This window comes from Vicia villosa, linkage group LG6, assembly GCF_029867415.1.
Source record: "Vicia villosa cultivar HV-30 ecotype Madison, WI linkage group LG6, Vvil1.0, whole genome shotgun sequence".
Taxonomy (NCBI): domain Eukaryota; kingdom Viridiplantae; phylum Streptophyta; class Magnoliopsida; order Fabales; family Fabaceae; genus Vicia; species Vicia villosa.
Window position 1 is genome coordinate 87,618,134 of NC_081185.1, and position 72,089 is coordinate 87,690,222.

The 72,089-nt window shown below is 35.3% G+C and overlaps 3 protein-coding genes across 3 annotated transcripts; all 3 read left to right on the plus strand.

Moving 5' to 3' along the window:
• The first annotated feature begins 773 nt into the window (after window positions 1–773).
• On the plus strand, window positions 774–2,456 carry LOC131614067 (uncharacterized). Its single transcript, XM_058885694.1, has 3 exons — window positions 774–1,403; window positions 1,502–2,212; window positions 2,295–2,456. The coding sequence occupies exons 1-3, from the start codon at window positions 774–776 to the stop codon at window positions 2,454–2,456; spliced, it is 1,503 nt and encodes a 500-aa protein (XP_058741677.1).
• Window positions 2,457–27,237: 24,781 nt separating this feature from the next.
• LOC131614068 (uncharacterized) lies at window positions 27,238–28,353 on the plus strand. The gene is made up of 3 exons (XM_058885695.1): window positions 27,238–27,342; window positions 27,423–28,148; window positions 28,267–28,353. Exons 1-3 carry the CDS (start codon window positions 27,238–27,240, stop codon window positions 28,351–28,353), a joined length of 918 nt encoding a protein of 305 aa, XP_058741678.1.
• Window positions 28,354–32,131: 3,778 nt separating this feature from the next.
• Window positions 32,132–33,274, plus strand: LOC131614069 (uncharacterized). Its single transcript, XM_058885696.1, has 2 exons — window positions 32,132–32,618; window positions 32,730–33,274. Exons 1-2 carry the CDS (start codon window positions 32,132–32,134, stop codon window positions 33,272–33,274), a joined length of 1,032 nt encoding a protein of 343 aa, XP_058741679.1.
• Window positions 33,275–72,089: the final 38,815 nt, after the last annotated feature.

Consider the following 72,089-nt stretch of genomic DNA (forward strand, 5'->3'; position numbering starts at 1 on the left):
AATTTGGTCCAATTAGGAAATCTTGGCCCAGCGCTGGAGGCTATAAATACCCTCTTTCACTAGAGGGTCAGGTATTCATTCTTTATTCCTAAAACTCTTGTTTGCTCTCTCTGATTGCTACTTACCTTGACATCGAAAAACCTTGCAGACCTTGCAGGTACTCCATTCTGATCAGGTTAAATCATATACTATATGATATTATACAATTAAATTTATCCGTGAATTAAAATAAATTATATATTAATTAAAATTAACAGACTCGTGCAGAAACCCGATATTTTACTAATAATAATTCTAATTAAAGACCGTAAAATTTATTTAATAGTAGTACTACTATTTGTATAAGTAATAGATTGAATACCACTTAAAAGAACTTTTAATCTCAAAATCCATTTACGAGGCAACCCGAAGATAAAAATATATTATATCGACCTTCTAACTCACAAATGCAAATGCATCGGTTAACTTTAATTTTTTTATTCATTGCTATGAAAAAAGTGTTACTAGTAAAGCACTAAAGCCTTCTTTACTACACGCCTCTAGTTTTCTGCAGAACCCAAAAACTAGTAAGTACATGAATCGACATTTATATAGCCATAAATTATTTATCTTATCCAACTTTATATCACCCGTGCTTTAAAAAGAGAAAATAAATTCTACCTCATTTTGCACCCTTATATATATGAACGCTCAAAAGCCACAATTCATCGTTCAAATTCGAAACATACTAACGTTCAGTATTTTTTCTCTTTTTCCCGCTAGCTAGCTGCAACATGGCTTCTACAATTTCCCAAACAGAGGAGGGAGTGTCTTTGAAACTTCTGGTGAATAAAGACACTAACAAAGTCTTGTTTGCTGAGGCAGGAAAAGACTTCGTTGATGTTCTGTTTAGCTTCTTAACATTACCCTTAGGAACTATTGCAAGGCTTGTAGAGAAGAAGTCTAGCATGGGGTCAGTTTCGGTTGGATGTTTGAACAAACTCTATGGAAGTTTGAGAGAGTTTGACAAAGAATATATGAGAATGGAGACTACAAAAGAAATGTTAATGCAACCAAAAAACTCATCAGAAAATTATTGCAGCAATCTTAAGTTGAACATTGATGACACCCAACCCACCAAGTACTTCCTATGTACCAAGCCTTACTCGTGTTCCTCTCGTTATTTGAACATTACCACAGATAAGAAATGTGGGTGTTCGTCTTACCACTATAATACCCGTTCAGTTTCTGTGAAATATTCCAGCAATGGTTTTGTTAAGGATGGTTCTAGTTTTGTTATTACTGACAATTTGGTTGTCATGCCTAACTCTGTTCAGTTTACGAGCCTTGGTCTGCTTCAAAATTTAGAAATTAATGGTGCCAGTTCAGTAAAGGAATGGACAGTGACTGTCACTAAAGACAAGGTTATGCATTTCCAGTTCCCTTTCCTAAATGATTTATTTTTTGATTTTAATTTACCTATATTTAAATACCTTCTTATTGATCGGATTATGATATGCAGGTCGTAGATATGCTGAAGTGTTCTTTGCTTTCCAGCACTACTTTGACAGATATTTTTTTAAGAAAGAAACCATCCTTGGAAAATTACAAATTTTTCTCTTACCATCAGGAAAATTGTTGTGATATTCAAATAATTGTGAAGCTAGTTGTAAGAAAATCTAATGGGAAGATATTGTATGCTCAAGGGGAACAAGATTTTGCCAACTTACTATTGTCTTTTCTTTCATATCCTTTGGGAGGAGTTGTTGGTGTATTGGGAGGTAACTGTTCTGTGAGCAATATTGATTCTTTGTACAAGAGCATAGTTGATTTGGATGAAACTAAATATTTAATGTCAAAAGAAGCAAAAAATAGACTTGTTGATTCTCGATTGTCTAAGGTGTTTCAATCAGGTAAGCAGATATTACCCATTGACAATCCACCTGCCCAGTATTATTTTTTTTATCAAGGTGCAAATTACCAACAAAGTTTACGTGAGAATAAATATTTCATAAGTGATGCAAATAGAAGTGATTGGGGTAAGTTTGAAGTACTTGAAGCTGAATTACCAAAAGGAAGTAATGAAGGATATGTGAAGGGACCAAGAGCGTACATGGCTACAGATGACTTGGTTTTGACACCGTGGTCTCCAATTTCAGCTTTATTGTTTAATCAGTTGCAAATTCCTCTCACTGATCTCAAAGAAATCCATGTCACTATTAGTGTCAAGGAGGTAAAAACGAAATATCAATTTTGATTCACCAACATCTATGAGCATAAGTAGTTTGTTTATACGTTGTTTTTTTGCTTTGCAGGGTTTAAGCATATTGAAAGCATCACTGATCTCAACATCTGCTCTAACGAATGGTCTTTCTCACCTGTTACCAAAAGTTAAAGAAGAGAATGTCAAAGACATGTTAAATCTGGAAGTTAAGGAAGAGTCTAACAAAAACCCAGTGTTAAGGAGGAGAGTATAGATAACTCATTACAGTTTGTTATGTGTTGTAGAATCACTTTAGAAGAAATTTGTTATCAACAGCATTTCTATATTTGGTTATTTTGTATTTATTTCAATTCTAGCATTATTATTTTTCTGATATTTGTTATGGCCAGTTTGTAATCAAGCACACCCTTTTTATTAATATTTGCTGCTTGTTGTTTTAGAAAATTAATGTGTAAAACAGTTCATTTCAAGTGTTTTTCCTTTCGCTTAATTATATTATTCTCAAATTTAGGTATGTTGTTTCTGTGGGAATTAATATTATGAACACCAGTTTGAAATCTACGTACAAAATAACAATTGGATATAATATCCATCTGTTACTGTGTGGTTCTGCTTTTGTCCCTGTGTGGCTTTGTTTTATTTTCGTGTTTTCTGTTTATATATATATATATATATATATATATATATATATATATATATATATATATATATATATATATATATATATATATATATATATGGGGACGACTCAAGTGAGAACACTTGGTTATTATGAGAAATGAGAACAATGAATCACCACCATTAAATTTTGATTGTGTTGATTTTAATGGACTAGATTGGTTTCTCTTTCTATGATCCTTAGTATTTATTTTAAATCAACATAGAAAGAGAACTCAATCCAGCCAATTAAAATCAACACAATCAAAATTTAATGGTCGTGATTCATTGTTCTCATTTCTCATAATAACCAAGTATTCTCACTTGAGTCGTCCCCTATATATATATATATATATATATATATATATATATATATATATATATATATATATATATATATATATATATATATATATATATATATATATATATATATATATATATATATATATATATGGAATGAATTAGTTTTTTTCCAATTGGAACATCTCAAAATTTATTTTTGTTTTTTCAACTTGTTCATCAAACCTTTGAAGGTTGAAGATAACTCATTCCAACATGATCAACACAAGTTAGAATTTGAAGATTAAGTGCATTTGCATTCAAATAATCAGTGTTTTAAAAACCGAACCGGACATCAAATAGGGTATTGGGTCACTGGTTTAATGGTCGAACCACTGGGTCACTGGTTGAACCGCATGACTAAACCGGATTAAACCGGATACCTCAGTTGAATAGACCGGTCGTTATAACAAAACGATATAGGTATAAAACATGTCGAACATGATAATTCAGTCTCTACAATATATAATTGGCATTTAAATTTTTTAAAAATATCATATCCTAAAAACTCCATAATTTAAATTCAAATTTTAAACATAGGTATCACACATAATAAAATAGTACTAAGTTATAAAGTATATATTTGTAAATAAAATTTAATTTCAAAATAATCTAATTGAATAAATTATAATAAAGTAACTTCATGGTCTACTAAATTTAATTTAAAAAAAAATATTTCAATGTTGGTATTGTAACACCCGTATAATTTTAATTTTAATTTAATTGGATATTAGATTAATAATTAGAATTATTATGGATTTTATGAAAATAATGAAAAAGATGGTGGTTTATGGCATTTGGACCATGTGGGAGATTAGTAAAAGAGGGGGTGTAGAGTAGTGAAGCCTTTACTAATTTTAATATTATTTTTCATAAAATAATTAGAATTGGGAAGAAAAGAAAGAACGTGAAAGAAAGGAGTTGGAACACGAAGAACGTGAAAAGGAGAACAAAGAAGAAGAGACCAAAGATCAAGAAATTTGGCTAAGGTAAGGGGGAACTCTTCCCATTACCATCTCTTATTGTAATTATGAATTGATAGTGCATGATTAGCTGTGTTGTTGAGTCAATTTGATTTGTATATCAGACTTAGGTATTTGGGTTCTAAGAATTGATTTAGAATTTGGGTTTTTGATATATGAATTGATATAGGATGCTAGTATAATAAGTATGGATGAATCCTATGAATGAAAGAGTGAAATTGGACTGTTTTAGACTCAAAATCGTGGACTGATATGAGTAGAAACGAGTGAAAATTGGACTGGTACGAAATTGTAGAATTCTGGAAAATTACTGGTGTTTCGCGTATGAAATAGTGTCATACGCGTATGGGATGAGGTCATACGCGTATGAGGGACAATCCCCAGGGGCAATACGCGTATGATATGCAGCTTCCCTGTCCCAAAGACCATGTGCTGGTGATTTGTGTATGATGAGCGTATGAGAGTTGTCATACGCGTATGAGAAATTTTCAAGAGGATTTTGGTTCTGATGATATGCGTATGGAGAGGCTGATACGCGTATGAGATGTTTTCTGGGAAATTTTAACTCTGGTGAAACGCGTATGATACGCGTATGGAAAAGGGTGATACGCGTATGGGCTTGGTGGTACGCGTATGGTCGCTGTGTATTAAAATTCTGTTTTTTGATTTTTCTTGAAAGTTCAATGATGCGTAACTTTTGATCTGTAGGCCTGTTTTGTGTGTCGTTTGAGGATGATAAATCTTGCAATATGATCTTGTGTTTTAATGATGATTTGAATTTTATTGAATGATGTCAATGTATATATAAACATGCTTTAGTAATGATGATGATGATGAAATGAGTATAGGATGATGTTACTCATAGAATGATGATGATGAGGTATGTTGTATATATGTTTGCATGCATTCATAACCATTTGATGAGGGCTGAATCCTAATGATGACAGGATTCAGTGAAGGGCAAGATTCTCATTGTGTGGAATCTGTGCATGCAGGGCCGTATTTGGATGATGTTAGATCGGTCGGTGGGTGACTCCCATTGACGATGTTTGGTACCACATGTATAGAGTCAGTTGCATTCATATGCATGAATTTGATAACGTGACTGAATGTATTTCATTGTTATGTTTTGGTGTAATGTGATTGTGTGAATGATAAATTATTTGAATATAGATGAAATGGGTGAATAATATAAACTATTGGTGTATTGTTATTTGTAACGCAATAATATTTGTTGATTGCGAATGAGACTCACCCTTACACAATATTTTTCAGATTGAGGATAGCGGCTCCGACTCGGTGAGGATTAGCTCATGAGTCGATATGTTGTTTAGCGTTGGGTCATGTTCTGATAGATGTAACATTGGGGAAAACACTATTTTAATGTTATGATAATAACTCTGTTTTATTTAATTTATTTTGAGGATTGAAAGCATTGACGATGTAATGCTAGTTTTGATGATTTATTCCGCAGTGTAAACATAAGATATTTACCTTATGAGTTATGTTAAGATGTTTCTTCTGTGAATGCATGACGTACGACTGATGATGTTTATTTTATTATGAATTGTGACGCCCTTGTGCATGTTACTCTAATTTTAAATTGTTTATTTGTCGCGGGGTTTAGAAGGGTGTTATAATAGTGGTATCGGAGCATAGTCGGTCGTTGTGACCATAGTCTTAGTGTCAGTCTTTCCTGTGTATGTGACTAATACAAGTTATACGTCGATACTTTTGTTCTGACTGAATTGTCTATGAATTAAGCAGAACAATGGCTGGAAGAGGAGGAAGAAATGATGATGATATCGCTGAGGCTTTGGGCATGATAGCTGGTGTGCTGGGAGGAAATGCCGGAGGAGCAGGGATTGGTGCTGATAGGCAACTGGGGAATTTTCAGAGGAACAATCCTCCATTGTTCAAGGGCACGCATGATCCCGAAGGTGCTCAGAAATGGCTTAAATAGATTGAGAGGATTTTCAGAGTCATCGATTGTGCTGAGAATCTCAAGGTGAGGTACGACACACATATGCTGTCTGAAGAAGTTGATGGCTGGTGGATGGCAACCAGAGTTGAAATGGATATTGATGGTATAGGAATTACTTGGGTTGTATTTAAAAGATAATTTTTGAGAAGGTACTTTCCTGAGGATGTTAGGGGCAGAAAAGAAATTGAATTTCTAGAGCTGGTTCAAGGTAATATGCTGCGAAGTTTGTTGAGTTGTTAAAGAACTATGTTCACTACAACAATGATGAAGCTAGTGAATTCTCAAAATGTGTTAAATTTGAGAATGACCTTCGTGATGAGATCGGGAAAGGAATTAGATATCAAAGGATTCGGAGATTTATCGATTTAGTGGATTGTAGCAGGATTTTTGAAGAGGATAACATTAAGCTGAAGTCATCTCACTCTCGCAAGTTGGTTGACAGAAAGGGTAAGAAACATATGGATAGAGGTAAGCCATATGGTAGAGGTAAGTCTGCTGATTGGAAGAAACCTAGTGGGGGAGATTCCAGTGGTCGTATCAGATGTTATAATTGTGGTGAGATGGGACATCGTAGGAACGAGTGTAAGCTTGATCAGAAGAAGTGTTACAAGTGTGATCAAGTGGGTCATATTGCTGCTGATTGCAAGAAGAAGATTGTGACTTGTTACAACTGTGGTGAAGAAGGTCACATTAGTCCGAATTGTGCTAAGCCAAAGAAGAACCAATCGGGAGGAAAGGTTTTTGCTTTGACTGGGTCAGAGACTACTCCAGAAGATAGATTGATTAAAGGTATGTGTTTCATTCATGGCATACCTTTAGTTGGGATTATTGATATTGGAGCAACTCATTCTTTTATTTCTTTGGATTATGCTAAGAGGTTGAATCTAGAGATATCTGACATAAATGGAAGTATGGTTATTGACGCTCCTGCGTCGGGTTTAGTAACTACTTCATCTGCCTGTTTGAATTGTCCGATTGACATTTTTGGTAGAGAATTTGGGATGGACTTAGTGTGCCTTCCGTTGAAACAACTTGATGTAATCCTAGGAATGAACTAGTTAGAATTCAATCGTGTTCATATTAACTGTTTTGCGAAGACGGTAATTTTTCCTGAAGCTGTCAGTGCCGATGATTTGAACATGACAGCTAGACAAGTGAATGATGCTATTGAAGACGGTGCAACTTTACTTTTGTTGTTTGCATTGATGGAGTTGAAGGGGAAAGTGGCGAGTAGCGAACTACCAGTGGTTGTGAGTTTCCAGAAGTTTTTCCTGAAGAGGTGAATGAATTACCACTAGAAAGAGAAGTAGAAATTTCTATTGATTTGGTTCCGGGAACTAGTCCAGTGTCGATGACACCGTATCGTATGTCGCCGTCTGAATTGGATGAACTGAATAAGCAGTTAGAAGAATTGCTTGAGAAGAAATTCATTCGTCCTAGTGTTTCTCCGTGGGGTGCGCCTGTGTTGCTAGTTAAGAAGAAAGAGGGTTCGATGAGGCTGTGTGTGGATTACAGACAATTGAACAAAGTTACTATTAAGAATCGGTATCCACTGTCGAGGATTGATGATTTGATGGACCAGCTGGTTGGAGCGTGTGTATTTAGTAAAATTGATATGAGGTCTGGGTATCACCAAATTCGTGTGAAGGATGATGATATTCAGAAGTCTGCCTTTAGAACGAGGTATGAACATTATGAGTATTTGGTAATGTCGTTTGGAGTGACTAATGCACCTGGTGTTTTTATGGAGTATATGAACATGATCTTTCATCCTTATCTCAATAAGTTTGTGGTGGTGTTTATAGATGATATCCTGATATATTCCAAGAATGAGGAAGAACATGCAGAACATCTCAGAACGGTGTTAGAGCTGTTAAAAGGGAAGAAGCTTTTTGCCAAATTGTCGAAGTGTGAATTTTGGTTGGAGGAAGTCAGTTTTATGGGACATGTAATTTCTAAAGATAGTATTGTTGTTGATCCTACAAAGATAGAAGCGGTATCTCAGTCGGAAGCTCCAAAGTCGTTGTCAGAAATTCGTAGTTTTCTTGGTCTTGCAGGGTACTACAAGAAGTTTATAGAGGGCTTTTCAAAGTTAGCATTGCCGTTAATTAAATTAACCAGGAAGGGTCAGGCTTTTATTTGGGATGCAAAATGTGAAGAAGGATTCCAAGAGCTGAAGAGGAGGATGACCAGTGCTCCTATCTTGATTTTGCCGAATCCGACAGAATCGTTTGTGGTTTATTGTGATGCATCGCTGATGGGTTTAGGTGGTGTATTGATACAGAATTCAAAAGTAGTCGCGTATGCGTCAAGACAACTCAAAGTGCATGGAAGGAATTATCCGACTCATGATTTAGAGTTAGCAGCTCTGGTTTTTGTTTGAACTATGTCCTTTACTGTTTTTATTTAATAGTACTACCATTAATGCTCATATGATTTGGTATTTTGATTTCTTTATTTTCTTTTTTTAAGTGACACTTACACAATTTATTTCTTATTCCCCTCAATTTCCTTACACTCAACTTTTGTGTGTTCTAATTTATAACATTTAATATATGTAACTTGTTGCAGCGTAAGTCAACTAGAGGAGGCGAAATACACAATTTCTTATTAAAATGGAAGGCTTCGAAGGTGGTAACGATCAAATTCTGCTTATAGGTAATTGTTGAGCCACTAGGCCCAATTGCTTATAGGTGGCAACATTGAAAAACACTTAATTGTAAGATTTTTCATAAGTAAATTGAATTAAAGATTTAAAATTTTGAGTTTTGATAAAAAATATTTGAAAAAACTTGGACAAAATTGTCTGATACGGTACTTAATGTGGGAAGATATGTGACTTTAAATTACACCGCAATTGCAGTTTGTTGTAGTGACTACTGACAATATTGCGGTTGCATTTGTGATTGCGGACCGCGATTTAAAACCATGGTTCTATATGTCACCTATTAGATATCTTATGGTGGTTGTGTTTTTGAGACCAAACAAATGTTCAATTTAATTGTAGCTAGTCTTTCTCACATGACCTAAGACTGTCTTACTTTTTGTTATAGAATTTGGGTTAAATTTATTATACAGGGGCTATATAAATCACCCTTAAGAGCTTGATGAAGCAACACGAAGGATTCTTGCTTTAGAGACTATATATTCATCTACCATCCTTCAGCTAATTATGATTCTCTATCTTTCTTCAAACCCTTTAAAACACAATCTAACTTTTTTTTTTTTATAAGCGATGATATATTGAAATAGCCAAGAACACAAAACGTACTCAAAACGTTAACGTACAACAATCAACAATTCAAAAACTGTATCGGACAATGGCACCATAAATAAAAATCAGATACAAAATTGGATTTTGAGCCTATTATATTCCACATCTAAGCAAGAGTAATAGCCTTGTGAACAACTTCATCTTCATGGTAGTCTTGATCATTAAAAATGATCTCATTTCTCATCCACCATATGGCCCAAACAGCTGCCAACCACACCACAAGCCGCTTCCATTTACACACCACCCCGACTAACCGCCCATCAAAACTCATCAAATGGTCATCAATATCAACACAATTTTCCAGCACCACCCTAACCAAACCCCAATTTTCTGCCAAACAATTCTGGAAACAAAACATTCCACGAATAAATGATTCACGGTTTCAATTTCATTAGAACAGAACACACATACCGTATCAGTCTCCTCTGTGATAATTCCGCGAGCAGCCAATTGTTCCCTTGACGACAGCCTGTCACGTAAGATCATCCACCCAAACACATGCAGTTTCGAAGGAACTAGTGTATCCCAGATTAAACGCATAGCTGCCATATTCAGATGTACTGATGAAACATTTTCCAACATCTTCATGAATTCTGCATAACCCGATGCAACAGTGTATACACCTTCCACTTCTCTAAACCATTTAAACTTAACCTTTGATTCTTTCCGCGGTGCTACGTCCTGCAAAATAGTATAAGTCTTCCAGCTGCTGCACACCCTCACTTAGAGGAACTCCACCAAGCCCGGTTCACCCAAAATCTTGTGTGAGCACCATCCCCCAAACAGCACGAAACCCCTTCCCTAAACCATCCCCCAATCTAACTAATATATATAGTTATTGTAAGGCAAGAGCTCAAATAGCACGTAATATTTTAGAGGAGGAAATTGACATTATATGTAACTTAACTGATGATATGAACAATTTTCCAATTGATGGCGGTATTTTCAAATGAACAATTTTAGTTTGATATATTCCAAATTCCAATATGACTATAAACTTCAACTTTTGTATTCGGGCGACTTGATCATAAGTTGTATATTTTTTAAGTTTCTTTAATAAATAATATTGTTTTTTTTTTCTAACTGTATTGTGTTTTTTAAGTTAAAAAAATGTTAATTCATATTTCAACTTGAAAATGTTGAGGTTAGCGGAATTTGTTTTGTTACTATATAGTGTACTATACACATTTTTTCATTGAACCAATACGAACCAATTAAATTATCTATTACTATTTGATTTGTCTCCATTAGAGTCAACCATACTACTTCTCAACATAAATCAAGCCATAATAACGAATATGAAAATCAAAATAACATTGGAAAAATTATGTTAAAAAAAAAGAAGACAATGCCCTTAAAAATTCAAAGCTGAATAAAACTTAAAATGACAATGCTACAAAATAGAAATAACATGACAAACAATAAATCAAGTGACTGTATGTCCAACGCTAAATTTCTTTTAAGAAACATAAAACACAATACTAAATTTGAACCACGGTCATTTATCCTCCTTATCTTCAGTTAACTTGTGAGTCAAGCCATTTGTTAGAGCAGATGTTGAAGTCAATGCAGCCATCAATATGCAAGAACACTACAACAAAGAATAAGGAAATATAAGGAAAAGCCAAACTCCAATTAAACAATATAAAAAGTGAAGAAACAATCTAAAAGATTTACCTCTTTGACGCCAATGCTGATAACTTTTTCCTTCAAATCATTAAGAGGGGTCTTCAAACGGTTAAGTAAACTTAGAGCTGAAACAGGTGTCAAAGGTGACACCACCAAGTCATCTGTAGCAACATACATACCTGGACCCTTTACATAACTTTGATAAGGGTTCACAATTTTTGGTATACAAATCTCCTTAAAACTGTCACTCCTATTTTTTCCGTCTTTGAAATATTTAATATAACTCTCACAATTACTATAATATGCAAAATTCTCTGGTCGGAGAACCGGTAATATCTGCCTGCTTAATTCAAACTGTTGGGCAATGCAAGGATCAACAAGCCTGTTCTTAGCTTCTTTTGATATGAAATATTTGTTTTCATTCAAATCAGATATACTCTTATACAATCCATTGATGTTTCCAACGGAACAATTCCCTTGAAATCTACGAGCAATTCCTCCCAATGGAAAAGCAAGAAAGCTTAGAAGTAAGTTTGCAAAATCTTGTTCTCCTTGTGCATACAATACCTTGCCATCTGATTTTCTTATTACCAACTTCAAAGTGAACAAATTTCTTGATCCTCTATTTTCAACATCACGCGAGAAAAACCTGGAATATGCAAGCGAAGGTTTCTTCCCTAAAAACCAATCTGTCAAAGTTGACTTTGAAAGCAAAGAATACTTTAGCAGATCAAGTACCTATAAAATCAAACAAAAATTTTAGAGTGAGATGAGATGTGCTTGAAGAGTAATTACCAATAGAAGCAATATTCAAATACAATACCTTTTCTTTAGTAACTTTTAGAACTATTTCTTTTACCGAACCAGGACTCTGTATGCCAAATTCCTGCAGCATACTAAAGCTTGTAAAGTCTATACCATTTGGACTGACAGTGAGATCATCAGTGATGACAAAGGTAACGAAATTGTCAACAAATCCTTGACATAAATTTTCAAAGAAAACTGGACGGGTAAAATAATGGCCACAGCCACAATTATGATTATCTTTAAATGGTGATACAGTAATATTACGATAACCGCAGTTGCTAAAGTAGTTACACGCAAAGTACTCAGTAGAGAGAGTGTCATCAATGTTGAGTTTAAGAGTGCTGCAATAATCTTCAGCCGAGTTACTTGGTTCGAGCAGAACTTGTTTGATTGTGTCAGTACTCAAACAACCTTCATCGAAATCAACCACACTCTGATAGAGTGAGTTTAGACAGCCAACAGTGACTGGCCCTATGCTGGATTCCTTCTCTACAAGTCTAACAATAGTTCCTAAAGGCATTGTTAAGAAGCTACAAAGAATGTCTACAAAGTCCTTACCAGCTTCAGCAAACAACACTTTGTCACCCTTTTCATTCAACACAAGTTTCAAGGACACCTGCTCTTCTGCTTGAGTACTAGTAGCGGCCATGGTAATTGATAGTACAAACAACTAGCAAATGAAAGGTTTGGTTTGGACTTATATTTTGAATGCAAATTAAGATTTGAGCATTCGTATTTAAAGGTAGATAATGGGATTTCAAGTTCACTTAACTCTTTGTTTTTACTAAAACCTAGCACGGGTAATTTAAAAAGTTAATTGTAAAAATTAATATTTGAGCGTTGGAAACTTAAAATGGTGGCATTAGTTTAATGAATGCATAAAAAGGTTATGCCAAGCGACCTTTGCATTTACGAGTAACAAGATCAAAATTTTAATAGCATGACTTTTCTTATAAAGGGGCTATTCAATATCTAGTAACCACAACATCAAAAGAAACGTTTTTTGACATTGAAATTCCTTATGCGCTAAGAAACCGATGGTTAAATTATAGTAGTTAGAATAGGCTAGTCCATTAAAATTATAGCACATATTTTTTAGGGGAAATTTTTGTACACTCATATAGAGGATATCTCAACTTATCATGTTAGGTTGAATTCCAGCTTCTTCTCCAATAACACTCAGTACCACTCTATCATTTTAAGAAATAACACATGTGTTTTTCGGACTTGTATCATTGTAATCAAAAGTATTAAGAAAGTTTTTAAATTTTAACATATTTGAAAAATAAAACCTTTATTTTTAATCACTTAATTATATATATAACAATTTATACATTATTCTATTTTGTCTACATAAAACAACATTATATCAACACACAAAAGTATAAATATATAAGCACAACAAAAGAGAAAAAGAGTGTCAAACTGCTATAAATCAAATTATCTTTTGATTGCCTATAACATGATTTGAAACTCTATTGTACTCCACATAGAAATTAGTAAAGAATTTTGAAATCAATACATCACATCAATATTTCTTAAGTTTATAGCTTGTATGATAAACAATTAACATTATAGCTTATAGGTATAAGTGTTATTCACAATAAGCACTTATGTGATAAAACTCTAAATACATTTTTAATCTAAACATGGCCTGAAATTATTTCCAATGCTAAGTATATTCGATTATGTCTAATGTCAATCCTAAGTATTAAATTGAGATTGATTGGCATTTAACTTGCAGAAAAATATTTAATTATGAAAAGAAAGAAGAAAAAGGAATACTCACTTCTATATACCTTCAAAATCCAAAACATTTTCCGCATGAAGCATCTTCATCTTCAGGGGTTTTCTCCAGAGTGCTTTTACAGTTAAAGTTGGAAAAGATCATAAAAATCAATAACTAAAAATACATAAAAAAACAAAGCAAAGTTAGACTAAACCATTGGATAAAAATGTCAAAAAAACTGAAGGGAAAGCAAAGTTGTAAGGCTTGAAAGTTGAAATAAATAAGTGTGACTAAAAACTGAACATAATTTTAGGAGTTTCGTTGTTACCAAAGAATCGGAGATGACGTGGAAATAGTAAATAGCTCTAGCACCCATCAAATAATTTATCCTTAGATGACTTATCAAATGGATCTGACCTTCTACTCAGCAATACTGTACTGCTACAATCTTTGAGTAACCTTAATGAAAAAAGGAAACATAAATCGCTATCAGTAATTAAACTAAGTGTGTGATTCATTCTCTGGATGCGAAAAAAGACTTGAATACAAATAACATACATATATTTATATAAACTATATATAAACTAATGGAAAAGAATCCAAACAGGGCCATAACATACAAAATAGAGATAAAATTAGGGTTTTCGAAATGATAAGATAAAAGGGAAATATATTGTATGAATCTGCAGATTCAGTGTTTCATGCTTTAGAACTCAATTTTGCAGTGTTTTGATGTTTGTTTGTGAGAATAAATCTGCAGATTCAGTGTTTCATGCTTTAGAACTTAATTTTGCAGATTTAGTGTTTTTCTTCAATAGGGCGAGCCATAGATCGTTTTTTAATTTGAAGATGATGAAAATAAAAAACGTTTAGAAAAAACTTGTGATCGACATTGAACCTGTTTTGATCTGCAAACATAGCGAAAATGTTAGAAAAAGCATGTTAGTAGTTGAAACTAAACATGATTAGAAGATCTATGTTTCAACAAATTTGGACTTCCCTAAAAAACAGAAGTAAACATTGAAATTGTAACAACATTCAAAACTCCCAATTAGACAAATATAATGAGAAACACATTGAGATACTGTAATATGGGAAAAAAGGATAATAGAGAGAAAATGAATAGGAATGGGAAACGAAGAAGAAGTTGATTTAATCAGATATGAAAAATAATAGGGTTTAGGGTGGTTGATGTTGGATGAGGGTTTGCATCATGCAGTTATTATAGGATTGAAGAGGCAAACGAAATTGAATGAGGGGAATGGAAAGGGTTTGCAAATTTGAAACTATGCAGACTTCACTTGGCTCTATGTCTGCATGACCCAATGAAAATGCATCGATAAATTGCTCAAAAACTCCAAAGCTTCCTTTCTCATCCCAAAACAACGCAATGAGAAAATAAATTTCTGCAAAATCAAAAACCAATCATCACGGTTACATTCTCCATTTTTTTTATGAAATTAAACCCAGAAATCTAAAGCTTGAATCAGTAATAAAAAAATGAAAAGGGGAAAAACATAAACCTTCATCGGCGACTTTAAACGGCGACAATGTTGGTGTTGCGGATCTGAGCGGCGGAAGGGATGTGCGACACGGTTGTAGACGGCGGCAGTTGATGTAGACTGAGCAACTTCTGAAAAATAAAATACCAAGAATTCATTATTATGAAAAATCAATAAAAAAAAGCAGATTATTGATAAAAAAAGCTAGAGATGAAAAAATAATGAGGTAAAGGAAGATGAAATATTTGATTAAGAGAATGAATTTAAAGATGGAGGAAAGGAATTGGAAGAGAAAGCATGCGTGGAAAATTGATATGAAGCATGCTTGGAATACTTTTACGGTAAAAGAGGTGATTGGTGTAAATGACGGTTGATAAAAAGAATATATAGTAAATTCAAAAGCGTGAAAGAGAAAGATTGTATGGAGAAAACCATGAGCCAATGAAAATTAAATAATTTTTAAATAATTAAATAAAATCTAATAAATGCAGTTATTTAGAATTAATAATGATTAGGGTTGGAAAAAATAAATGTTTCAATTCAATGAGTGACATAGAACGTAGTGCATATTTTTCATATTCCAATAAAAAAGATTTGAATTAAATGAGTTGTTGGAATTAATTATGATTAGGTGTGTAATTACTCTCAGGGGTATGTAAAACCATCTTAAATTGATTGTGATTAGGGTAGGTAATCAAGGAATTTTAGTGGTAATCGATTTTTATATATTAAAGTAGATTTATTTCAGTTGGTGTAGTTATGCTACTTAGCTAACTAACTCATATATCTAAGTATGTATATAAGCTTGTAGTTCTTTCTTCCCAAACTAATTATATCTAGTTCAAGTTTTTCACTCTCATTCATCTCTTTTTCTTAGTTTGTTCATGAAGATGAGAATATATGTTATGGTAGCATAGATTTGGGCTTTGTCTAGCTTTCTTCTATTTTCTTGCAATATTGAGAAGTCACAATAATAATATTACTAACAATATTGGCAAAAATTCTTCTTTAAAATCACATGTTGCATTGGCTTCATTTTATATTCATCCACTGAAGAATTCTACGATGGTGTGTATTACACCTAAATTGGAAGGAGACAATAGTTATGACTAATGGGTGAAGCGGATGCAATGTGCTCTTACCACCAAGAACAAATTTTGGTTCTTGTTTGTGGCTATTTTTCTACTTCTAAGTCTCATGAAACAACGTGAAATACTAAAAAATAATGGAAAAACTTGTAAAAAACTAGAAAAGAATAAAGAATTTGTAACTTAAGCACTTGTCCCACCGGGTGTGCCGATTTATTTACCTTGAAAATTGGTAAACAAGCGCCGGTCTTCCAAAAATAAAGATTGTTGGTTACTTACAAGATTGACTAGGTTGATCCTAGGACATGTGCTTTATATTTCAAATTCTATTTTTGATAGTTAAGAACACTTCAACACATAACATGTTCTTATTGAAAAGTTTGCTTGATCTATGTGACTTTTGGAGTAAAGTTATGAACTTGTAAATACTTTTTTCAATAGGTAATGGGATTAATCACAAAACGACAAAGTACAATATAGCGAACATTTACCTTTTTATACACATTAAAGGTAAAATGTTCCAAACATGGAAATTACAAGATGCAAATGAAATATTAACTACTCTAAACCACTTCCATGAGGATAGATGTTGATGTTTTTATCAGCTGATTGGCATCTATGTTTGGCTAAAATATAATAGCAGCAAAATGTATTAGAATGTATAAGCCTTGCAAATATAAAAGAACAAAACAGGTACAAAAGCAAGATGTTATATGGAATGTCATGACATCAACTCATGACATCACGCCTGCAGAACTGGAATGAAGATTTAGTTTGATACTCAACAGATACAGAATATTCTATGGAATATTATGTAATCCTATGTGGCGCAAATTTAAAGGTCAAAAGAATCAAGTTAGAATATTGAAGAATCAAATCAGAATATTGAAGATTCAGCAGTTTCAAATTTAGGAGATAAATTAGGAAACTTGTGATTGAAGACCTTTCTTTTAGCAGAAGATATCTGCTGATTTGTAACAGCTAGTAGTGTTGCGATTGTAAGCCCAAGTCCAATTGGGAATAGGTTATAAATAGAAACCTTTGTAACCTAGTTTTGTAAGCAAACCGAGTATTGAAAAGATGTAGTCATTAGGGTTTGTAAAGGTAGACCACTCAGGTTGTGGGATGGCTGCCATGTCCTTCTCGAAACATGTAGGTAAGAGAAGTTATTGTTCTCACTCGAAACCTGTAGGTAAGAGTGGAGTATTATGTTCTTGATTAAAGCTGTGAAGCAAGATCAAGTAATTTTTTATTGTTAATTGTTTAAATAGTTGTTGCAGGGTTGTAACAGTTAGGTATCACTAGGGAGTGAGCCAAGGTTCTCTTGTCTTGGATGGAGTTATAAGATAAAGATTGCATTGGGTAGTGACTAGGTAAGCCAGAGGTTGTTTATTTGTAAACCAGATGTTGTTTACATAAAATAGTACTACTGATAGTGAAATCTTCTTCTTGGCTTGGTAGCCCCTAGAGTAGGTAGTTAGATCAAACCAGGTTAACAATTCACTGTATTATTTATCTTCTAAAATGTATTATTTGTTCAGTCTTGGATGTTGTAACAACATGTATAACATCAGGATCAGGCTTAACAGCTTGTCCCATTACAGAACCAATGAAGTTTATAATCTGGTTATGTTGACTGAACTAATATGGTCCCAGTACTCATGGACTCCTTCCTATTAGGGAAAATAAAAAATTGGGGATTATTCTGTCCTGCCTTAGCCAAGCTGATAACTGATCATATGTCTTGACATCGTGAGTGACATCCTGAGTCTGTCATACCAGAATTTCAATTGGTATCATAGCAGACATCCTGTCTATCGCTGGATGAGATCCATGGGAGATACTTTCTGGTTGTGCTGAAGGTAGAAGATTGTTTGAACAAGGAGTGTTCATATTTTATGGTCCCTTGAAGTTGAGGATGGACCAATATGTGGAAGACCTAGACCAACCTGATCAGTATGTGCAAAGTGGATATAAATAGTAAATAAATATATAACGATTATTAATAAATATATATAAAAGATATGCAAATTAAAATGAAAAAACATTTGAAATTATAATTGTCATATAAATATTAATTTAATCAAGTTATAATTATATACTTTAGTAAAAAAATAATAATTAAGTAGTCATTTATCCGTGCGTTCGCATGCATTGTACAATATCGTTATAAATCTATCATGAGTAGTCATCTACCTGTGCGTTCGCACGGATAGTACAATGTTATAAATAATAAATAAATATAAGAAAATATGTATTCATCAATCATAATTGTCTCATGTTAAATGTAATTTTATAAGAAGTTTCGGCCCGTCGAAAATGTATGTTTTCCATAAGAAAATTATGTATTTATCAATCATAATTGTGTCATGTTTTTTTTATAAAAAAAATAAATATTAGTAACAATTTGTTTAGTATAAATGTTAACATTTTATTATAAAAAGTCACTAACAATTTTTTATAATTGAAAATTTTAATATCCTTTATTATACTTTAATAGTATCTTTAATTATAATTAATATATAAAAATTCATTATAAAAATGTTCAAATATTACAGTACTGAATCAATTAATTCCTTATGTTTTTCAAATATTCCTTAATGATTTACTATTCTTGTATTTTATTTTATAAAATTATTTGTTAACTAAATTTTTATTTTTAATTATAAAGATTTTAAATAAATCTTTGAAAAAATCAAAACTTTTAATATATGGATTAAAAAACATATCGTCTAATCATTAAAGATATTGTGTGACTTAAATTCTGTATCACAAATCTTGGAATGTAATTTATTAAAAGATAAAAAGTAATTATTAAAAGATAAGAAGTAATTAGGGGGATGTAATGACTTTTAGGGGCATGATAATCTCTCTTAAATTGGTTTTTTTAAGGGTAATTAATATCTATGTAATCTGCTTTATTATATTAAAAGTAGATTATCTCTGAAAATCCCAAAATATTCTTCGGATATGCAACTCCCTTTTCACAATTTTAAAATGTTTCGGATATGCATATTCGGAAAGACATTTTTTCCAAGTTTTATTATTTAAACGTGAGAATTAAAATATCAAAGGTTTTTTTTTCGCATATGCATATTTGAAAACCCCCTAAACCAATTTCGGATATGCACATGTGAAATATGCTCTGAGTCTTTCATTTTTTGAAAAAAATTACATAGTTACAATGTTAAAATCGGATTAACGTACTTACTAAATTTAATTAATTTTTTTCGATAAAATGATTAGGAAATAGTAAAAAGTACATAAACTAAAATAAAATATCAAAATATAGTACAATAGTTGTTTTAAAAGTGCAAAATATATGAATATTACAACACCAAATAAAAGTCATAAAAAATAGGCTACTACTACTACTACTACTACTACTGAGTATGCCTAATCCTAACCCCTACGATCTCCTCTGCCTCTTATAGCCCGTCATACTAGACATCTCACTGACAATCCTCTCCATGATGGTAACCGCCTCTACATCGCCCTCTTGAATGATCCCTTTGTTCAATGTCTCTTGCCTAATCAACTATATCTCCAGGCATATCAACAGAAGATCAATGGCATGGTCATCCGCGGCCTGCTGATTCTCCTACAGCTCCTCATGCGCTGGCTTAGGTGGATGCCCAGGAGTATCGGGTGTCATGATAGGATGCGACACTTGAAAAAACATGTCACATATCCATCTACATAGTGCCAACTCTGAGTGGCCTGCATACTCCGATACTCCTCTAGCACCAAATGATGCTCCCAATCCTAAAAGTTAGCAGTGAGATCTCGGCAGGTAATAGTGTCGGGAGCAGCTGGAAATTGAGACCTAGGTATCATCTGCATGCGGCCAAACTGTATGATGCACCGCTTCGACAGATATCTGGCCATGGTGTTTATCTCACATGTCAACCTTTTGGAATATAATGCGACGCGGTTGAAGGGGACAACATCATGGTAATCACGGAAGGGTGTCCATTTGATGTCATTGTGAGTAGTACGATCGAGGGTCACCCGATATGGTGCCACTTTATGATTCCCGTATGGAGGACGTATCGTGCAACCCTAGGCATGGCGTCAGTGTACAACAAATCAGGATCGTAGCCATGAATCTGGTGGAAGTAAGAGATGATCCAGCTCTAAAACACAAATTTAAATATATTTTAGTACAGCTTAACTGATAACAGATTAAATGTGATATAATTAAAAAGAAATGTATCGTAAAGAGTGTGCAAGAGCCAGTTAACTGTCTGGTCCTCTAGTTGCATGATTCATTCAGCTTCTGGTATAAGTATACCGGAAAGGCGCGCCCTAGTTCCCCTCATGAACTGTACTCAAATCCATAAAATACTAGAGGTATGTCACGTTCACGTAGGTTGCACTTTTGTCCACAAAGAGGGACGTGCCAACCAAGAACAAGAACCAACACCGCAAAGCACAACCATTGTGGTACTCAACAAAAACTGCACCCCCTCATCCCCGACCCTAGCTGCTGCCACCAAGTGGTGCTCATAAAGCTCTTTCAGGGTGGAGAATCTGACATGCGCCCCATTTGTTTGTCCTATATTCAAAATCAGCCATAAATGAGTTTATACCTAGATAATCCACCACCCATTCGATGGCCTCAACCCTCTGTATCCGAGAATGGTCCAGCAACATCCATCTGATAGGCAGGTGGAGTAGACAAGCCACATCATGGAGTGCGATCGTCAACTTCCAAACAGGAAAGTGGAAAGAAGACGTCTCCTTGTTCCACATTTTGGCAAATGCCCCCTGCATGTCGTTGCTAATGGTAACATATCCGGTACAACATAATCCGCCAAGTTCAGATCTAACAACAACATCATTAAACCACTTAACCTGTGGTTTATAGATATCAAATATTTTCCGCGAATGGTCACGAATTTTAAAGGCATCTGTTTCTGTCCGAACAAAAAAACAATATTAGTTGTTGTTGGATCATGAATCAACCATTTAAATTCATTTCAAATATCTGTTTAAATTAAAAAGTGCAGTTAGAAAAAAACCTCGCCATCCCAAATATGTTGAGCGGCGTAGTCATGATAGTATATCAAGACGAACGAGTCTGAAGCCCCTCCTGGATAGACGATGGCACCGCCCTCTTGTGCATCAAATAAGTCGTCTAGAGAAATATCATCATACTCAGGGTGAACCTCGTCCTTAGGTACCTCACCATGCTCAGATACCTCGTCCTCTCGAGTAACCTCACGAGAGGAAGACGCTCGAGACTTCCTCCAGAAGGAATCGACCCCATCCACGAGTTAAACCTTGCTGTACAGCTCTCTTGCACTGAGCAGAGGCTGTCTAGCTTGGCCTCCTCTGTCGTAGTCGATCGGTCAGTGCCTAGTTTTAGCCATTTTCCTGAAAAAATGTGACTGGTTAATAAGAGTTAAGTTAAGGGAATGATCTAACATCCATAGAATGAAACATATTTGAAAATTAAAATAAAAAGCAAATCTAGAAAGATTTTTACAAGTGCATATTCGAAACTGGTTTGGCGGGATTTCAGATATGTACTTGCAAAATAACCTGCAAACAGTCATTTTTTTTTCAAGCTTCCACTTCTTGCCCTAACTCATTGAAAATTTAATTTTTAACATTCAAACACTAACATTGAACTAAAATAACATCAACCTACACATTATCCTAAATTCTAATACTCCTAATACCAACTTTGAGCTTGAGATAATGAGTAATAAAAAGTTGCAAATTTTTTGAGCTTGAGTTGAAGTTGGAATGAGCTTGGGAATGCTTGAATGGTACTTTTGGAGTGAATCTTCAATGGAACATCTTCTAAAAATGGGTTTTTGTTGTTGTAGGGAGGACTTGATGTTTGAAGAGAATGCAAATAATGGGGGGGGGGGGGTGTCTGTTTGCATTTTCTGAAATAACTCAAATTATTTCGGATATGAACTTGCGAAGGCATTTTTTTTCTAAAAAAGGGTGACTTCGCATATGCATATCCGAAATCACCCTTTTTTTTAAAAGAAGTGTCTTCGCATATGCATATCCGAAATATAGGTGTATTTTTGGGTTTTCGCCAGAGGTCCCTAAGAAAGTGTATGAGTGCATAGAGAATTTCCCTTTTTCAGGGGCCTTTTAGCCCAGCCCTAAAAAATCTGTTACACCCTCCGGTCATTATTATAAGAAAAAAATGCTTCAATTCTTGGTCACTATTATAAGCAAAAGTCAATTATTACTAAATCATTTAACAATCGTGAAAACCAATTTTTTTACTTATAAATGTGACCGGAGGGTGTACCCATTAGGGCTAGCCGATATGAGTCTTGGGTAGCCCATTAGGCCCGCATAATTATAAAAATTAAAAAATATATTAATATTTATATTGTCTTTCTCCAAAATAATACATTGAATTTTCTCACCTCACTAAATTTTATCTTAATTCTATTCAATCTTTCTCTTTTAAATATTATACAATAATATAATCAATAATAGTGTTTCATCATATTATATTAGTTTTTTTTATATGTTAAGTATTCAAGTATTACTTTATATAATTTAGACATATATTATATTTAGAAACACATTATAGGATTTATAAGAGATGATATAATACTTAAAAATGTATTATATTTAAAATAATATAATTTTTAATTTTATTTATAATACATAATATGGAGTTTTTAATTTAAGTTTTTAAAATAAAAAATCCAGTTTAGGACCGGGTAGCCTGAAGCTTGTCTAGGGTTGAACTCAGGTAGTAATTCTCAAGTCCATATTACACAGGGTGTTTTTGGCCCAGCCTAAAAAAGCCCAAGACCCGCAAGGGCCGCCTCGTTTTGGGGTTGGGTAGTCAATTTTTAGAGCTCTATGTTATATGGCCAAGAGTTTAATTAGGATATGTTTGGTGGAGTGTAGGTGTGTGTATGGATTAATAACCACATTAACTTGAACTATACATACGATTTGATTTAGATCTTAAAACGATTTCTTTAAAATTGGTTATTTTTTTAAAACTGGTTTACATGTGGAATGTTTCAGTTCTAAATAGTTTTTAATAAAAACCAATATTTAAAAATAAACAATTTATCACAAAATCAACTTTTTATTTAAAAAAAATCAATTTAAAAAAAAACTAGTTTAAGACAAATATATCATTGATACTAATTATTGATACTAATTATTAGCTTGACATAAAAATATCATTGATACTAATTATTAGCTTGACATAAAAAAACTCAATATTAATTTATTATATTAAATTTGATATTAAGAAATAATCTAAATTAATATAAAACTATTTATAATATTTTAACAAAAACATATTTCTTATGTAAAAAGATAACACTCGTTAAAAAGCAAATATATAACTTAAAGATAAAGACTTGTAAGATTATTAAATTAAATTGTTAGACTGATGTGAAAATCAATCTCTATAAATAGAGTGGTGATTGTATCTAATTAATATATATATATATATATATATATATATATATATATATATATATATATATATATATATATATATATATATATATATATATATATATATATATATATATATATATATATATATATATATATATATATATATATATATATATATATATTAAAGTAGTTAGAAAAATCAATTGTACCCTTCTAATTTTATGCTTTAACTTTTCTCTCCATTCTATTAATAGTAACTTATATTATCTTTTCATATTTTTCATTTTATTTTTTTTTATTTTATTTACTTATATTTATTTGTATAAATTCATTTTAGGGAATCTGAAACATCTCCTATAGACAAAACTATTCTACCATTCATTTTTCTCCTTACCCATTCAAATCACATGCCATTCTTTTAATCAAAATCTTCACTCATGAGCAATTAATTTTAATTATTTGTATTTTAATCATTATTTTTCTCATGCCCATAACTCTCATTGGTACCCTTCAATTTTGGCACATATGCAAATGTTGGCATTCAATTTTGCCTTCATGTACTACGAAAATCTTTTTGAATTCCAGCCTGTAATTATATGCAACTACAACTCCACAAACCATGATACTGATCTCTTATTTTTTTAGCACGTTTTATGGTTGATGATGTTTGATTTCATATTTTAAATTCGCTTTGTTTAATTTTGATATCCACAAATTCGCTACGTTTTGTCATTCTGTGGTATTATTTTTGTTCTTATTTTGTCTCTCCAATGGATTTTGTTTTGATACGTAGTATTGGTTTGCAGATTTATGAATTTCGTTTCAATATTTTAATATTTGTTTTATGCTTGGAAGATTTCTAATACTTTCAAATGGCGAGACCCTTTGAATTAATGTATAAAAGGCATCTGCGACAAATAAAATTGTGGAAAGTAGCTGTAGAAGTTTACCATAAATGGAACGTTGTAACAAATAAGAAGATGCATTTTGAGATGATTCTTTATGACAAAGAGCTTGTTTTGATAAGCTTGAGTGTGAATATATTTGAGGAACACATTTTTCAGTTTGTGTAGAGCATATCTGTTTGGTTGAACATATTTGTGGAATATAACTTTCACATTGTTATAAACAATTTTTTTTTAATGTGTTTGTGCTATATGCTTTAATATATTTCTCTTTTTTTTCCAGATAGAGTATTAATATACATGTGGTTGTTCCTCCATTGTATAGTCAGAGTTTAGATTCACAGTTGGCCGACTATATGAAATTTCCAGGTCGAACACAACGAATTGGTCTCCAAACCTTTCACCATAAGTTTGTACTTAGACTGAGGAAGACAATATCATAAAAACAGATCTCTGCCTAATTTGACCTTTATTGTTTTCTTTAACACTTTAAACTTCTTTTATACTTTCTTGTTAAACTGAATCTTAAAAAACAGATAAAACAACGATAAAACACATGCAAGTCGAGTCAAATAATGAGCGTGTTTTGGTGTTATCAAACTCTCCACACTAGAGCGTTTGCTTGTCCTCAAGCAAAACAACGGTGTTCAAATAATTATTATAGGCTATAAACTTTGCATTGGTCATGATTGCATAGATAAGTACTAACTCAAATAGTTCACTAGTAGTACTTACAAATATAACTTATAATAGTAACTTTTAAATATATAATTAAGGGCCCATTTGTTTTTTTTTTTAAAATGATTTTTATAGTGGTACATAATTTTGTGTAAAAAAAATTTACAAAGAAATTTTGTGTTACATAATTTAAGTTGTAACCGATCATTTTAAGTTAAAAAAATTTGCATTAAAACAAAAATAACCCACAATAGCACATTAGCAAATTAGCAAATTAGCTGGACATACTTACGATAAAGATAACTTTTAATTGAAAATTGGAATTAAACATGTTAAGCAATTCAATTAAAATTAAGAACATGCAATGAAACAAGTGTAACGTAAAGTAGACAGAGCATGTAAAATGTAAATAATGCTGAATTATAATAAGAACCTGCTCCAAACGGAGACTTGAATCTAGTACAACACAAATAGACGGAAATAAACTTCGACGAAATATAAATGAAGGAAATAACTTCAATGGAATGTAAATGGCAGAAAGATTAAAAGCTTCAAAGTAAAGTGCTCTAAACCCGACAACATCAACAATGCAATAACTATATGATGTGAAGAATTAATGCTTTTGGAATTTAAATTTATGCCTAAGTTGTACTAAGTTTGGATCCATAGAAAAGTGAAATATTACTCCTATTTATAGTGTTTCAAAAATCTAAAATGTTAAGTGGTGGTTGCTGACTTCATGTGAGAGAATGTGGGAAATAGTGGAGGAAGGGGAAGACCAAGCCAAGCCCATTTGCAACTGCTGCGAAACACCAACTTCACAAAGTGGCATGACTTGGTCTTTTTTCCCGTTAGAACGTTGGACACATCATTCTCCTTATGGCCACCCCATGGCGAACGCCATGCTAAACGCCATGAGTGCAAATTACTTATTTTTCTTCAATTTTCATTCGATTTTCTTCGTTTCTTCGCGTAGGCCTCTCATATGGTTAAGTACTTGAAATGCATAAAAAACCCCAGCATAACACTAGAAATAAAGATAAAACAACGATAAAACATGTGCAAGTCGAGTCAAATATGTAGTGTGTTTCGGTGTTATCAAACTCTCCCACACTAGAACCTTTGCTTATCCTCAAACAAAATAAGAAGAAAAACACTTATGTTCAAATGACTATTCTAGGCTATAAACTTTGCACTGGTCATGATTGTATCAATAAGTACTGACTCAAAAACTAAGTACTAAATCATATTGTATGATAAGTACCAACTCAAATGTTTCAATATTAGTACTTACAAATATAACTTATAATAATAACTTTTAAATAGATAAATAAGGATCCGTTTGTTTTATTTTTTTTAAAATAATTTTTTAAGTGTTACATAATTTTGTGTAAAAAATATTTACAAATAAATTTTCGATAAAAGCTTCAACTGAAAATTTAGTTTGAATAGTTATACTTAAAATGTTATTTCATATTTTTATTGAAACTTTTTTTGGATATCAAAATTTCAAAAAATCACTTAATTTTGAAGCTATTTCAACTAGATTTTCATAAAAAACATTTTTGAAATACAACTTTTTGAAGAAATTGCGATTTTGACTAAATTTTGATCTTCAATAATGTATGTTTATGTTATAGAATGTCAAAATTAGTATTTCATTTAAAAATAAATAAATATAAAAAAAACTTGTAATATTTTGAAAAACATATTTTAAAAAATATAAAGAAAAAATTATTTTTTTAAAGTTCAAGCTTGTCTCACAATTTTTCTAAAATACATTCTTAAAAAGAATGTATTTGCCGCAACTCAAACTCGTCACAAGATTATTGCAACTCTCTCAAACTTAACATCGACGATACTCCGCCGGCTACATACTTCTTATGTACTATACCTCATGATAGCTGCTGCGGTAATGGTCTATACACTTCCTCTGATAATAATTGTGCAGGTGGAAATCCTTTGACTCATTCAGTTTTCTTGAAACATTTTCACAAAGGATTTGTTACAAGTAGCGCTTCATTTGTTATTACTGATGATTTGAATATCATGCCAAACTCCAAGCATGTTACTAGCTTTGGTTTGCTTCAAAACTGTGAAATAAAAACCACTAGTTCTTTAAAGGAAATGACTTTTGAATTCACCCAGGAAAAGGTTTATATATATTTATTTTTGTATTCTTGAAATCATTGTTTTTTTTTTCTGTTTTCTCTATTGATTTGTATTTTGTATAGGTGCTGGATATTTTGAAGTGCGCTTTAATTTCCAAGACTCCTTTGACAGATACGTTTTTGCGAAACGAACCCTCCATTGAAGAATCGTCAAGGATTTTGAACTGTGATGTTGAAGATAATGCTAATATCCAAATTAGTGTAAAGCTCGTTATAAGAAAATCGGATGGCAAGGTATTGTATGCTCAAGGGGAGGAAGATTTTGTTGATTTGCTATTAACTTTTCTCACATTTCCCTTGGGAGGAATTGTAAGTAAGCTAAGAGAAAATTGTTCTTTGGGAAGTATTGAAAAATTGTACAAGAGTATAGTTGATTTGGAAGAAAACAAGTATTTTAAGTCAACAAAAGCCAAGGAAAGGCTTGTTGATCCTCAAGTTGCATCGCAGTTCAAACTAAGCAATAAGATATTACCTCTTCAGCAACATATGGAGTATTATTGTTATTATCAAGGCAATGGTTTTAAAGAAAGTATTATTAATAATCAATTTTTCATAAGTGATGAAAAGAGGAAAGATGAGAAAAACTGTAAAAATATGTTTCTACTCGATAATTTCAAAGCATGGAGAGGAAGTCGAGAAGGTTATGTGAAGGAGTTGAAAATGTATGTGGTTACTGATGACTTTATTGTTACACAATCGTCTCCAATTTCATCTTTAAATTTAATTGACAGTTCAGAAACTTCTTTTGATGACTTGAAGGAAGAGGTTGTCACCATCGGCCTTAAGGAGGTTAGATTGATTAAAACTAATGAATTTTTCATCTTTACCTTTTTGTACTTCTTGTATTGGTTTACTTGGGGATTATTTAACATTTTCTGTTTTGTTTTATGTTGTTGTTTTGTTGCAGTGTCTTAGCATATTGATGGCTGCATTGACTTCAACATCTGCTCTAACAAATGGTTTAGCTCACTTGTTAACTAACGAGGAGAAATAAGAATCAATGTATAGTATGATGGAACTTGTAACAGACAACATTTTCTTTCAGGCATAGTATTTCGTGGCTGTTACATTTCTAGCATTGTTTAATAATCTTCTGGCAGTTGACTACTTAGTTAAAAACTTGGTTGATACTCCTATCTAAGTATACTCTCTTAAGCCCAAATTGTGCCAGCAGTACATGTCACAAAGAATGATGAACTATTTACTTCGCATATAATGGCATTAGTTAAGGTGGTGCAATCAATAAGTTGAAATTTTAGAGTCAAGTTTGGTTTGCTAAAATATCTTCTGATTTAATTTTCTTAAGACTATTTTCATTTTCAAGATTAAGTAAATTAATTTTTTCAATTGCTCATTTTCAAGAAATGAAATTAGTGAAAACATGTTTGGTTTTACTATTTTCAAGTTATCATTTCATAAAATACTTTGCAAATTAGTAGAAGGAACAAAATAAGTAACTTGCTTACCCTTTTCTAGTTAGCTGGAGTTTGTTAGATGGTGAGCAATTTTAGGCCTATCTTCCTGGTAGGTTCTCTCTAAGTTACTAGTCAAAGTTCTTGCCAAGAGATTAGGGTAGGTAAAGGACAAACTTATCTTTCCTAGTCAATCCACTTTACTAAAAGGCATAACATTTGTTGATGGAGAGTTGACAATGACTAAGTTGGTTGATTTGGTCAAACGCTCTTAAAAGGCTGGTCTTTTTTTTAAAGTCGATTTTGAAAAACATGCATCTGTCTTAGTTGGAACTTCTTAGATCGTGTGCTTAATTATCAGATTTAGTGTTAATAATTAATGGAGGTTCTAGACTAGAGCGTGTCTTCTTAGAGATTCTAGTTGTGTTGGCTAATGACTCCCTATTCCAAAAGATTGAGATTCATAGAGGCTTGAAACAAAGATACCCCTAGCTCTCTTTCTCTCTTCCGGGGAATGAAGGCCTTAATGGGTTGATTAGAAAGGCTAAGGAGTTAAGTCTTTTTTCTTATTTTAGAGTAGGATCCCCTAACTTGGAGGTTTCCCACCTTTAGTATGCTGCTTTAATTTTCTTAAGACTATTTTCTAAGAAGGTTTAAGTTAATATATGGTTTAGGGGTTAATTTTCTAAAGAGGATTTTAATTGGGATAAATATAGATCCTTCCTCTTTAGAGCTATCCGAGGCTTTCCTTGCATTTAGGATTAGGTCTCTCTCGTTTTGATACTTGAGGTTGCAAGTGGGAGCCAACCCTCGGGTGGAATATTTTTCGGATACTTTTATTACCTTATTGCAAAAGAGGCTTAACTCCTAGGCACCTAGGAATATTAGTCTAGGAGAGAGTGATTCTCCTTAATTATTTCCTCAATTATATTTCTATTTTCTTATCTTTTCTTAAGATGCATGGGAAAAGTGTGAAAGACGTTAATCAGGATTACGAGGAAGTTCCTTTGGTGTGGGGTGAGAGGGAATACTAAGATTCTTAGGGTGAAGTTTTCGAATGTGTGCAAACCTAAAAGGAAAAAGGGTTTAGAAATTTGAGATCTATATCTGGTTAATCAAGTCGTCTCAGCCAAATGGGGGGTGGAGAAATACTTTTGGTACATATGGCCTCTAGTGTGATATTCTAACGGCTCGGTATGGCTCCTCTATAGTTTTCTCATCATGGTGGTAGGATTTCGGGGTTGCGCTTTGGCTCCTCATGGTGGAAATATGTGTCACTCCTAGGGTCCAAGATAGATGATCCTTCCAATTGGTTTAAGGATGGCATGGTTATGAAGGTTAGGTAAGGTTTACAGACCTTCTTTTGAGCGTTTTCTTTCGATTTTGAATATACATCTTAAGATTAGGTTTCAGAGACTACTCATAATTTCTCAAGTTCAGGATGGGAAGTTGGATGAGATAGATAGGTTAATAAGGGGAGTTTTTCCTAGAATGTTAGATGGAGGAGACCATTTTTTCATGAGAAACCTATAATCAGTGACTTTTTTCTGTTCTCCACCAGGTTATGTTAGTAAGGAGAGTGACAATTTGGTTTGAGACATAATAGTGGTGGTATCTTTTTTGTGGCCTCTTCCTACCATCTCTAAATGAATCTAATATCTTCTTATGATAATAATGTTAGGAGAGAGCTCTAAACACTCCCCTTTCTCCGCAAGATAAGTTCCCTACAAAAGAGAATTTTTTTAAGAGGAAGGTCCTATTTGACTAAAAGAGTATCTCATGTGCTATTTGAGGGGATTTTCCTGAGTCAGATGGAATTTTCCATCTTTTTGTTACTTGTAGCTTAGCGTGTAGTGTTTGGCATAGGAATTTTAGGTGGCTAGGAGTTCAAGTAGCTCTTCTTAGGTATCCTAATATTCACTTTTAGATCTTTTTATTCTTATGAAGTATAGCTAAGGTTAGGGGATGTTTTGCAATGATTTGGCATTCGATGGTGTGAACAATTTATTTTGTGCATAACAATAAGATTTTCTCTGTCAATTCAACAAACATGGAAGATGTAAAGGATAAGAGTATTTTTTTTTTTGCTTGGAATTGGTCTCTTTACAGGCCAGCATCTAGGGATGGCAATTGGTAGGGTTTAGGTAGCGCATTATAGAACTTGTCCCCATACAAACAGACTAAGAAAACATTTACCCGAGCTCATACTCATGTGGGCATAAACGTTTGTGCTCATAGTCGTCCCCTAAGGATACCTAAGTACCCATACCCATACCCTTTTATTCACATTTCTAATAAAAAAATGATCAATTATAATTTACCATGTCATTTTTAAGTTGTTGACAACATTAGAAAAATCATGGATGTTATTCTTCAGTTTAGAAAAAGGGCCAAGGAGGTGGAAGCTTTTTGGGAAAATCTCAACAAGAAGGAAGATTTGCTTCGTCTAAAATCTAGGCAAACTTGGTTATCGGAAAGGGATAGCAACTTTCGTTTCTTCCATTGTTCGTTGAGAAGTAGAAAGGGGCGGAATTCCTTGTGTTCTCTTGAGTCCAATAGGGGGAGATTGGAGGATGTGGACGACATTAAAAGCTTCATCTTCGATTACTTTAGAGGCTTCTTTAAAGAGGAGGAGGGAAATAGACCGCTTCCTAATGACTTAGGTTTTGCAAAGTTGTCTATTTTGGATAGGGAGATGTTGGATGGTCCGTTCCTTGAGGTGGAAGTAAAGGAGGCAATATGGTCGTGTGATGGGAATAAGAGTCCGGGGCCGTATGGTTTCACGTTGGAGTTTTTCAAGTCGTTTTGGAGTTTGCTTAAGGAAGATATTATGAGATTTTTTTCGGATTTTCATTCCAAAGGAAAGCTAGTGAAGTCCATAAAATCTTCCTTCATAGCTCTTATCTCAAAATCTAGTAACCCTCAAGATTTGAGCGAGTATCGCCCCATTTGCTTGGTAGGGAGTCTTTACAAGATTCTAGCTAAAGTGATGGCCGCAAGAATCAAGAAGGTGATTGGAAAGTTGGTGTCTTCTAATCAAACCGCTTTTGTTCCGGGAAGAAATATGATGGATGGAGTTGTGTTGGTGAATGAAAATATTGATTGGACTAAAAGATTCAAGAAGAGTTGTTTTTTACTTAAGGTCGACTTTGAAAAGGCTTACGATTCCGTTTCATGGGACTACCTTAGATTTGTGCTAAAGAACATGGGGTTTGGGGAAAGTGGCAAAAGTGGATGGAAGAATGTGTGTTCGAAAGTCATATGTCCATCCTTGTGAATGGTAGCCCAACAAAAGACTTTTCGGTTCAAAAGGGGTTGAGACAAGGAGATCCAATATCTCCGTTTCTCTTTGTCTTAGCTATGGAAGGTTTAACGGCGCTTGTGAAGAAATCGGCGGCTACGGGGGATTTTCATCCATTTATATTTGGGGAAGAGGAGAATATGGATATCTTACAATTCGCGGATGACACCATTATTATTGGAGAGCCGTCTAGTGACAACCTTTGGAGTTTGAAAGTAGTGCTAAGAGGTTTCGAGTTGGTTTCGATGTTGAAAATCAATTTCTCAAAAAGCAATGTTTATGGGGTGAATGTTGGTGATTGGTTCTTGAACTCGGTTACTCACTTTCTTGGTTGCAAAAGGGGTGCGGTTCCTTTTTCTTTCCTTGGTATAAGTGTGGGTGAGAATCATAGTAGAAGGAGAGTTTGGTCGAGAGTTATAAATAAAATCAAGATTAGACTTTCGTCTTGGAAAGGGAAATTCATCTCCATTGGTGGTAGAGTGACGCTCATTAATGCGGTCCTCAACGCAATTCCCACTTTCTTACTATCCTTCTACAAAGCTCCGGGTGTGGTTATAAAGGAAATTAGAGGAATCATTAGTAACTTTCTTTGGGGAGGCAACAAGAATAGAAGGTGTATTCATTGGGTCTATTGGACCACGGTTTGAAAACCAAAAGATAAAGGTGGTTTGGGAATTAGATATGTTGGTGAAATTAACAAGGCACTTCTACTTAAATGGAAATGGAGAATTCTAACGGAAGATAATACCATATGGAGTAGATTTTTGGAGGTGAGATATGTTGAGCCGAAGTTGAAGGTGCAAGGTTATATTGAAGAAGGAAATAAATCCAAAGATTCAAAGTGGTGGAGGGATGTTTTAGCTAATGATATCAAGACGGAGTTTGGCGATGACGGTTTCACGAGTAACATTCGATGTACTGTGGGAAAAGGAAAGAAGATTCTGTTTTGGTCTAGCTTGTGGTGGGGGGACCAAACATTTCAAGCCTTATTTCTGGATCTGTTCAATGCTTCAAACAATATATTTGCCACTGTTTTTGATGCTGTTAGCAGGTCTGCGGGAGGTGCTGTTTGGAGTCCGAAAGTGATCTTGGGCTTGGAGGAAACAGTTATTTGTCGCCTCCAGTGTTCCGCTCAGAACTCAGTGGCAGCGGCTAGTTATGCTGCTGGCTGCGGTTCGAATCAGCAGCTGCGAGGAGGATAGTTTTGAATGGCTCCCGAATCTAACTGGGTCGTTTACGGTGGCTTCCATTTCGTATTTGTCTGCTGCAGAGAAAAGTTGTGCTTGGCAGCCCCAAGTGTTAAAAAGGTTGAAATTCTTGTGGAACTTGTCACTTCCGTTCAGGATCCAAATCTTTTCTTGGAGATTCTTTACTTCAAGAATTCCTACAATTGATGCTTTGATTTCTAGAGGAGTGGCTAATATTTCTAGCCCGTGGTGTGTTTTTTGTGGGAACGTTTCGGAGTCGTTGTCGCATATGTTCTTTTCTTGTCATGTTTCTTTGAAGGTCTGGGAGAGGATATTTGGGTGGTTAGGGGAAGATGTTCCCTTTTCTTTTGAAGAGTTCTTAGAGTTCGATGTTGTTCAAGAGAAGGTGAAGGAGGTCAACGTAAAGGTGAAGATCAATTCGATTTGGAGCATTTGGAATATGCATAATTCCATTATTTTCGACCGAGCCTCCTTTTGTTTTGACATGGTGGTGTACAATGTTATGTTCTTTTCTTGGAGTTGGCTAGCTAGATTACTTTTGAACTCTTCTTTCTCATCCTTTTATGAGTAGTACAAATTACCACTTATTTTCTTTTCGAATGTGTAATTCGTTGTATGGGTTGCACCCCTAGTGCGATTTCGTAATCAATTGCTTATTTAAAAAAAAAATTTAAGAAACACTTTTATTAAAATACATATGAGTTTAATAGTGATACATTTAATAAAATTGGAAAGCATGCATATATATATATATATATATATATATATATATATATATATATATATATATATATATATATATATATATATATATATATATATATATATATATATATATATATATATATATATATATATATATATAGGGCATATCATATGAGAATGCCTTTTTTATATGAGAATGTGAGAATAAATCTGAACCATTAGATTTTAAAATAAATGGTGAAGATTATGGGTGAATCTTTTTTTTCTCTCACCTCTATCATTTATTTCAAAATGTAGGAAAGAGAAAAAAAGATTCACCCATAATCTCTACCATTTATTTTAAAATCCAATGGTTCAGATTCATTCTCACATTCTCATATAAAAAAGGCATTCTCATATCATATGCCATATATATATATATATATATATATTTTGCTTGTTCTCTAGTTGTTGTTTTTTTTTCCATGTGGCACCTCTTGTGCCAATTATTGTTTTACTCTATTGTTTTTGGGGTTTTCCCATTTTCTCATTTTTAATATATATTATATATTTTGTCTTTTAAGAAAAAGTTATTTCAGTTGGTGTAGTTATGCTACTTAGCTAACTAACTCATATATCTAAGTATGTATATAAGCTTGTAGTTCTTTTCTTCCCAAACTAATTAGATCTAGTTCAAGTTTTTCACTCTCATTCATTTCTTTTTCTTAGTTTGTTCATGAAGATGAGAATATATGTTATGGTATCATAGATTTGGGTTTTGCCTAGCTTTCTTCTATTTTCTTGCAATATTGAGAAGTCACAATAATAATATTACTAACAACAGTGGCAAAAATTCTTCTTAAAAATCATATGTTGCATTGGCTTCATTTTATATTCGTCCAATGAAGAATTCTACGATGGTGTGTATTACACCTAAATTGGAAGGAGACAATAGTTATGACTAATGGGTGAAGCGGATGCAATGTGCTCTTACCACCAAGAACAAATTTTGATTCTTGTTTGTGGCTATTTTTCTACTTCTAAGTCTCATGAAACAACGTGAAATACTAAAAAATAATGGAGAAACTCGTAAAAAGCTATAAAAGCATAAATAATTTGTAACTTAAGCACTTGTTCCACCGGGTGTGCCGATTTATTTACCGTGAAAATTGGTAAACAAGCGCCGGTCTTCCAAAAATAAAGATTTTTGGTTACTTACAAGATTGACTAGGTTGATCCTAGGATATGTGCTTTATATTTCAAATTCTATTTTTGATAGTTAAGAACACTTCAACACATAACATGTTCTTATTGAAAAGTTTGTTTGATCTATGTGACTTTTGGAGTAAAGTTATGAACTTGTAAATATATTTTTTTCTATAGGTAATGGAATTAATCACAAAACGACAAAGTACAATATAGCGAACACTTACCTCTTTATACACATTAAAGGTAAAATGTTCCAAACATGGAAATTACAAGACGCAAATGAAATGTTAACTGCTCTAAACCACTTCCATGATGATAGCTTTTGATGTTTTTATCAGCTGATTGGCATCTATGTTTGGCTAAAATATAATAGCAGCAAAATGTAATAGAATGTATAAGCCTTGCAAATATAAAAGAACACAACAGGTACAAAAGCAAGATGTTATATGAAATGTCATGACATCAACTCATGACATCACGCCTGCAGAACTGGAATGAAGATTTAGTTTGATACTCAACAGATACAAAATATTTTATGGAATATTATGTAATCCTATGTGGCGCAAATTTAAAGGTGAAAAGAATCAAGTCAGAATATTGAAGATTCAGCAGTTTCAAATTTAGAAGATAAATTAGGAAACTTGTGATTGAAGACCTTTCTTTTAGCAGAAGATATCTGCTGATTTGTAACAGCTAGTAGTGTTGTGATTGTAAGCCCAAGTCCAATTGGGAATATGTTATAAATAGAAACCTTTGTAACCTAGTTTTGTAAGCAAATTGAGTATTGAAAAGATGTAGCCATTAGGGTTTGTAAAGGTAGACCACTCAGTTTGTGGGATGGCTGTCGTGTCCTTCTCGAAACATGTAGGTAAGAGAAGTTATTATTCTCACTCGAAACCTGTAGGTAAGAGTTGAGTATTATGTTCTTGATTGAAGCTATGAAGCAAGATCAAGTAAGTTTTTATTGTTAACTGTTTAAATAGCTGTTGTAGGGTTGTAACAGTTGGTATCACTAGGAAGTGAGCAGAGGTTCTCTTGTCTTGGACGGAGTTCTAAGATAAAGGTTGCATTGGGTAGTGACTAGGTAAGCCAGAGGTTGTTTATCTGTAAACCAGAGGTTGTTTACATAAAAGAGTACTACTGATAGTGAAATCTTCTTCCTAATTTGGTAGCCCCCAGAGTAGGTAGTTAGACTGAACTGGGTTAACAATTCACTGTATTATTTATCTTCTAAAATGTATTATTTGTCTAGTCTTGGATGTTGTAACAACGTGTATAACATCAGGATGAGGTTTAACAGCTTATCCCATTACAAAATCAATGAAGTTTATAATCTGGTTATGTTGACTAAACTAATATGGTCCCAGTACTCATGGAATCCTTCCTATTAGGGAAAATAAAAAATTGGGGATCATTCTATCCTGCCTTAGCCAAGCTGATAACAGATCAGATGTCTTGACATCGTGAGTGACATCCTGAGTCTGTCATACCCGAATTTCAATTGGTATCGTAGCAGGCATCCTGTCTGTCTCTGGATGAGATCCATGGGAGATACTTTCTGGTTGTGCTGAAGGTAGAAGATTGCTTGAACAAGGAGTGTTCATATTATATGGTCCCTTGAAGTGGAGGATGGACCAATATGTAGAAGACCTAGACCAACCTGATCAGTATGTGAAAGGAAGATAATGATGCTTGGACAAGAAGATGTAATTCATAAACTTCATGCGGGAGTGAAGACTTTGGATTGTATTGTCCAATCATTATTCACAGAGAAGAGTATTATCAAAAGCTTCATGCGGGAGTGAAGAATCTGATAAGGTAACCTCTGTAATTAAGGTTTACGATTAGGATTTGATGTTTGGAGTATGGTCTAGTCTGTTGCTTGGTGCAGAAGCAAGCATTTTGTAGGATTAAGTTACATTCAATTCCTGGATGTCATGCTTACAATTGGTTCATGGAGTTAGTATTCTGTAAGTTCTGTTGATATGGCTGTTTTATGCTGCATAGCGTCTGGTGCAACCCTTATTATAAAAGAAAGATTCTAGGGTTATTTAGATCCAACAGAATGTATGGTAGAACCTTACTGCTATAATTAAAGTGTCAAAGATACTTGAGTAATTTCTCAAGTCCACTCATAATGGCATGGTTTATTAGAGCTGAGGAATGTCAACTGATCAATAATATTCATAATCATCTGCAAGTGTGAACCTTGAAGAGTTCAAGGATGGAGTGTTCCTAAAAGGGGGAACTAATGTTCTACTGGATGCTGGGACATTAGTAATGGTATGAAGCTACCAGTTGAAGAACAAATGTTTTGGTGCTAAACTAATGCAGTGTGAGTACATTGGTTTGGAACCTACTCCAGACCTGGAAGAGGAGACATTTGATTATAAGTTGATCAGAACACGATCAACATGTACTTCTACTCCAAATCTTTATTTATGGGAGTTTAGAAGTAAAAGCTCAGTGCTAAAGAAGACTCATGAAGGTATTCCTTTCTGATCCTTTATGTTTAAATTAATATGAGCTTATATCTGGTATCTTCTTCTGATCAAAGGAACCAGATATGTGGATTTTCATTCATAACCATATAGTGGTTGTTGTAGCTGAATAATGTGTCTCAACCATACTGAAATATGGTCATGAATGTTGAGTGCCCTAGTTGTTATCCAGAAAGGGCAGTGTTATGTAGAATCAAGGAAGTTAGATGGCTCAGAAGAATCTGACTAAATTCAGTGTTATGTCATAACTGAGTCTGTTCCAGAAACCTAAATGAGGGAATCTCCTATATAGGTACAGACTATGACATCCATCATCTCAAAATCAGAATAAAAGTCTGAAGAAAAGTTTATTGAGATGTTGGCTATTCTATACCTTGATATGTCTGGATGTTGCTGATAGTTACACTCTATTGTTTCCACCCCAAGTGCTATGAATTAAGATGTTAAAGATGTTAACCAAAAACCATGAAGGATGATGTCATATCAGATGTTACAACATCATCTCAAGGTCTTCAGAGTTTTTGTGGTTATTTCCAAGAGTAAGCAAGGAGGTGATCAGTCAGAATATTCTAGTGTGAGTAGTAAATTCTAACTGACTTACTGATAAGTACTTTGACGGGAGACTTAGTACTTATTAGGTTTAGAACCTGGACGCAAGACTGAGAAGAAGAAATCAGTCAAGATGAACTAGTGTGAGTAGTAAATCTTACTGAGTAACTAATGAGTACCTTGACGGGAGACTTAGTACTTATAAGATGAGAAGCCCTTTCCAGTTGTGTATTCACGGACTAGTTTGAAATAAATATTAATGTTCACTGTTATCCTCACAAGTTTGGGAAGTTTGGCAATGGAATCTGGTGAAGCATACTGATTATGTAAAATATCTTGATGGGAGCTGGATATTTGCAATATTTGTATGAAGAGAAGAAGTATGTGATGAAGAAAAAGCTCTACACAAAAATACATCATCACTACTGTTGAAGACACCAGAGAGACAAGGCTCAGACTTATCCGCTGAAGATTGATTTATGGTTATACAATTATAGTTTCTTCTACTTCAAGTTGCACAGTGTGGCAATCTGAATCTTGCGTAGCAAGCAAACTTAAGGTTCTAAATTTGAAAACTATGACAAATTCCAAATGAAGGGTGCTTCAAGGACGAACATCAAAGATGCCCTAAGTTTGTATATCTCAGAGGGAGTAAGATAGTATGGAGATCAGCAAGGACAATGTTATTCTGCTTCTTATCAAATGGAAAGTCTCTCAAAGACTAATATTTTAGCCAGAAGAACAATGTCATACGAGATGTCATAACATAACTCAAGACATGTTTCATTCTTTAGATTATCATATATAAACATGTATTGATGATGTATATCACTTATTCTGATATAGTGCATGTTCCAACCATTGCACAAGTCCACCTGATGCAGTTTTGTTTCAAATAACATCTCTTGACTAAGACATTTGTTAAAGTCCAAGTAAATTGTTTAAATTGCTCAGGTTTCTAGAGTCTTTTCCGTTTCATTTTTTTGAGTCTTGTTTGAGTCTCTCATGTTCTTCTTTCGGATATGAGTTAAGTCTAGAGTCTAGGTTATGTTTGTTAAATTGTGACAAGCATAGGGTATAAGGGTAATGGTCAGACATTGTTTAGTCTGAGGTCATTCTTTACAGTTGTTTTGTAAAGATATTTTTTTAAGTTTAGATTCTTGTTTCGAGTCATGAACACAAATTTTTTCTTGTGTTCTAATTCATTCTATAGAGGATTGTTATCTATATGGATAGTCAGAGTAATTAAGTCTTGAACACGGGTTGTCTGGTGTTCTGAGTGAATCTAGTAGTTGAGTCACCTCTTATGTTCTAGGAGAGGAAGGTGTGTAAGATGTGTCTACTCTCAGGTTGAGGGGGAGTGGAGTGTATTTTCTTCCTCGTGTGCATCATCTAATGTTAAGGGGAGAAATCTGAAGAAAAAGTATACTGTTGTAAACATAGAAGTTTTTCTCAGGCAGATGTACAATGTCTGGATGTCCCAAGGGATGTTGGAACATCATCTTCAGAATTTTGAATGTGGTGCTATGAAGAATGACATCCAGAGGCGACCTTATCAACTGACTGTTTATATCAAGATTGAAAAAGCAACACTATTGTCTAAAGTGGCAGTTTTGACATAATGTGGATAAGAATGGGCAGATTCTGATCTAAGTGTTAGTGGTATGTTCTGGAAATACATTACTACTATCAAGATGAAGTCTTCTATTGATGTTGATGAATGTTTAGTGTCAAGTGATCATCTACAGAAGGAAAATTGTTTGTTCATGTCAAGGGAAGATGTGCTGATGTAAATTTGTGGAGCATACTTGTATTATCAGATCCCTCAGGAGGATGTGAAGAACATCTGTGAGTAATAGGTGAAAGAATGCAACAATGAGTGTGTTCAACTGGTTGGCCGAATAAAGAGTGAGCTCTTGAAAACATGAAGATGATTCTTATGTTTCCATTCATTAGTGCAAGTTTTGCTTAAAGAAGCACGGGTTATCTTGGACAGGAGGAGTTATTAGTCCTTTTTGGCTGTCATTTTTTTGGTTTTCTCAAGGTTAGTGGAAGAGGTTTGGTTTGTGTGCATGAGTAGTAAAAAGGTGACAATGTCTGACAGGATATCATGGCATGTTTAACGACATAGTATCTGTTGAGTCAAACAGGGAAAATTTTATTGATACTATCTCTACGCATCAATGGTCGGTGTAAAGCTTACTTGTTAACTATGCATGCGTTGGGTTTAAAGATAACTCCTTATAGAATAATTACTCAAAAACCGACTTGGAAAGAGTAATTGCTTTTGGGAATGTTTCCTAATTACGCCTTTGACCATGGACCAAGACCAAGACCATCGTTAATTTCTAAGAATTCAAGTGGCTATATAATGGTGTCATCTCCGCCCTTCAGTCTCAGCATATCTCGTATAATTTTTCGTTTAGTATGAGGTTCGTTTGTCTTAAAATAAGTTGTGTCTGGGTTTGGTTTTGTGATGAGTTATTATGCCAAATTCTGGCCAGAAATAGAGAAACGAGGGTTGAGGATGTTGTGTGTTTCTATCTTGAGTTCTTATGTGAGATCACCAACAAGATTCTGTTCTTATGTATGGTCATGCCTATTAAAAGACCTTGTGAAATTGTGATTTGTGATCCGAGTTATGAACACAATTGTGATTTGTGTTCTGAGTTACAGGAAGTAATGGATTCCTCCCATATCTTCTTTCTCACATACACCATAGGGTGTGTACTTTACAGAGGAAGTTGATGGTGATGTCCATCCAAATGCTATGACATTGTTACAAATCTTTGTCATATTATGGCTAAGAAGGGGGAGAGTCATCCGAAGGTATTCTGAAGTCCCCTAATGTCAAAAGAAACAAATGATTATTTAAAGACTGTGTGGACTGAAGATGTTATGATGTGGTTCAAAGATACTATGAAGACTTGAAGAACAGGAGATATTGAAGCCTAATTCTGAGAATGTAAAAGACTTGTTCTTCTAAAAGGTTGTATCTTTGTTGTCTTGAAAGTTGAAGCTCATATTTGTTTTGCTGCAATATAATGTATGTATAATTTTAGCCAAAATAAGCCAAATGGGGAGATTGTTGATTTTTTATTGGCTGATTGACATCTATGTTTGGGTAAAATATAATAGAAGCAAAATGTAATAGAATGTATAAGTCTTGAAAATATAAAAGAATAAAACAGGTACAAAAGCAAGATGTTACATGGAATGTCATGACATAAACTCATGACATCGCGCCTGGAGAACTGGAATGAAGATTCAGTTTGATACTCAACAGATACAAAATATTCTATGGAATATTATGTAATCCTATGTGGCGCAAATTTAAAGGTCAAAAGAATCAAGTCCGAATATTGAAGGATCAAATCAGAATATTGAAGATTCAGCAGTTTCTAATTTAGGAGATAAGTTAGGAAACTTGTGATTGAAGACCTTTTATCTTAGTAGAAGATATCTGTTGATTTGTAACAGCTAGTAGTGTTGCGACTGTAAGCCCAAGTCCAATTGGGAATAGGTTATAAATAGAAACCTTTGTAACCTAGTTTTGTAAGCAAACCGAGTATTGAAAAGATGTAGTCATTAGGGTTTGTAAAGGTAGACCACCCAGGTTGTGGGATGGCTGCCATGTCCTTCTCGAAACATGTAGGTAAGAGAAGTTATTATTCTCACTCGAAACCTGTAGGTAAGAGTTGAGTATTATTTTCTTGATTGAAGCTATGAATCAAGATCAAGTAAGTTTTTATTGTTAATTGTTTAAATAGTTGTTGCAGGGTTGTAACAATTAGGTATCACTAGGGAGTGAGCATATGTTATCTTGTCTTGGATGGAGTTCTAAGATAAAGGTTTCATTGGGTAGTGACTAGGTAAACCAGAGGTTGTTTATCTGTAAACCAAAGGTTATTTACATAAAATAGTACTACTGATTGTGAAATCTTCTTCCTGGCTTTGTAGCCCCCAGAGTAGGTAGTTAGACCGAACTGGGTTAACAATTCACTGTGTTATTTATCTTCTTTAATGTATTATTTGGTCAGTCTTTGATGTTGTAACATCGTGTATAACATCAGGATCAGGTTTAATAGCTTATCCCATTATAGAACCAATGAAGTTTATAATCTGGTTATGTTGACTAAACTAATATGGTCCCAGTACTCATGGACTCCTTCCTATTAGAGGAAATCAATAATTGGGGATCATTTTGTCCTGCCTTAGCCAAGCTGATAACAAATCAGATGTCTTGACATCGTGAGTGACATCCTGAGTCTGTCATACCAAAATTTCAATAGGACTATTGCACTGACACACTCGTTAAAATTAAAAATACTACCCCCAAACAAAATGGAATTCCGCGTAATCCAAATGCTCCACACAATCGCCATCCAAATTACACTGACAATTAATTTTTCTTCTAGAACCTTAATTTTGTCAAAGAAATTGAGATAATTTCTTAGCTCAAGGTTTGATAAAGGTATGGATTTACCTATACAAGCTCCAACTTTCTCCCAAACTTTCTCCAAAATAGGACAACCAGCAAATAGATGTTGAGAGCTCTCCTCCATTCTGAAGCAGAAGACGCAACAGCAGTCTAAAGGAGATCTCAAAATGCATCTCCTTTTCAATTGGTGTCTTGTCGGATTTCTATCAAGAATAAGTCTCAGTACAAAAAATTTTACCTTAAAAAGGGCTTCTAAATTCCACATGAATTTCATCTTCAGAATCACTGGATCATCCACTGTCGAGGCCTCCCCTCTTTTCGATATTCCTAATGCACATGATTTCACTAAAAAACCTTCATCCTCATTTACGGCCTAAGCAACAGAGTCCTTCTCTCCCTGCACCATTTCTGCCTGTGATAGTAGCTTCGCCAGAAACATGACTAACAAAATCTCGTATTCGTCTTCACTGCCAAGCCAATCTTACACGTCCCAATTCCATACTCCGTTCTCCCAATGAATTGCTTCCGCCATTGACATGAACGGATTTACCTCCCTCACATACAGATCTGGGAAAGCTTTCGACAATGCTTGATCCTCTATACTCACCCATCTCTACCGCATTTTCCATTAGACAAGTTAAACCTTCCATCAGGATTACAAACAATAAGGGAGATAGCGGATCACCCTGTCGCAATCCCTGATCCACTTTAAAATCGTCTGTATAACTCCCGTTAACCAAAACTGACATAAAACTCACATTAACACACGCCTCCATCCACTTCGACCAAAGATTATCAAATCCCATATTTTTAAACACATACCTTAAATAGTTCCAACTGACACAATCATACGCTTTTTCGTAATCAACCTTCAAAATCAAGAAACTCCTACCTTCCCTCTTATCTAAATCAATTAACTCATTGACTACTAAAAATCCGTCCAAAATAGTCCCTCAATCACCTCTTTAAGTCTACTGGCAAGGATCTTCGTTAGGATTTTATGGAGACTGACCACTAGAAAAATATGTCTATACTCCAACAAAGATTGAGGACTGCTCACTTTCAGAATCATAGATATAAAAGAAGATGTGCATGCTTTAATCAAATTCTGATTCGAGTGAAAGTCAGAAAAAACTTCATCACATCTACCTTAATCAGCTCCCAAAAGGTTTTGAAGAATTCCAAAGTAAAACCATAAGGTCCCGGGGTTTTACTCCCATCACAATCCCACACCGCCTGTTTAACCTCTTCTTCCGAAAACTGTTGTTCCAGACTTACCGTAACCCCTTCTTCCATCCTCTTGAAACACAAACCCCCTGGGACTGGTCTCGACCCACAAGGTTCCTTGAAGAATTTCATAAAATGCTTCCTAACATGGAATTTCCCCTCCGCCGCACTATCCACCACACCACCATTCGTGTTCACAATGCTAATAAAGTTTCTGCGTAATCTATGCTTCAGCGATCTGTGAAAGAATCTTGTGTTTAAATGATCTTCTTTTAGTCAATTTTGGCGTGATTTCTGTCTTAGCATACTTTCCTTTAATTCCAACTGCTTCCATATTTGCTCACTCACGACACTTCTCTCTTATACAGTTACATATATGTTTCCTCCTGCATTAGAAATCAGATGTTGGTCCAACACATATTGCTCTTCAATGTTCTCTTCAACTTTCAGGTATATCCACCCGAAAGTTTCCTTATTCCAAACCTTCAACCTAGATTTAAAAATCTTTAGTTTTTCTTATAAACAATAGTCACCTCTTCCCTTAACCCTCAACAAACTCCACTCCTTCTTGACAAAGCTTAGAAATTTCTCATGTTTGAACCAACTGTTATTGAACTTAAAGGGTTTAGGCTCCCAATCCCCATCTCCTCCTTTCAACCAAATATGGCAGTGGTCAAATTGGATTCTCTTCCCCACCATTTGATTTACTTGCTTCCAATTCAAAACTAATCTATCAAATAAGAGAACTCTATCCTATCTACTCATTGCTTTACCATTCCTACTAAACCAAGTGAACTTGCTACCCACTCAAGGGAGATCAAATAAATCCATCTCCTCCGTAAATAGATTGAAATCTTCCATGTCTCTATTCTTCACAACTTTGTTTTTCCCGATCCTTTCCTCTTCATTTGCAATTATATTAAATTCGCCTCATATGGACCACTCCTCCCCTCCATTAGAGTTTCTCTTGCATAAAATACTCATCCACATATCTCTTCTAATAACGGGGTTGCAAGATGCGTAAATGTTGATGAAATTTATACACTCACCTTTGTACAGAGCTTTGATTCCCACATACCCTGGTCCCTTGTAACTCATGATAGGGTCCAAGGAATTACTCCACCACAAAATAATACAGCCGCCTGAAGCTCCAACTGATTCCGTATGCATCCACTCCACATCTTTAGCTCCCCAAAAATTTTCAGCTAGCTTCGCACTGAAATAGGGTAATTTTGTTTCATGTAAAAAGAAAACATCAACATTTCCAGATTGATTCATAAAGTCGATCTTCTTTATCTTTATCGAACTTCCCCCTCCTTTGATATTAAGGGTGACGACTATCATAACAAGGTTCCTTTTTCCGCCATCCTAGACGCAAACCCCTCTTTATCTCTTTCCTCCATATCTTCAATTTTCTTCCGCATAACCTCTTCATCTTCCTTGCAAACCAATCCAATTCTGATAATAGAATCCTTCAGGATTTTCCTAATGTTAGATTCTTTGCAAAATCTGGTGTTACAATGAACAACATCGGAAATCGTCAACGATTCGTAACATAAAACTGAGTCACCTGAGAAATTCTCCACTGCCTCTCCCTTTTTCTTCAGTTTTACAGGACTATACGGCTGAAATTTGGGAATATATTTAGGGTTCAAACATGCATAGTAAGATTGACTTACTTCTACATTACCCCCAAATCCTTCACCTCTCTACATTTCCTCGGTTTGGACCTCACCTTCTTGGATCTTAGGCAAGCTTCATCAAAAGCGGTACATTTTGTACTAGGCCTAAAGAGTCTGGCCCCATTTGTAACTTCGGCCCAGTATGTTCTCCACGAGAAAGACTTTTCACCAAACTAGGTTCGTACCTAGTACTGACTATTTCCTCTTATCATGCCCTTTCCCATCAATGTTACAGTCCGTAATCACCTTTAAGCTAGTCACCATCACACCTTTATTCTTCCCTAAAGGTGCTCCTGAATTTCCTTTAAAAGTGACGTCCTCGGTTACAACATCAGCGTTGACCTCCCTTCTCCTCCCCGGTTTCCGGAGATCCTCCTATGTTCGTCCCCCCCGTCAGTTTCAGGCACATACTCATTGTCACTTCCGTCTTCTTCCTCTAAATCATTAAATGAGTCACCAGAAGAAGAATCATTTGAAATCTCAAAAACACAATTAGAATTGTTCGAAGGCAAATCCTCCGCTCCCTCAGCTTCCTCCATCATCAAAATATGGAATATATTCTTGTCAATCTGGACTCTAATCTCTTTTCTGGTTAACGAAAAACTCTTCAATCGAATCAACAACTTGGGACATCCATTCTAGATTTGCTAGCCGTTGCAACATCCTCACGAATGAGACAACCCACTAGTTAAGAGATGAACTAAAAAAAACTCTTGCTCCAGGCTTGACTTGGGACACCAAACACTTTGATCCAAGCCATTCTCTTGCTATCAACGTCTGTAGGACTCCATCTTCTCACCTCCTTAAACCACTGGTCCAGCCAAACTCAATCAGCCTCCACTATGGTATCCTTGATACCTTCTACCACGTCCTCAAGAATGCCATATTTGCTCCTAGGGGAATAGCATTAACAGAAAAGTGGCCTTCGGCATATAACTTGTTGTCATACCCTAATTTTGACCCCCCTGAGATGTCACACCTTCAAACATTTCATCAAACTCAAAACAAGTACTTAGAGCAGTCACCTTTTCATCTGGTACTTAATCGAGGATGTTCAAAGACAAAGGAGCTCAGACAAAGGATCGATCAATAAAGGGAATGGTCTCTAAAACAATCACAAGACTCAAATTATTCATTCATTCACCTATGATTGGTTAGACACCATTCATCAAGACTCAGGTCTGCTCAGATCACCAGACTAGGGTTTTGAGCCCATTAGGGACTGAAATCAGGGACCACATTTGGGAAACCCTAAAAAGCTCCAGGACATCACTCAAAGGATTCAATCATCTTCAAATTATCCATATAACAATATCCATTTAGCATTGTACCTCAATTCAATATCTACAGTCATCAATTTCATCTGGTCGACAATTAGGATTTTTGACCTAATTCACTTGGGCAATTGACTTTTAATTAGGACATGGATCCAAAACTCAAAACATGACTCAAGAACTTCTATTACCTCAATATATTCCATTCATATCACCCATTTGAGGAGGAGAACTTGATTCATTACCAAAGTCCAAGATTTCACTTCATTTGGAAAAAGTCAACTGTACAAAATCTCCTTTGAATTTTAAGATTATTGGTCAAACCATGACTTTTAAGGATCAATATCATCCACATATGATTATTGAAGTCATTTGGCCAAAGAAAATCAAGAAAATTCATCAAGAATCAAAAAGTCAACAAAAGTCAAAATTAGGGTTTTTAAGGGTATTTTGGGAAACTCAAAATTTTGCTTACACACTCAAAAATCTCCCAACATGAAAGTTGTAGATCTTGCAAAATAAAAAAAAACTTCTCACAATGCAACTTTTTTCAAGAGATCAATCATTTTAGAGATGTGAGCTTTTGAAGTTTTAGGTCATAAAAACTTAGAAAAATTCTAAGTGTTTTTAACCTAATTTTCTTCAAACTTTGGGCCTGTTTTTCACAATTTTCCCAAGAGATTTTGAAGAAACTCCAAACTAATGAATTGAAGTACATGTTAAGGGCTTTACAAATTATGCTCAACCTTCTCCAAATTCATTTTGATCTAGGAGTTATGCTTGTTCAAAGTTGGCCTGATGAAGAGAAATTATAGGTCATGTACAATTTGAAACTTTGCAAATTTGTGCAAATGACTCCACTAATTAATTCTACACGACCCATAACACATAAGTAGAGATGCCATGCATAAATTTTCACCATAGCATGAGGATCGGAGAATATTCCCAAAACAAGAACATGTGATTTTGTAATGATTACATTTGGGAATTTATGGCAAATGGATGAATCACCAAAGGAATCTTCTCACCAACCAATTGGAACACACTCTGCATCAGAAGTGTCCCCTAGGATCAGATAATATCAATGGATAGGGAGCTAGTTTGGTTTGGCCATCATTGCATTTTGTAGATTCTTTGAATTTCTTCATGACAAAGAAACCAAAACTCCCTCACTAAGCAAGCTCACTCCTCCAATCTGTACTGAGCACTTGGCCTATAAATACAAGTGCATTACTCAGTATTGATCACACCAAAGCAACTCTAATTCTTGCTTTCTCCTTATCTCCCTCTTGCTTATAGTTTTCAAGAGTTCTTTGGCAAGAAGAATTGATTTCTTCAAACCAGAGCTTTTCTTTTGAAAGTAAGCTTTCTAGCATCTCAAGGAGGTTCATTAGAGGTGATCCAAGTACCTTGATCACTTCTGTAAGTGCAAGAACACCATAGTCACTTTCATTTTGGAGCTCGAGTAGTTGGAGGTCTGTAGAACAAATTAGAGGGTGTCAAGAAAGTCCAAGCATTCAAACACTTTCCTTGGAGTGTAGTGAAGCTATCCAGATGGTCGCAGCTCATCTGTAGGTGCAGAATCATCAGCTTCAATTCCTACTTGAAGCTCAAGCAAGAGGGGTCAGGTAGATCATTTCATAGGTTTTCAAAGCAATCCAAGTGCCCAGATAGCATCAACAAGGTCCTAGGAAGCTTTTGCAATCATTCACTCAAAGCCAGAAGCTCTCCATCATCATCACGACCTTTAGTTTCAGAGGTAAGTTTTTGAACTCCACCTCTTTAATTTATGCACTCTTTGTGATAAAACTCAATACCATTTCATTCTGCATCATCAGAGGATTAAAAACCCTCTATCATCATCCATTTATCTTTCAGTATAGTCATTTAATTTGATTTTCAAATTTTAGGGTTCTTCACATTTTTTAGTTAATTCATTAGATGTAGTTAATATAAATCTGTGTTAGTTACATATTTGAGTTCGCGAGGAAATTTAGAGTGAAATCCATGTTTACATCGCCTTGTTTGGTTGAGAATTTAGCAAGTTGGAAAAATTCAAAATCTTCAAGCTTGAGATTGAAGACGACCATGGCTGTGGCGCGCAAAATTCAAATATAAGGGCAAAGTTTATTTTATTTTGAATGGTATGCGTTTTATAAACGAATTCATCGTTTTCCCTAGTGGCCTCACATGCGCTCTTAGTCTCATCATGCCTCTAGTCTGGGGTTCGAATCCCCCTCGCCCCAGACTTTTTGGTTCTTTTATTTTTTCAAACATTACTAACTCATTTTGAAACAAAACCAACTGCGCGCGCGTTATAGTCACCAACTGGGGCTTGGCCCAGTGGTATTATTTTGAGTGTGTGACGATAAGGGCGTGGGTTCAAGCCTTGGTGGAGACAAACCTATTTTTTTACCATTAATTTCCTTCATTTTCTTCACAACTTCACACAATTAATTCACCTATCAAATTAAATCATTTTCTCTTGATTTTTCACACACTTCTCATTTAATATATCTATTATGAGAATATACCAAAAAATCATAAAAAATAAATTATTTTAATATGTTTTAATTAGGTTTAAAATCACATATATTTAGTATGTTTTAATACTTTAAAATATATAATTTTCACTCGATTTTCAAAACCTAATCTCTTGTAAATAGTTTTGAGTTAAAACCCTAATCATTTAGGTCTTAATTGGGTATAGACTTTGTCATTACCCTAATTAAGTTGACTTTTGTCAATAATTTAAACTGTTTTCATAACAGTAATCATTTCAAATCATTTTTCAATTGTTTCTCATAAACAAGAGATCATTTTCTATGGGCCTCTAATAGAATGTAAGACCCAACACCTTCTTTCTTTTCATAGTTTGTTTTCAAAAACTGTATTTACAAAATCTTCTTTCTGTTTTCCAAAACATTTCTTCTAGTATTTGAAGGGCATTATTCCCGGTGAAACTCTTCAGTTACCTATGTGACCTAAGGTCCATCTTCACTTCTTCTGTTTTCAAAAACCTTTAACTGTTCATAATAAATATTCAACTGTTATCAATAAACAACTAAGCTACTGGTAAGGCTTTGAACATACATCTTCAAAGGCCTCCACTCCACCCAGGTTAGGCTTTATATCTTTCAATTTACAGTTTTCATTTAAATTACTGTCAAATATAAACTGTATATACATTATTTAGAACTACGTCTGAGTGTAAATCTTAGGACAGTTAAACTATATATATATATATATATATATATATATATTATAGGACCATGGCCTAGGATTGAGAATGTCTTCGCGGTGAAGGCTCTTTCCTAATTAGAGATCTTTAGTTCAAACCTCAAGATGAATTATTCCCGGTGAAACATCTTGAAAAAGCCTTAGAACCCAAAATAGGATACATCCACCCAAGAGGAATTATTCCTAGTGAAACCTCTTACCCATTTGCTTAGAGCCAAAATAAGTTCAAAACCACATAGCTTTCTCTTGTGCTATAACAAGGACCCTCGATGACCCTCGATTAGCCTCCTCTTGGGCTTTGTACAAGGACCCACAGGCTTCTTAAAAGCATTCCCATCTTACTCTTGAGCTTGTATACAAGGACCCATCAAGTTTCTTATAAACATAGGAACAGGTCTTTAGTCACCTTTTAGCCTACCTTGGTGAGTTCCTTCTATTCTTAAAACCAAACTTTAAACAAGCTAAGAATGTCTCAATATCAGTATTGAGTACACCTTTTGGAATGAGAGACATGGACAGTCTCTGTCACCCTTATCTCCATTAATTTTCCTCTTTAGCAGAGTCTAGGATCCATATCTGTCTATCCTCAGTCAGTGTCAGCCTTAATCTTGGGCTTTAAACAAGAAGTCTCAAATAGTTAATCATTCTTCCATTATCATAAAATACCTGGAAAGGGTTAGCCTCCACATTCATTCCTTCATTTTAACATAATTCCCTGGAAAGGGTTAGCTTCCTTAAAATTAAGCTTTCAAAAGATAAACTCTCCAGTAGAGTAAAACCCCTGGAAAGGGTCAGCCTCCAAAAATCAGTCCTCTAAGGTCATAATTCCCTGGAAAGGGTTAGCTTCCAAAAATTCAACTTTTAAAAGATAAATCTCACTTAAGGTCAGTCTTAGTCAATAAAAACCTAGTCCTTAGTAGAGTCTACTTTAGGTCAATCATCCAAATAAATTCCCCAGTACAGTCAATCTCCCAACCTGGGTCTTTCATTCATCAATTTCTGCTTAACAGAAGCACAATCCTCAATAGGTTCAACCTTTAGTCTCCAAACAAAAGAGTAATCCTCAACAAAAATCCCCTCTGAGTAAAATGATCCCACACTAGTAAATATTTCCCCATTAAAACGTTAGCCTCAACCTTGGGCTTTGTACAAGGCACATACTCCCTTTAAATTCAAAATCCTACTCATAGGTATTCCCTAGAGAGTCAGCCACAACCTTGGGCTTTGTACAAGGCAGATAATAGTGTCTCCCCAGTAAGTCCTTCACCTTCAAGTAGCCACAACCTTGGGCTTTGTACAAGGCATATAAACCACATTCTCTGTGCCATAAGTGTCATACCCTAATTTTGACCCCCCCTGAGATGTCATATCTTATAACTTTTCATCAAAGACAAAGCAGATACTCAGAGCAATCACTTATTCATCTGGTACTTAGTCGAGGGTGTTCAGGAACAAAAGAACTCAGGCAAAGGATCAATTAGAAAAAGGGATGGTTTCTAACACAACTATGGGACTCAAAAGCTTCATTCTATTCACCTATGATTGATTAGATACCCATCACCTGGACTCAAGATTGCTTACCTCACCAGTTTAGGGTTTTTAGCCCATCAAGGACTAAAATCAGGGATCACATTTGGGAAACCCTAGAAAGCTCAAAGGTATCACTCAAAGACTTCAATCATTTTCAAATAGTTCATATGACAATATCCGTTGACCATTACACTTCAATCCAAGGCCTACAGTCATCAATTTCATCTAGTCGACAATTAGGGTTTTTGACCTAATTCACCAAGATAGTTGACTTTTTAATCAGGGCATGGATCCAAAACTCAAAGCATGACTCAAGAGATTCTATTACCTCAATATAATCCATTCACATCACTCATTTGAAGAGGAGAGTTTGGTTCATCACAAAAAGTCCAAGAATTCACCTCATCTGGAAAAAGTCAATTGTACAGGATCACCTTTGACTTTTTGGAAATTTTGGTCAACCATGACTTTTGAAGTTTTAAATCATCAATATATGATATTTGAAGTCATTTGATCAAGAAAAATCAAGAAAATCATTCAAGAATCAAAAGTCAAAAGTTTGACTTTTCATACTTAGAAAATTTTCTAAGTGTTTTCAAGTGATTTTTGCCAAATTTTGGAAGGGATTTTCTCAAAATTTCACCTACAAACTGAAAAAAACTTCAAACATGAAAGTTGTAGATTTTGATCCAATAAACAACTTTGACACATATAATTTTTTGGCTAAAAATCAACCATTGAAGAGATATGGAGCTTCAAAGTAGCTGCCTTCACAAAACATGCAAGAAAACCCTAGTTTTCTTTAAACTTCATGGGACTTTTTCACTAATTTCCCTAAAGAATTTGGGCAAACACCAAACTAATGAATCAAAGTACATATTAAGGGCTTTCCAAATTGTGCTCAACCTTCTCCAAATTCATTTTGAGCTAAGAGATATGATTGATCAAAGTGAGGCACTTGAAGTGAAAATTATAGGTCATGTGCAATTTGGAACTTTGCAATTTTGTGCAAATGACTTCTCTAAATGATGCTACCCTACCTCTAATACATCTGCAAGCACACCATACATCCATTTTCATCATTGCATAAGGATTAGAGAATATTCCCAAAAATAAAGGCATGTGATTATGTAATGATTACATTTGAGATTTTATGGCAAGATGATGAATCACCAAAGGAATCTCTTCCCAACCAATTGGAGCTCATTTCTGTCTTAGATTTGTCCCCTAAGATCAAGAAAAATCGAGGGCTAGGGGATTGATCAAATGGAATCAAAATTCCCATCATTGCATTTTGGATATTTTTGAATTCCTTCATAGCCAAGAAACCAAATCAACCTCACTAAGTAACCACACTCGTCTGCAACTATATTGAACCATTTGCCTATAAATACAAGTGCTATCCTTCATACAATACACACCAAAGCAACCCTATTCCTTGCTTTCTCTTTCTCTTCTCATGCTTATGGTTTTTCAAAGTTCTTTGGCAAGAAGAATCGTTTTCTTCAAACCAGAGCTTCTCTTTGGAAAGTAAGCATTCTAACATCTCAAGGGGGCTCATTTGAGGTGATCCAAGCACCTGGATCACTTCTGTAGGTGGAGGAACACCATTGTTGCTTTCACTTTGGAGTTGTTGCAGTTGGAGGTCCATAGAGCAATTCAGAAGGTTTCAAGCAAAGCCAAGCATGCAGACACGTTCCTTAGGGTATGGTGAAGCTGTTCAGATGGCTGCAACTCATCTGTAACTGAAGATTCATCCTCCTCCATGTCCACTTGAAGCTCAAATCGAAGGTGTCGGGTGGAGCAATTCAGAAGGATTGAAGTCATAATAAGCATTCAGTTAGCATCCCTGAGTCCCAAGGAAGCTTTTAGGATCACTCACACAAGCCCAGGTTTTCCTCATCATCCTCACGACCTCCATTTTCAGAGGTAAGTTTTTGAACTCCACCTCTTTAATTTAAGTACTCTTTGTGATAAAGCTCGATACTATCTTGTTCAGCATCATCAGAGGATTGAAAACCCTCTATCATCATTCATTTATTCATCTTGTTTGTCATTTAATTTTAAATTTAGGGTTCATATATTCTTCGTGTTTTCTGAGAAATTAGGTAGCTATAGTTAATATAAATAAATGTTAGTTACATATCTGGATTCGTGAGGAAATTTAGAGCAAGATTGATGTTTACATCATGCCATTTAGTTGAGAAACTAGAGAGTTAGAATTTTGAAAATCTTTGAGCTCGAGGAAGAAGATGAACATGGCGCGCGCAAATTTGAAACTTCTGGCTTGTTCTAAAATATATTATGTTGGATGCATGTGAATAACAAACTGCGCGCGTAGCCCAGATGGTGGGAGTTTTGGTTAGTGACTTGGAGGGCGTGAGTTCAAACCATCTACGGGACAAAACCTTATTTTTTATCACTTTTTCCACTTAATTTCTTCACAACTTTAACCAATTATTTAATCTATCAAATTAATTCATTTTGACTTCATTTTTTACACACTTGTTGATTAATATATATATTTTATGAATAACCAAAAAAATCACAAAAATATTATTTCTTTTATATATTTTTATTAGGTTGAAAATAGTGTTGTTTTAAGTATTAAAAATATATTTATATATATGTTTTCATTAAGATTTCAAAACCTAATATTTCATAAATATTTTAGTGGAAAAATCCTAACCATTTAGGTCTTAATTAGGTATAGATTTTGTCTTTACTTTAATTAAGTTGACTTTTGTCAAAATTCAAACTATTTTCAAATTCCAAAGTAAACAGACGATCGAGGTTTTCAAACAACAGAACCTCGTATCTTTTCAACTGTTTCTCATAAACGGTAAATCATTTTCATTGGGCCTCTAATAGAGTGTAAGACCCATCACCTTTTTCTTTTCATAGTTTGTTTTCAAAAACTGTATTTACAAAATCTCCTTTCTGTTTTCAAAATATTCTTCTGGTATTTGAAGGGCATTATTCCCGGTGAAACTCTTCAGATACCTATGTGACCTTTGTCCATCTTCACTTCTTCTGTTTTCAAAACTATTAACTGTTTATAATAAATATTCAACTGTTATCAATAAAACAACAAAATTGTTGTTGAGGCTTTGTACATACTTCTTCAAAGGCCTCCACTCCATCCAGGTTAGGCTTTACAAGCTTTCAATTTACAATCTTTATTTAAATTACTGTCAATATAGAACTGTTTATATACTGTTTAGAACTACGTTTGAGTGTAAAACCTAGGACAGTTAAACTATATATATATTATAGGAATATGGCCTAGGATTGAGAATGTCTTCCCGGTGAAGGCTCTTTCCTAATTAGAGATCTGTAGTTCAAACCCCCAAGATGAATTATTCCCGGTGAAACACCTTGGCAAAAACCTTAGAATAAAAAATAGGACACATCCACCCAAAGAGGAATTATTCCAGGTGAAACCTCTTACCCATTTGCTTAGAGCTAAAATAAGTTCAAAACCTCATAGCTTTCTCTTGTGCTATAACAAGGACCCTCGATGACCCTCGATTAGCCTCCTCTTGGGCTTTGTACAAGGACCCACAGGCTTCTTAAAAGCATTTCCAGCTTCCTCTTGAGCTTGTATACAAGGACCCATCAGGTTTCTTATAAACATAGGAACAGGTCTTTAGTAACCTTTTAGCCTATCCTGGTGAGTTTCTTCCATCCTTTAAACCAGACTTTAAACAAGCTAAGATTGTCTCAATCTCATATTGAGTGCACTTTTTGAAATGAGAGACATGGATAGTCTCTGTCACCCTTATCTTCATCAATCTTCTTTAGCAGAGTCTAGGATCTTTATTTGCTTACTCTCAGTCAGAGTCAGCCATAACCTTGGGCTTTGAAACAAGAAGTCTCCATTAGTTAATCTTTCTGCTATTTTAACAAAAAACCCTGGAAAGGGTTAGCCTCCACACATTCCTTCATTTTAATAAAAACCCCTGGAAAGGGTCAGCCTCCAAAATCACTCCTTCAAATCCAAAGATTTATTCTTTCAAAAAGATAATTCCCCAAAAGAGTCAAAACCTCTGGAAAGGGTTAGCCTCCAAAAATCCATTCTTTTAATAGACTATTTCTCCAGCTGAGTCAAAATCCCTGGAAAGGGTTAGCTTCCAAAAAACATAAAAAATAAATTAGTTTGTTAAAACCTCTAGCAAAATTAAACTCCCCCAGTGAGTCTTTCATTTTAAGTAGCCTTAACCTTGGGCTTTGTACAAGGCAGATGAACCATATTTCCCTGTGTCAAAGATTCCTAATCTCTAGGATCTTTTCCCCATAGAGTCCTCCATACTCAGTTTCTTTAAGAGTCCGCCACAACCTTGGGCTTTGTACAAGGCAGAAAATAATCTTTCCCCTAGCTAGAGTAGCCACAACCTTGGGCTTCATACAAGGCACAAATTAAATAACTTCCTCAGCTAAGAGTCAGCCACAACCTTGGGCTTTGTACAAGGCACACAAATAGAGTCATCCATAATCTTAAAAAACTCAGTTATCCTCAGCAGTTAGCCACAACCTTGGGCTTCATACAAGGCACAAATAGAGTCTCCCTAAGTAGAGTCAGCCTCAATTCTGGGCTTTGTACAGAACACCAAATAAAATCCATCAAATAAACACTCTCCAATTAGAGTCAGCCTTAATTCTGGGCTTTGTACAGAACACAAAAACTCCTTAATTTAAATTCTCCCCAGTAAAGTTATCTTTCAATAAGTCAATAAACCAATCAAAAGCCTCAAGCTTGGGCCTCATGCAAGCCAGCTAAAAAATCAAATCTTTCAAACAATAGATAGACATAACTCATCTTCATAGGTAGATATTTCTCTTATCTCACCACAAACAAACAATCATTTCAAACAATCATCATTTCAAACAAATCATCATTTCTCCCATTTAGGACACTGAAAGGCATGCTCTGGCAACACACCCAGACTTGTACGACCCTTTCCCTAATTTGGTTGAGAATCTTTCATTTTAGAGGCACAATGGTTGTCATACTTGATCAACCAAGTAGACTCCCCTCTTAATGAAACGTCATTTTTTTTAACTTTTCTGTCACTTTTAAAATGTTTGTGGTGGAATAGTAGAAATACCTCTCTGTAAAGATGATTTCATGTCTCTTTATTGTAAACAGAGATTTAATTCAAAGCTTCAACCTTGAGCTTCAAGCAAAGCACCAAAAATAATTAATTTCCCTAGTTAGTTCCCCGAACTACATTAAGCTCTGACTTCCACTAGGGATATGTAGGCATGAGGTTCAGAAGGAATCTCAGCGAGCTAATAAAATACCAAAAATAGTCAGTTTGTTTGTCTGTCTGTCTGTCTTTTTTTTCAATTCTCTCTCCTAACACAAAGGAGAAACTTTCCCAATCATTAGCAATAAACACAATCACAATGACACAGAGAAGGTTCCCGTAGAGTTTTACGAATATGTAGGGTGCTTAAACTCTTCCCTATGTATAACCGACCCCCCGAAATCCAGAATTTCTAGTCTAGGTGAAATCCCCACACTTAGCAAACTCCTAGGGTTAATTTGAGATCTTTTTCCCATCTCCTACTCGTTATGACAATTAAAAAGTTCGTGTGATATCGTAGGAAGAACTGAAACAAAATTCATCCCGCCCCGGGCGCATTCTCCAACCAAATTTCGCGTGAAGGATCTAGCGTGCCGTCCTCCCTGGGCGCATCCATACTCTTTTTTCCTTAAACAGTCAGCCACAACCTTGGGCTTCATACAAGGCACAAAATAGAGTCTCCCTAGCTAGAGTTAGCCACAATTCTGGGCTTCGTACAGAACACAAAACCTTTTAGTTTAAGTTAATCCCCAGTGTAGTCATCTCCCAGAGTCAATAAAATCAATCAAAAAGCCTCAAGCTCGGGCCTCATACAATCCAACTAAAGTCAAATCTTTTATACAGTAAATAGACATAGCTTATCTCTATAGAAAGATATTTCTCCTATTTCACCACATTCAAACAAACAAACATTTCCATTTCAATTTTAATCATTCTCCCATTTAGGATTTTGAAATACATGCTCTGGCCAGTTAACCCAGGCATGTGTAACTTTCCCTAATTTGGTTGAGTATCATTCTTTCATTCAAGACGCAGTTGACTGGTATACTTGCACATACACAAGTAAGGCCCCCCTCTTGAATGAAATGAATTCAGCTTTTCTGTCACTTTAAATGTTTGTGGTGGAATAGTAGAAATACTTCTCTGTAAAGATGATTTCATGTCTCTTTACTGTAAACAGAGATTTAATTCCAGCTCCAATCTTGAGCTTTAAGCAAGGCACCAAAAATAATTATTTTCCCTAATTAGTTCTCCGAACTACAAAAAGCTCTGACTTCCATTAGGGATATGTAGGCATGAGGTTCACACGGAATCTCAGCGAGCTAATAAAAAACCAAAAATAGTCAGTCTGTCTGTCTTTTAAACCATTTCAATTCCTTCTACTAACACAAAGGAGAAACTTTCCCAATTATCTAACAAAAAACACAAACACATAGACACATAGAAGGTTCTCGTAGAGTACTACGAATATGTAGGGTGCTTAAAACCTTCCCTATGTATAACCGACCTCCCGGACTCAAGAATTTCTAGTCTAGGTGAATCCCCACACTTAGCAAACTCCTAGGGTTTATTTGAGATCTTTTTCCCCTTCCTCTTTCGTAGGATAATTAAAAAGTTCGTGTGTTATCGTAGGAAGAATGGAAACAAAATTCATCCCACAACAGGCATATTCTCCTTCCAATTTTCGCGTGAAGGGTCTAGCGTGCCGTCCTCCCAAGTGAGACGGGGAGGTAAAGAAAACGACACCACAGAAAAATGGCGACTCTACTGGGGAAAGTAATAACCTTGGTTTTTCATCCAAACCAATGGTTGACCTGTGCTGGTCCAGCCCCCAATGAGGAATTAGGGATGCCAAATTCCCCCTCAAATAAGAGAGGTCCTGCCTAACCTCTGTGTCATTTCATGTGTTTGCTGCATTTATACTTGTTTATATTTTTATGTTCTGTATCGGGAAAGGGCTTGATTCCCCCTAATGGTGAGAAATCTTATACCCGGATTTGAGTGCAACATAAGATAGGATGGAGGATGTCTCCTTGGTGAAGGCCCTCTAATCTTGGTTCCCAAATTTACTCTTGGGATTTTCCTGGCTGGTTGTGATTAACTGCGCCAATGCATTCCGAGACGGATTTGTACCAGGAGGACCTAGAAACACATTAACCCCACTTAAATCCTTTTTTAGGACGTAGAGCGGTGATTATGAAAGTAATTGTCACGCAGATACTACACTCAGAGAAAACTCTCTTATAGATACCAGTCAACGTATCTTTAAGATTGAGCAAAAGCTCTGAGAACCCCTAGAACCCGTTCTACAGGTACAAAAATCCTTATCCTTAGTTTACCCTAGGGCAAGGTTTGCGTTGTGACTCCATGACCACTATACCCTTATACGCCATGTTTGTTTAAAAACTCTTGTGTGTGCATTCATGCATTCATGCATTCATCATAATAATAAATGAAAGAGTCTTTTTCGAGTCGTTTTTCAAGGAAACTAAATAACGAACGTTTTGAACTTTAGAAAGAGAAAGAGAGAAACGGAGAAAGGACTTAAGGATCTATACCATGGATTATGGTAGAAAGAGAGCTAGGAAATACACCTTCAAGATTCCTAAGGTCGAGGAATTGGAAAAGCTCGGAAAACTGGTGGTCAACCCCGAGGCTTTCAAGGAGAAGTATGGAAAACTTATGCCTCTTCTCAATACCAACATTGTGGATGGGATGCTTCCCACATTGGTACAGTTTTACGATCCGACGTATCCCTGCTTCACCTTTCTAGATTATCAAGATATGAGCGCTTTTGAGAAAATCTTGGATTTTCTTATCCACGGATTGTTTTTGTTTCCTAATATTGACAACTTTGTTGACATCGATGCATTTAAGATCTTCTTAATTGGAAATCCAGTTTCAACCTTGCTTGCGGATGCTTACCACTCTGTGCATTCTAGAAACTTGCAGCAAGGAGGATTAATCACATGTTGTGTACCGTTGCTATACGAATGGTTCGTCTTGCACCTGCCAAAGTCTAGCACTTTCTGGAACATGAGGGATGGCCTTCACTGGTCACAGAAAATCATGTCCCTCACTCATTCGTACATTGATTGGTGTAGTCCTGACAACGACGAAACCAAGATCATCTTCAGTTGTGGAAGTTATCCCAACGTACCCTTTATTGGAACTAAGGGAGGAATCAGCTATAATCCAGCTTTAGCCCTTCATCAATATGTCTATCTGTCATACCCCAATTTTTGACCTAAGATAGCACCTCATATCATCTTCATATGCATCATTTGCATCACTAACAAATTGCATAGCTTGTGTTTGCTACTTGTGCTCAGCAGGGTTTAATCAAGAAATCACTCATCAGTACAAGTAACAATCAATTAGGGTTTGTTCTCCCTTCATATCAAATGAACCATCTTCATCAACATTCAACATTTGGTCCTCAAAGATTCATTTCAACAATCTCAAAAGCTTTGAATAAACCAAATTAGGGTTTTGACTGAAGACATCATACTCCTGACTTTTGCTTAGGATTTGACCTAATGGCTTGGTACATGACCTCAATACTTCAAAAGCATCATCTTGACCTAATCTATTGGCTCAAGACGTCTCCCACACACGGATTGATTAACAGTGAAATTTCAAGTCATCAAACTAGGGTTTTGAACCTATCAGGGACTGAAATCAGGGATCACATTTGGGAAACCCTAAAAAGCTCCAAGGCATCACTAAAAGGGTTCAATCATCTTCAAATAATCCCTATGTCAATATCCAATGGAAATTTTACTTCAATTCAAGAGCCACAATCATCAATTTCATCCGGCCCACAATTAAGGTTCTTAACCTAATTCACCTGAACAACTGACTTTTTAATCAGGACATGGTGCCACAACTCAAACCATGGCTCAAGGTCCTCTAATACCTCAATATGATCCATTCATACCATTCATTTGGTGAGGATAGCTTGATTCACCTGAAATCTCCAGAAACGCGATTCACCTGAAAAAGTCAACTGTACAAGATCACCATTGACTTTTTGGAAAACTTGGTCAACCATGACTTTTGAAGTTTTAAATCATCAATATATGATATTTTAATTCATTTGATCAAGAAAAATCAAGAAAATCAATCAAGAATCAAAAAGTCAATGTTTGACTTTTCATACTTAGAAAATTTTCCAAGTGTTTTCAAGGGTTTTTTCTAAACTTTGGAAGGGAATATCTCAAAATTTCACCTACAAACTAAAAAAAATTTCCAACTTGAAAGTTGTAGATTTTGATCCAATGAACAACTTTGTCACAAGGAAGTTTTTTACAAAAGATCAACCATTTAAGAGATATGGAGCTTCAAAGTTGGTATCTTTTGAAAAATTCACAAAAGACCTCATTTTCTTCAAACTTTATAGGTCTTTTTCACCCATTTCCTTAAAGATCTTGAGGAAGCTTTCAACTAGGGATTTGAAGTACATAACAAGAGCTTTCCAAAAAATCCAAGAGCATGAAAATTTTTGGAGTGGAGCTATGGTTTTGAATTTTGACATTAGAGGTCCTTAAGCTTAAAATTTCAAACCATTTTCACAAATTATGAACAGTTTTTGGCAAATGATGCAAGCAATGACATAAAAAAGTTATCAATGCAATATATTTACCACTTGAGATAAGATTGGAAGAAGATAGGAAGCACTTGAGATTTTTAACCATGGTTAAAGGTTTTAACCTTTTGCATTAAATGCAAAGATGCCATTCTATCTCTTAATGCCAAATCATCATTCTAATCTCAACTTGCAAAGCTTGAAGTTTAGAATCCTTGGCCTATAAATAGAGGTCATTTCTTCATTCAAAAATCACACCAAAACCTTTCCAAGCATTGGTTTTCTCTTCTTTCTTGAATTGCAAGTTTCTTAAGTTTCAAAGAGGTAGAAATTCCAACCTCCAAACCCTTGAAGTTATGGCCAAAGTGATGGTTCTAACATCTCATAAATATCATATAGGATGTGTTTGATCCACTCACACACCCCAAAACACCCCAAATCTCAGAATCACTATCCACCTTCCATATTTGCACATATTGAACCTTAACATGCCAATTCTCATACTAGTTCATATTTGACCAAACTATCACTTCAAACATCACCCATATATCACATATGAATTATCCAATGCATCACATATAGCCTGTAACCTCAGAATCATTAAGCTCGATCCTCACTTGGCTCTAATGCATATCGGGTTCCACCTCTTGATCCAACAGTTTTCAAATCATTCCAGGCATTCAAACATGTTCCATAATCATCATTGATGCTGTCCAGATCAAGAAACAACATTTGTAACACCTCCAGGCAAGAATTTAATTTCCAGTTTTGCAAACATTCAAGGTAAGCCTTATGAACTTCAAACTCCATCATTCATGCATTATAAATGAAATATTGCTTTGCCATCTTGTTTCTGCATATGTATGGATCATTAACCCTCAGTCAATTGCCATTTATCTTGCACATACACGATTTCAGATTGAATTATAGAATTAGGGTTCTTCGTGTTCATCAGAAAATTAATGATCTTAGAGTGAAAATAAATGAAATTAAATGGTACCATCATGTTCCTTGTGAAAAATCGAGCAAGATAGGCTATTCACTTGATCCAAACAACTCAGTTGTGAGAAAATTCAAATTCAAATGGGGTTTGTGTTCTTGGCGCCATATTTTGAATCTGAATTTGGAAAATTGTTTTAAAATATAAGCTTTTCTTTGCCTTTGATAATCAGACCACGCGCGTGGTCCAGTTGGCTAAGTTTTTGAGTGGTAACCATAAGGGTGTGGGTTCAAGCCCTTGTGAGACCAAAACCTCTTTTTTATCACTATTTTTCTTCACAAATTCATCAATTCATTTAACCAATCAAAACTCATCATTTAACTTCATTTTTTGTACACTTGTCATTTAATATGTCTATTTTATGATTATGCAAAAAAAATTCCAAAAATATTTTATTTTTGATTATTTTTGATTTAATTGAAAACAAGTCATTTTATGATTTTTAAAACCATTTCTTTTGGTTTTCTTTTCAAAAAATATTGATTAAATCACTTTGATTAATCAAAGCACATCAAACACACTTGGGCATCCCTTAAGCTGTAAGCCCCAAACCTCTTTGTAAATATTTTTTCATTTATTTACATAACTTTAATAAAAAAACAAATCACTTTTATGACTCTTTTAAAGCCTTTTTCTAGGGTTTTCTCTTTCCAAAAACTCTTGATTAAATCTTTTGGATTGATCAAGTCATTTTCAAAACAATTGGGCCTCTTGAATATTAGAGAGTGTAAGTCCCAAAACCCTTTTGTACATAATTTTTGTATAAAAATAGATAATCAAAAAATAAGTGTTAAAACTATTTTCTTTGGTTTTCTTTTCAAACTTGGGCCTCCATATAGGTGTAAGCCCCATTCCTCGTGCACATATCCATCAACCATGTTTTATAAAATAAAACACGGGCCTCTCCCCGAGTATAAGTCCCACTCCCGTACATAACCTTGTTTGATAAGCCGTTCATCCTTAAAGGTATATTTCCTTCATAAACTCCAATGTACACATACACTTTATCATATATACTTGTTCATACTTGTTCATATACTTGTTCATATCTGTTCATATACTTTTTCATGTTATATATACTTGTTCAACTTAATACAACACTAGGTTCCCCATATCATCCTATTGGGCTTCGTGCAAAGAATCTCCCTTAGCTAGGTTAGGACATAGAGTATGGTTTCCCGGTGAAATCACTCTAAGAGCTCAAACCAACTATACCATGCCTCCTTTTGGGCTTCACACAAATGATTGTGCCTCCCATAGCCTACTCTTGGGCTTACAATGAAAGGACCCTCGATTGTCCCTCTCATAGCCTCCTCTTGGGCTTACAATGCAAGGACCCTCGAATAGCCTCCTCTTGGGCTTTGTACAAGGACCCACGGGCTTCTTAAAAGCATCCCCATATCACAATAGAATACCCTAGGAGATTAGACATTTATCATCTCTATGGTAGGAGTATCTCTTCTACATCATCACAATCAAACTTTTTTGCCACAAGGCTGACTAATCAAACTTTTTGCCACAAAGCTGGCTCATCAAACTTTTTGCCACAAGGCTGGCTAATCAAACTTTTTTGCCACATGGCTGGCTAATCAAAGTTTTGCCACAAGGCTGGCTTATCATGTTTTTGCCACAAGGCTTGCTAAACAAAACATCTTTATCATTCTAAGAACCATAAGTGGCACAACCCAGGTCTTATAATGAAAAGATTCAAACAAAAATCAACAGATGTATGTGATGAAATAGATTAGATACATCGATCATTGAGATGACATTTGTCTCTTATCCTTTGCTTCTACTAGCATAAGTGGGAACTACGATTGCTCTGACTTTCTCAACATCCCTTTGAGAATACGTAGGCATAAGGTCTCATCCTTGGAGAGCAAACTTCTATCTCCCTCAAACCACTCAAACCTTAGCATCCCGTAGACCTTGAGCTACAGTTGATCTGATTCCCTCTAAGGGATATGTATGCAGAAGATTGCGATGATCTTTGCGAGCATAATCAAACAAACACCTTAGGTCCCACCTATCTCACAACAGAAAACCTCCCCAATAGCATAGAAAGAAATAAACAGAAAAATATAACAAAGAAACCTATAGAGTACTATAGATACGTAGGGTGCTAATACCTTCCCTTCGTATAACCAACCCCTTACCCGGAATCTCTACCCCCTTTTTGCATTGCTTTTAATTTTGTATTATTTGCATTGCATATCTTTTAAGGTTTGTGCAACTTTTTTCCTTTTCTTGCTTTGGAAACAATAAAAAGTTTGGTCGTGACCCAAAAACAAAAAATCATCTTTTGAGCCCGAGCCCAGAGAAGGCATCCGGTGTCTCATCCAGATTTTCACGCGACACTATCCCATGAAAAACATACCAAGTAGTATTCAATTGGAGGGCATGTTCTTCAAGAACATCGACGACCATGGTAACATGATGATGAAGGAAATTGTCCAAGTCTGGCGTCTTGTTCACACAAAAGGGAGAAGGTTGTTAGGAAAACATCTTTGCATCTCCTTGGATCCTTCAATGGGTACGCGTCAGAGCATTCAAGCTCAGGATGGCATATCAGCATTAAGAACCTATTCCCCTAAGTGAGCCAATTTTCCTTTTCTCCACCGATGTCGAGAAACTGCAAGCGGCATTAACCAAAGTGTGTGAAGAAAGGAACGCTTGGAAAAATAAGTATCGAATCGTCAACACGGAAAACGTTGAGATTCAGAACATCCTAAGAAGGAAGGATGAGTTACTTGATGTGCTCGATCGACAAGTGACACAAACGTCACTTTCTCATCATATCCCTCCTGCTTCCTGGATCATCGATCAGCTCACGTCATAGAATGCTCAGCTCAAGAAATAGAAGAAAATGTTAGAATGTGAAGTCGGCTCTTCGTCAAAGTTTTAGAGTCCTTTCTCCCTGTTTCTCTGTATTTCTTTTTTTTCAAAGTGTGTAAAAATGGCGTTTTCGCTTAATCAATAAAAAGTTTGATGTTTCATAACGTAATTAAGGTGTTTCCTTGAAAAAAATATTAACTTAATTGCATATCATGCATTCGCTTTATTTGTACGCACTGACACAAGAATTGTCGCGGATCTAATCGTCACTTTCCTTTCTCCAAAAAGAGAGGAGGAGAAGGAGGTGAAGCAAAGGCATTCAAGCTGTCTCATTCATACAACACTCGTTCAAGTCGTAAGAAAAGAATGGATGACTTAGAGCAAGAGAATGGAGAACTCAGAGAAGAAGTCACTACTCTCAAAGAGGTTGTTGAAAGGCTCAATAGTATGGTAGAAGCCCTGGTGGTTGCACAAAGTCAACCTCCACCAGAAGAGCCACGAAGGACTGTGGTTTCCGAGACTGTTTCTATTCCTATTCCTCAGTATACCATGCCATCCAACCGACCTTGGGTCATGCCGTATAATTTCACTCCAGAAGGGTACATACCCCCAGTTTCTGAAGTTCCAAGAGTTACAATGGATATGCATCCACCGTAGGGTTACAGACCTTTGGAAATTGAAGTTCCAAGAGCGACAGCAATGGGTTTCACACAACAAAATGCTGAGATACCAATATCTGCTGTCATGGCTTCTCCACAACCATTTGTGCATACTTTTCCTCCACCGAGCGGACAAGTATATCATCATGCTCCTAGTGAGAGATTGAACGATTTCCAGGAACAGTTTTTGCAAATGCAGAAGGAACTCAAGACTCTCCGAGGACAAGATCTATTTGGAAATAATGCTGCAGACCTCTGTCTGGTTCCAAATGTTAAGATTCCTCACAAATTCAAAGTACCATATTTCGAGAAGTACAAAGGGAATTCACGCCCACACAGTCACCTCGTAATGTACGCTCGAAGGATGTCAACTCAGACTGATAATCAACAATTGCTCATTCATTATTTTCAAGACAACCTGACTGGTGCTGCACTCAAATGGTACATGAACTTGGACAGTTCAGAGATTCGTACTTTTCGAGACCTCGGAGAGGCCTTCGTCAAACAGTATAAGTACAATCTGGATATGGCTCCCGACAGAGATCAACTTCGGGCCATGACTCAAAAGGATAGAGAAAGCTTCAAAGAATACGCTCAGAGGTGGCGTAAAGTTGCTGCTCAAATTTGTCCACCACTTGAAGAGAAAGAAATGACCAAAATCTATCTCAAGACTTTGAGTCCATTTTACTACGGACGAATGGTCGCAAGTGCACCTAGTTACTTTACCGAGATGGTAAACATGGGCGTACATTTAGAAGAAGTAGTTCGAGAAGGACGGTTGAACAAAGAATCAGAATCTTCTATTGATCCTAGGAAGTATGGAAGTTATTTCCCAAAGAAAAAGGATCAAGATGTCAGCAATGTCTTGCACAAAGAAAAGAAGAAGTTTCCACCTCAAGTTGCTACAATAACTCCGGTTGTTAACTCAGCACCAGCTTATCAACCTCAGGTTTCTCAACAACTATTTCAACAAAGGTCGCAGCAACCTCAGCAGCAGGTTCGACCTCCAAATTACAACAATCGGGCACCAAGGTATTTTGCCTTTGAACCCGTGCCAATATCGTACGTGGAATTGTTTCTAATGCTACTGGCAAAAGTACTCATTCAGACAAGGAGTCCTCCAAATCCTACAAATAGTTCTTCACCATGGTTTAAGGCAGACCAATCTTGTCCCTATCATCGGGGGGCACCAGGTCACAACATTGAGAACTGTTTCCCTTTCAAGACCGACGTTCAAAGATTAGTAAAGAGTGGGATGCTATCCTTCAAAGATACTAATCCTAACGTCCATGCAAATCCTTTGCCGCAGCATAAAGAAGCTTCAGTAAATATGATAGATCAACACCCCAATATCATTCAAATCTACGACATCCGTCAGATAGGGGAAAATCTCGTCAAAATGCACGCTAGACAAGCTGGGTACGACCATGTATCACCTCACTACTACTTCACATATAAAATTTGTCCAAAGAATAATCAAGGATGTGTTGTAGTTCAAGCTGCATTGCAAGAACAAATGGACTTAGGATGGATTCAACACATCCGAGTCAAAACTGAATACGACATCAACATGGTTCAAGGATGACCAGAAGAATACAAGATCTACAAAGTTGAAGATCTCGAAGGATCGGTAGTCAGGTTCCATAAGACTTTAAATGGAATTGCCTACTTTGGAATGGATTTCCATCCTTACAGTAGATGCAGAATCTGTCGAAGAAATTCACGAGGATGTTTGCGCGTCCGCAATGACATTCAGAAACTAATTGATGAAAATACCATTACAGTTCTTGCCAGTAGAGAAGATGACGAAGTCTTTACCATATCTCCTCAGATTAATCAAGTTGAACCAATGCAAGTCATGTATGACAGCAGGAAGACAGCAATCGCTCCATTAGTCATCTACTTACCAGGTCATGTACTGTATGAGTCCAACAAGGCTATACCATACAAGTACAATGCTACATTCATTGAAAATGGTAAGGAAATGCCATTAGCGTCTGTTGTCAACATTGCTGACATTAGTCGAGTCACTAGAAGTGGATGAGTCTTCAACAGAACAATAGAAAATGTGGAGAAACCTTCTGAAGAAGCACCACATAAGCAAGACAATCATCCGATCAATGCTACTCAAGCGAAAGAAAATGATGAGATCTTGAAATTAATCTAGAGGAGTGAATACTCCGTCTAGGATATCTGTTCTCTCCCTGCTATTGAGTTCTGAGGCTCATACGGAAGCTCTACAGAAAGTTTTGGAACAAGCTTTCGTAGAACCTGATGTTACCGTAAGGCAATTCAACAACATCATTGCCAACATCTCCGCAGGAACTAATCTAAGTTTCTGTGAGATCTTCCTGAAGAAGGGTTGGACCATAATCTGCCACTCAACATCTCAGTTAGCTGCATGGGTGATGTACTCACAGGAGTCTTAATAGACAATGGATCCTCTTTCAACATCATGGCCAAATCAACATTGTCAAGATTATCCTTCAAAGATTTCCTGCTAAGAGACAGTCACGTCATCGTCAAAGTGTTCGACGGATCGAGGAAGTCAGTTTTTGGAGAAGTAGATCTTCCCATAACTATTGGACCTCATACTTTCAAGATCACTTTCCAAGTTATGGATATCCCGACAACATACATTTGTTTGCTAGGTCGCTCATGGATTCATGAAGCTGGGGAAATTACTTCAACACTTTATCAGAAATTGAAGTTCATTCGAAATGACAATGTGGAGAACAAGCTCTGATTTTCAGCAGCCTGTCGTCATTCTCCGACATAGAACCAAAAGAAGTTGCTGGAACTAAATTCCAAGCACTTTCCTTGGATAAGGAAAAGGGTAAGGAGAAAGCAGCGTCTATTTCTTCCTACAAAGATGCAATCCAAGTTGTAAAGGATGGCACTACCAGTGGTTTGGGGCACATTGAGATTCCTACCAACAACGAGAACAGAACAGGAGTTGGATTCTTTCTAACAACATCAAAGGCTATTCCAGGAATTGAGGTAGTTCTTCCAATTCAAGAAACTTTCTGCAGTGGAGGTTTTCTTCAACCTGTTCAACAAACAGTCAATACCATCGGTATGGAAAACACCGATGAAGAGGAATGGCTATCCTTTCTCCATAGAGCAAAATACGTCTCCCCACTGATCGCGACTTTGCGTGTCTATTAGTCGGGATAACTGTAAGTGCACAGTCGTGTCGTGTAGTTTTAAAAGATATCGAATCCACAGGGACTATAAATCGACCTACCGTTATCTAAAGTTACAATGTAAAGCTAAGGCTAATGATATTTGGGTTTTTTTATAAATGGGGAAACTAAAATCTTAAATCTAGGTAAAATATAATAACATACGGATATTAGTATGTATTTCATCTAACTTAGGTGATCCGAAGGCCCATTGGCTATGGTGTTAACTCAATTAAAGATCTTTATTAATTCTATTGATTAAAAGTCCTCCTCTCAAACTGTCGCTCTGTTGATTTAGACTACTATCCTAACTCGTAATGTACGCTTTCGCCATCCCATTAGATTTAGAAGAGCTTTTTGAAAACAACATAGTTAATAAAATGCTTGTTTTATGAAGTCGTTATCTATTTAAATCTCCTAATCTCAAACTCTCGCTCTGTTGACTCAGAACATGCTAATATCCCTAACGTACGCTTTCGCCATCCCGCGCGGGTGTAAAAACACTTTTTGAAAATAAATAAGTTCTAATTAGTTCTAATACACTTTCGCCATCCTTAAAACTAATGTCCTATGTCTACTATCTAGTTAAAGATCTCAAACTTTCGCTCTATTGATTTTAACCTTTGACCGTCTTAAGACCTCAAACTTTCGCTCTATTGATTTTAAGACTTACTAATTAAATTAGACATACAAACCAAAAACAAGTGATATTTAATAAAACATAATTAAGCTAATTTATTTCGGATTCCTACGGTTAAATTACTTTACATACCGACATCTAAATAAATTAGCCAGACATACTTAAAGAAACAAACATGAAATTATAATTATTAAACATGGAATTATAATTATTAAACATGAAATTATAATTACTAACCATATTATAATGATAATGATAAAACAATATTATAAGAACATGAAACTAAAATAATTGCAAATAAATAAACCTGGAAGTAAAGCGGACAAAACGAACTTGAATTAAATTACGAGCAAAACAAATCTTGAAACTTGAATGAAGCTTTGAAATAATGTCGGCAAGATTGTGATCCAAGAGTACATAAATTGTAGGCCTAAAACTAATGGTGTGGTAGTTCCTCAATGTGAGAAACTACCACTTTTACAAAGTGATAATTTATGCCTAAAACTATGAACAGCGCTTCCGCGCCTAAAACTTGGATACCTTCAAATGAATGCTCAGCCTCTTTTTATAGTGAATGGAAGTGGAAGTTATCACGTGAGAAATAGTGGAGATAATGGGAAGTTGAGAAAATCATGGGGTGAGTGGACTTGGAATTGTCCACGAAATTAATGGAGAAATTGGCGGGGTCCACGTGCTTTTGGAGACGGGCGTCTCTTAGTGGGCTTGGAGCTTGGGGACGTGGCAGTGGACTGGAGACGGGCGTCTCCACTTTTTGGGGAGAGCCTTTGAACGACTTGAGACGTGCGTCTCAAGTGGAGAAGATCTAGGAGGCAGCTGGAGACGTGCGTCTCCTTTTGGTGAGGTGGCATAGAGACGTTGGAGACGTGCGTCTCCACGTGCTGGAATGACTTGGGCCACGCGCAATTGGCTTCTTCGTGGGCTGGATTTGTAGTTTGCACAATTGGGCCTTCTTTGCACCCCTTTATTGCTTCAGCACTCCTTTTCCATCTTTTAGGCACAAATAGTAGTGATTTTAGCTCCATTTCTTTCCTTTTCACAAATAGTCCTCAAAACGAACATAAAACCTAAAACAATGAAAATACCAGCATAATACCGACATAAAGCAACATAATTAAGATAAAATAGGGAAATAATATATGTAAATCAAGCCAAATATGTGATATATTTTCGTGTTATCACCTACCAGAGTCTGATTCACCTTGCTGCTATCTAACTAAAGGATATGAAAGTAAGACTCAATGAAGAAGTGATGAAATTACTAACAACCTCACCACCAGAAGTCATGGTTCATCAGAAGAAGTTCCTCCTATGCCTTAAGAAACTTGGGATACATTAGGAGAACCAAGCAGAAAATTCGACTACATGGTGAAATACTCTGCTCCTGAAAGTTCAAAAATCTCTCTTGAAGACATTGTTCCAACTGGATGGAACATTGATCATGAGTACTTTTCTCAACCAAAAGAGATATACAAACCTTGCTATTCATCATCAGCATCTGGTGAAGTCATCATTGAGGATTATATCCCCAAGTTACCCACAGAGGCTACTGATTTAGAGTTCACATACCTAGTCAATGCCATCTTGGGAGAAGAGAAAGACCGAAATACAGAAGAGGATGATCTCGAAAGTGTCTCCGACAATGAGTCCCTCCATTCAGAAGATTGGAAGTTTCCTCAAAAGAAAATCCGACATACTCCACTTGGAAATGGGTATGCTCACACCGCTCGGTCTGCTGAAGCGGAAGAAGATCGTCTAAGTGTTGCAAAGATAGTGGTTGGTAAATCAAGACCTACCACAGGCCAACTTAAGCCTAAGGTGCCAGATTACCTAGTGCACGATGGGGTTCGCCACTGTTGGACGGCTGTTGAAGTTTCGACTGTTGTTCGCACTCCTAAGTAGGAACTTTCACTGTTATTTTGTCCTCTCACCATAGCCCAGGGTGAAGAGATGTTTCATAGGGCTTTGAATTTTACTATTTCTTAGGAAAATGTCCCTCTTTGCTTCGCCCAAAGCAATAGAGTTTTTTTTTATAGGGTCTTTGTTTCAAGAAGTGACTGTCGATAAATAAAAATGTCATTTTGTTCCTTCATTAGTTTTTCCCTTTTCTTTTTTTTCGAAAATTGGTAATCCTAAAAAACACCCTTTAAAAAACATCAAAAATTCCATTAACTGCATACACCGATTTTTTCCTCATTTTCTAAATAAAACTCATCACACATATGCAGATTAATCATAAAACACCCCGTTGAAACCTACGATCGTATGACTTCTCCAAGCTTTGGGTTTCCTGTATTCGAGGCATAGGAAGAAGAAGATGAAGAAATATCAAAGGAAATTTCTCGGTTACTTCAACAAAGGGAAGAGGCCATTCAACCGTACAATGAGCCTTTAGAGATCATTAACCTTGGTTTTGATGGAAACAGAAAAGAGGTTAAGATTGTAGCTTCGCTCAGT

Bases quoted from the DNA above. Each gene is read 5' to 3' on its own strand.
- LOC131614068 (XM_058885695.1), top strand. From the start codon at position 27,238: ATGCCAAACTCCAAGCATGTTACTAGCTTTGGTTTGCTTCAAAACTGT. The intron at 27,343-27,422 runs GTTTATATATAT...TATTTTGTATAG, and splicing joins TTGAATTCACCCAGGAAAAG to GTGCTGGATATTTTGAAGTG. The intron at 28,149-28,266 runs GTTAGATTGATT...GTTTTGTTGCAG, and splicing joins TCACCATCGGCCTTAAGGAG to TGTCTTAGCATATTGATGGC.
- LOC131614069 (XM_058885696.1), top strand. From the start codon at position 32,132: ATGGAAGGTTTAACGGCGCTTGTGAAGAAATCGGCGGCTACGGGGGAT. The intron at 32,619-32,729 runs GTGTGGTTATAA...GAAAACCAAAAG, and splicing joins ATCCTTCTACAAAGCTCCGG to ATAAAGGTGGTTTGGGAATT.
- LOC131614067 (XM_058885694.1), top strand. From the start codon at position 774: ATGGCTTCTACAATTTCCCAAACAGAGGAGGGAGTGTCTTTGAAACTT. The intron at 1,404-1,501 runs GTTATGCATTTC...TATGATATGCAG, and splicing joins TGACTGTCACTAAAGACAAG to GTCGTAGATATGCTGAAGTG. The intron at 2,213-2,294 runs GTAAAAACGAAA...TTTGCTTTGCAG, and splicing joins TCACTATTAGTGTCAAGGAG to GGTTTAAGCATATTGAAAGC.